The sequence below is a fragment of the Vigna unguiculata genome, chromosome 4 (assembly GCF_037176805.1).
Source record: "Vigna unguiculata cultivar grain cowpea cultivar isolate G323 ecotype 2 chromosome 4, ASM3717680v1, whole genome shotgun sequence".
Taxonomy (NCBI): Eukaryota; Viridiplantae; Streptophyta; class Magnoliopsida; order Fabales; family Fabaceae; genus Vigna; species Vigna unguiculata.
In genome coordinates, this window is record NC_140795.1 from 2,812,480 (window position 1) to 2,884,568 (window position 72,089).

Consider the following 72,089-nt stretch of genomic DNA (forward strand, 5'->3'; position numbering starts at 1 on the left):
AATTTTCTAAAACTTCATCAGCTCAAGCATTGTTCGTTTTATTTTTATTTTTAAATTAAATTGCTTATATTTTGATCCTTATCAGTTGATAGTACTTATGACTTGTTTCAACACAAGAAAAGCAAAAAATAAAAATAGAAAACGAAAGGAAGTAAGTAATGGCTAAACGTTTTTATGAAATAAAACCCTAAAAAGATCATAAACAGAGAAAGAACTGTAAAATAAACAGAGAGAAAGAAATATGCAGAAAATAGAAAAAATGTAACATGTGATAAGGAAACATAGCAACGAAATAAAGAGAAAACACGAAATAGGAAACAAAATATATGAGGTTCAATAATGGATTTTTAAAAGCTAATATATCCTATTGATTTTTTATTTAAATTATAATAAATTGTTTTAGCTATTAAGAAATATTAGAATAGTAATTTTGTTAGTCTAAAGAATTCATATATAGTACATAGTACATAAATGAAAAAAATGAAGGTGTTTGGTTGGTACGAGTGAGATCGTGATATTTTTGTAAATAATTTATAATTATATATAAAGAGAATTAAATTTTTTTTATCCACATTTTATTTTTTTATTTTTACATTTAATTATTATTTTAAAAATTAATGATTTTATAAAGAATTTACTTCTAAGAGTTATTTAAAAGGATTTTTTTTTTGCTATCTAACAATTATTTTAAATTTTTTTATACATATTTTATTTTTTCAATTTTATATTTACCAACTATTTTAAAATTAATTATATATTTTAAAAATAAATATTATTGATCTTAACTCAAATTTTGATGAAAATTAAAAAATAAAACATACAAGCAATTATTTTTGCTAGTTTATCATATAAAAAAAATAAAGCAATGTAAAAATTAACACAATAATGTTTCATTGAAAAATCCTCATAAGATCATAATGTGAATTAAGATCACCAACATCATAAGAAAGCATACCCTAACGAACACAATAAATGCAATTGATATCACCAAATTATGTACAATTAATGTTATGTGTTTAACTGAAGAAATATTCTGCGGTCCTAGAAAACCATGAACCGAGTTCACTATAAAATGCAGTTGAAAAGAGCCATGTTATGCAGAAACAACACTTTCAGATAAGTGAATCACCAAATCGTATGTTCTGAATCTGTTATTTTAACTTTGTTGTAATGAACCATTGAAGAATTCTGCAGGAGGAATTGCTCAAATCATGATTCAGGCTTTTCAAAAGCCAAATTGATTCTGCAGTATCTGGCAGACAGAATTGGGCAAGTCAGAAGAAAAACCACATATCCTTGGAAAGTTTTATGTCATAATGAATAAGAGAATTGACACTGATGATGAGCCAGTGGCTTGGTTACAACTTAGCATCAAATGCTTGGAATCATTGTCCACACTAATCAGTTTCCATTTGAATCAGATTCATATTAAACTTCCTTAAAAATTTTACGTCAATTAAAAATAAAACCAATTTATAGTATGGATACAAACCTTATATTTCAAATCAGTTTTGTAGAATTGAATTAAATTTAAAATCTACATTTTAACATGGTATCAAAATCAGATTAGAATCTTTCCTAATGAAATTTGTTATCTGTTTGGTGTGTAATCGACGAGAACTTCTAACACTCAGCAACGAAAATGAAAATTGTCAGTTTTGCAGAACTTGTGTTGCAGTGTTTAGTTGCTGATATCAATAGAACTAAGCAAGCACACACTCACAATGAAAGAAAAAAGGTGCTTCTCGAGGAAAATAGAAGATCAAATTAAAGGTGTGCTTGAGTATTAAGAATTTAAGTGTGAGTCTAAGTCTCACATTGATTAAAAATGAAAAAGTAGAACATTATATAAGAATAAATATCCATAAACGCATTATCTTAAAGTTTTGGATTGAGAGTGGTGTCAATGTCTTATGTGGTTGGATTCAGGTTTCTCATTGGTGTTGTATCTTCCAAGTAAAAATTCCTCTGTAACCTTAAGAGTTTGTGATATTCACATTACATGAGTTTGGTATGAACCAAATAAGCAATCAGAACTATAAAATAAGATTCCAGCCTCTTCTTTTAGAACTCTTTTGTTCGTTCGGTCTTAATGATAACTTTTAGATAATCACCGAAACATACATAACGCCATATTAAAACTGGAACTAATCAATTGTTTTTAATTAAAGTAATGTGACATCAATCTCATTGTAGAGTATGAGAAACTATCAGATTTGTGATTAATTCTCAAATCATGATTATTTGATGAAAAGTATACAGAAGACAGTCAACTAATTAGTGTCAAATAGTGTTAAGTTTAAATAAACAGTCTATATATCAAATAGTGTAAGACAGTTCTATGATATTTCATTTTCTTAGTTTTATAGTTTTGTAAACAAAATGAGATACAGAACAATAAAAATAGAGTGCAATATTATTCTTTTTATAAAGAAAAAGGCTACAGTAAATTTTATTTAGTTATTTATTTGTTTTTACACTCCTTAGTACTGCTGCTACCGTTGTTATTATTGGGTTTGTTGATTGATCCTATAGTTGTTGTTGTTGATTAATTAGTACCAAAATCGTCATAATTAAGAAACTTTTTAAATTTAAATTGTAAATACGATAATAATTCTTTCCAAAATCGTGTTGCAAAATCATGATAAAATAATAGTTAATAAGTAATGACAAAATTGCTAAATAAGAGAAAAATGAAAAATGACAGAGAAGAGAAGCATGAAATAAAATATTTTCATAAATATAAAAAATAAGTAGAAAAATTGATTTGTCAACAAATGATAATATATACACATAATATAATAAAATAAAATAAAAACAAAATGACACCTCTGGCCACATGTTCTGTTCTTGCCATTCATTGTAAGTTGTCACTTTGTAAAATGGAAAGTATGCAAACTGTTTCGTATAATTTATTTTTCTTTATTTTTTTTCTTCTTTTTCCATCTTCTTCTTAATACCCTATCTCTTCCTTCCAATTCTTATCTATTCTTCTTCATTTTCCTTTCACTTTTTTTTCTGTTCATCTTCTTACATTTATTACATGGACTAAAAGTACGGAGGAACATGAAAGATTAAGTTGCATTACAATGAAATTTGGATTCTTTTTTGGATATTTTTACTATTGCTCTACTGTCCTTGTACTTTCATGATAATTACTATTAATTTTGACGTTTTAAAATATATTAAAAAGATATTTAAAATACCAACACACTGTATTTTTAATGCTCAACAGAAAACAACATCCAAAAAAACCTGGATTCCAATTAAAATGAACACACATGAAAACTAAACTGAAATTAACAAAGTTAAGTTTGTTAACTAACTTTCATCCACTGTGTTCCAATACAGCAGGAAAATCTGCAAAATTTTGACGAAGATGATAAAGTTAGAGGATAAAGGTGTTACTAAAGAAAAATATCCCTTCCATAGATGGCCCATGAAGTAATTGTTTTAGTCAGAAATGGCAAGTGATTAGGGTTTTTACTGGTACTGCATCTGCAGAAGGAGGAGGAAAATCTCACACTACTACAGATATATGATCAATGATCACAGTACTAGTAGATAACAGATTCTTGGTGGAGGCATTGTTTTTTGTTTTGCATGAAAAACCACCTCAAAATTTCTGCATTCACATCTCACAAATAACACACAAAATAGCAGGCCCTGCAGAATTTTGCAGAATGGTAGGCCCTCAGCACACCAGAAAACCTACAAAATTATTAACCAATAATTACAGTCTATAGATCCTTTTTCTTTTTCATTCAAATATTCCACCTTAACAACTTAGTAAGACAACTCAGTCTTTTCATAATGACTATGATAATAACAAATTTCTTTCATAGTATTATTTTTAATTACACTGATTGTCTTGTATGTCTAAATTTTTTATGAATTTTGTATCAATTCAATGTCTGATGAGAAAGAGTTATGATTTTTGTTCTGTTTTCTATCAGTGTATCTCTCTGTAGTATAATTTTTTGTGTAAAATTTTTGTATGAATAATTGAATAGTTTCTTTAATGACAGAAGGACCATGTACAGAGACAGAAGCAGAGTGCATACCTAGCTGCACAATGAGGACACTAACAAGCCCTTATAGGTCTGGACCATGAAAATTAGGTTTATCAAATTATAAAATTGGTAAAGTTGAAAATAATAATAACAGTTTTTGGATTTAATTTCTCCATTAACACTGTAATTGATTTAGTAATAAAGTTGAAAGAAGATGAAAAAGGTTGTAAGTTGGTCTATTTCTACTAACAAGTTTCCTAATGCAAATAAGGTAGGTTCTTGTTGAAAGTTTCAAAAGGATTTTAGTACTGTGTTACATCTTCTATTTCTTATTTTAGTAAGATTACAGAAAAAACTTAAGAGCCAAAAACATCTACTAGATCTAAGGAACTAGGTTATGTCTTGTTTTCAAGGAAGTTCCCGACATCTTTTCAAAAGATTCGAAACAAATCTATTGTATAATTTTCACCTTGGTACAATTGTAAATATTTTCACTTGCCATTTTAATGCTGTGTTTATTTGAAGAGATTTGCTGGAGAGGGATTACACACATGATGTTAAGGTGAGTTACGCGTTCATTTAGGAATTTGAGAGAGAGAGAAAGGAAGGAATATGAATATTTTCTTATTTTTGTATCTTTACCGTACGGAAAGATTTGAGGGTGATTTGAACAACATTACACTACTAAAAAAATTCATATTTTCTACCAGTTTTGTTTTGAAAATTTTTTCATAAAAAATACTTACAAATTTTGTTGAGAAAAAAAAATTGTAAGAAATTGCTACCAATTTTCTTACAAAATATTTTATATAAAATACTTTTTGCAATAAATTTTGTAGGAAATACTTGCAAATTTTATAATTTTGTAAGAAATGATTATCCACAAAGGAATTACTTCCCAATTAAAATTCTTAGGAAAAATGACAGAAAAAAGTTTTTTCTTGCAAATTTTTTTAACAATTTGCAAGAAAGATATGATGTAATATGAGAATTTCTAGTAGTGTTACCATTATACCCTCGATTCATTTATCCTTTTCTTAATTCACCTTAATTCAATAATAATGTTGCATAATTATTTTCTTAATTCACTAATAATGTTGCATAATTATAGTAACAATGTAAAACTATTGTTGTTGAAATTACACTTACAACAATAATTAATACTCCAAATTCTTAAATTGTTTATAAGAAAAAAATAAATTGAAGAAATAAATATATTATTTTTTTATTAAAATATACTTTTTTAATTTATTCATTTAAATATTTTTTATATAATAAACCTAACTCATCTAAATATAATTTTAAATTAATTTCAACATAAAAGACAATTTGATAATCTTATTTTTTTTTCAATTATACTTAATTTTTAATCTACCACATCAATCAAATCATTCATCAACTTTTATATATTTTACTTCTAAATTCATCATTTTTCACTCTCCCCAAAATCAATTCTCACATGTGAACACACCCTAACTCACATGATATCTCTTCATTATTCTTTTATATATATATATATATATATATATATATATATATATATATATATATATATATATATATATATTTGTATGTTGTTTCGTTCGACTTCGACCGCTCCACAATCACATGATCTCTTCATTATTCTCTTATTTTTTAACTTTTAGCATTTTTTTTATTTCTCTTCTCCACTTCTTTTCAAGTTTGTTTCCCTTCTCCTTCACTTTGCAAAGATTTGGAATAAATAATTTTTCATATGATGGTTTTATAGTTGATAACCAATTTAGATGAATCTCATGCTTTTGAAGAATAAAAGACATGAGATAAACAATTTTAAATCAAATTACTTATTACAATATTAAAACAGATGAATTTGGTCTTTCTAAAAAGTAAACTTAAATGAATTACATCAAAATCTTAATTTAAAAAATTAATTTGTTTAAAAACAACTTTAATTTTTGTAAAAAAAAATATAAATATATGAAGTCAAAATTTAAATAATTTTTTAATGATTAATATTTCTTTCACTAACAAATTTATTTTATTTGCTCAAATTTTTTAAAAAATATTTAAATTTATATGAATTTGTCCTAAGATATACTTAAGACTTTTAAAAGGGAGGAATATTATGCATTGAGATTGAGATCTAGACAAGGAAATAAAAATGCATGCTGGTAGAATGAAAAACTAGACATATTTTGTGTGCAGTCCAAAACACATTTGACTGCGTGTAAATCGCTTTTCAAATTCTACTTTACAAAAACATAGTACTATATCTTATACACAGTAATTGTACTTAAAGTTCTGTAAAAAAATATTTGCTAATTAATGGTCTGCAAAAGTTTCTTTATTACTTTTCTAATCTTTTTTGCATAATGATTCTCCAGTACTACTCGATTTTCCTTTATACTTCCTTGTGCTTTTTTCCTAACTCAATGAACATACATTACTTTTTCATGCAGCATTATGATTGATCGTATGAATCAATCATAAATTACTCACTGCATAACTCATAATCTAGTACTTAACTTTAGTTAACCTTGTATATACAAATCTTGCTGTCAATGAAAACGTTTTCTGAATCTTACATATCTCTTACAGTGAACATGGTTAAACTGTTATATACATGTACTGTAGTTAAGAAATTCCCTTACAGTTTGAATATACAAAATAAAAGTGTGAAGATGCATCATGTGTGAGTGTGATGGTGAAAATGTGAGAAGAGACAAAAATCTGTACAGTGATATGCATCAGAGAGAGAGAGAGAGAGAAAGTGTGGTTGGACAGCATAATAGACAGAGAAAAGGGTAAGGATAAGCTGAGAGGGAGAGAGGAGCAATTTGGATTGAGAATTAGGGTGAAAGGCACGAGACATGAAGAGACCAATAAATGAAGCAGAAGAGTAGAAAAAAAGGGTCAAGCCCTTCATAACCCTCATCATCGTTACGTCCTTTTTCATTCTCTACTCCCCAAAATATACCAGAATTCCACGTTTTCTTCTCTTCTTCTTTCTACTTTTTCTTCTCATTTCACAATTTTCTCTCCCTAGACACCTTCACTTTTGTCCCATGTTACACCAACACTACACCAATCTCTCTATATCAACCAACTCATTTTCCAACAACAACGTTTTCTGCTTTATTACCATCCATATATACCATATGCATCAACTTTCTCTACTTTTCATTTCAACTATCCACGACTTACCATTTTCCTCTCTTCTCTTCTCTTCATCACCACATTGCATTGCATGCTACCTCTACACTCTTTCGTTCTTACTTCATTTTCTTTTCTTTTTGCTTTTTTCAACTTCAACACCATTCTCCATCATTTCAATTCCCATTGCCAAGTGACAAGGGCTGATGGAGACAGATAAATAAATCTATTTAAAGCCCTCCCACTTTATGCAGATATAACACACCCCTTTCATTGTTTTAGCATATATTCTCTTTCATTACTTCTAATCTTGTATGTATATAACCTCATAAAGCTATTCTACCTAGTAGCTTCATTCTGTGCTATTTATAACCTTTTTCTACCATCACCCTTGTGACCACACACCAAAAACCCTACCCTTTTTCCCCTCATTCGCTCTACCACAATGTGGATGGTTGGTGACAATGAAGGTGGTGAGTTCAGTATGGTTGATCATTCTTTCAGTGGAAGGAAACTCAGACCCCTCATGCCAAGGCCAATAACTTCTTCTTCTTCTTTCACACCACCACCAACAACCACTCTTAGCTTGACTCACCCTCATGCCAATGATTTCCCTTCACACTATGATTATCACCATCTTGGTATTTACATAACTTTTCTCTTTCCCTAGTTGTTGTTAACATGCATTTGTTGTTTTTCCTTTTTCTAATGCCTTTTTTTTTTCTGTTAGCCTCAGTGGCAGAACAAAACAAGAGAGAACAGTTCAATGGTGCAGCACCTGTTGTGGTGAGCTCAAGGTGGAATCCAACGCGAGAGCAACTAAGAGCCCTTGAAGAGTTGTACAGAAGAGGAACAAGAACACCATCTGCTGAGCAAATCCAACACATCACTTCACAGCTTAGAAAGTTTGGTAACATCGAAGGCAAGAATGTGTTCTATTGGTTTCAGAATCACAAAGCCAGGGAAAGGCAAAAACGTCGCCGCCAAATGGAATCAGAGGCTGGAACTCCTGAGAAGAAAGATTCAGGTAACATAACATGACACACCCTCATCAAATTCTTAATTAATCCATAATCATTCAGTCATAATTATGCAGATTTGTTTGTTACAGATCGGTATCACATGTATACATTGTTTTTCTTGTTCTGATTGTTGCTCATGTCAAGTTGTGTTGTTTTGTTTTTCCCTTTGTCCACAGCTGCAGGTAGGGCAGTGTTTGAAGTTAAACAGATCAAGAATTGGACACCCTCAACAAACTGCAGTACTGTTGCAGAGGTCTAATAATATTCCATTCTGCTATATACATATATATAAAGATTTGTCTTGTTCATGGACTAATTTATAGTATCTACCTTACCTTAGCCTTTTTGTTTGTGTGTGTTTTTAACTTGGGATTTGCTTAATGGTGAAAAGTTGATAAGCATATCCATTAAGTGGTGATTATTAGGATATGATTACGTTGATGTTGGAAATATGTATATTATGGAAAGATCTGCATAGGTATAGGGAAAGGACCCAACAAAAGCTTCGTTTGTTGGGAAATGAAAAGGGCCTAAAAGCTGAATTCCTTCCCTTCTGTCGGCTCTGCTGTTATGCAATTTAGCTTTGCTTTTGGGTCTTGTGCTCATTCATGTCATTTAGGTCAGAAGTTTCAAGGGCATCCCGATATAATATTCTATACGACTGAGCAACTTTTGTGACGGAAAAGACAACCTTAGCCCTACTTTTATTTGACTTCTCTTTTAGACCATGCATGCACCCTTCAATTGAATGAATACAAATTTGAATCACAATAATTGTTTATGATAAAGTTCATATCAAAAACCGTGCACAATTCACTTTAACATTATCTAAAACTTTTATTGGTTGTTTCTGTGTCTATTGTATAGATATATAGATTGTGTACATATATATTTATTTTTCTAGGAACTTGGAGTGCTGAATTAAAATATGTGCTACCCAATACCTTTTTCTCCTTTGTGGTTTTCATATTTGACACTGGTTTTCAATTTGATGGGTTTGCATGGCTGCAATTCAAATCCACAGGAATCTGTTTCAACGCAGAGGACTGCAAAAGCAGTGGGTGAAGAGAGTAGAACAGTTGGATGGCTCCAATTCGATGAAGGAAGAAACCTTTTGGAGAGGAATGCCACGTGGCATGTGATGCAGTTACCTTGTCCTTCTCCTACTGCACCCTCTTCAGCTATTACAACAACCACAGTAACAAGAACAAAAATGGAGCCTAACCTCATTAAGACACATGATCTCAGCTTTTTCATTTCACCCCAGAGGGAAAACAGTGTTATATACTTAAGCAGTAGCAGTAGTACCAGTGAAGATGATAACTGTGTGGAGTCTCAAACCCTTCAGTTTTTCCCATTAAGGAGTGGTGGTGGTGGTGATGATGCTAGCAGTGACAGCATGAGGGATAAAGAGACAGAGATATCAGCTTCACCAATGAATTGCAATAACTTCACCCCAAGCCAGTTTTTTGAGTTCCTTCCTATGAAGGAGTGATATCAGAGACACATCCTATGTTTGTAAAATGATGGGAATGTGTTTTCGTGTTGTTGTTTTGTTGAAAAATGGCACTGCTTTTATTGTTATAGTTGCTAGATGATGTTATGTTTCGAGGAATTGGTGCTGTAATATGACACTGACTTTGAATGAAGGTAATGTATTTTACCTTAAACTGCATTTGGACTATGTTGGTTGAATCAAAACTTAGTATTTGATTTTAAGACATGAGAATGGGAATAAGATGTGACAGACTTGCGTGTTGGAACAATTATGATTTTTGTTCTTTTGTTGCATTAATTTAATTCTGGTGGAGTAAGTAAACTTTAAGTGAAGTTTACGACAAATGAAGAAATCACATCAATGAATGAAAGTGAAATTCTTGTTTTCAATTTAAAAGTTATTTGCATTTGATAATGGGTGTTCAATATCAAACCCCTTTTCCAACTGCAATTTTCATAAACTTGTTAAAAATTTAAACAATATATATATACGCAAACAAGTTTTACAGTTTTTGTTTGAAAAAGATCTGTTTTATTGTTTCTATAGACAGGTTCTATGACAAAAAAAAAAGAATCATTTTAAACGTGTTTTCAAATTATTGTGTATTTATATATACCAGTGAAAGTAGAAAAAATTAAAGCAAAACTAATTGAACATGGTCAAAGGTTGCAGTATAACAAAGACTCCTCAACAAAAATTACCAGGTTTGGGACCACAATATATCATTACACAAGTGAAAGGTATTATTAGGTCTGTAACTGTGATTAAAAAAGAACACATGATGTTTGTCTAAGTACAGTTTATAACATAACGAAACAAAATGTATGATAATATAAACTCATAAAGGTAATGTTGAAGGAGACCAATGGATGGTAAAACAGCAAAGAAATATAATTTCTACATATATTTTACATCATATTACATTTATGAAATACGTTATAAGAACTGAATTTTAAAACTATAAAATTGATTTATAATTTAACATTTGCATCTTTATATATGGGTTTAATTAGTCGGATGATACCCACCTTCGTTTAGATATATTAGTTTCGTATCTACTTTTAAAAAAATGTCAATTGAATCCCAACTTTTGAAAATATGCTTTAATTAAGTCTTTTTAGCAAAAAATTATTAATACCGTTACCAGTGACTTGATTGAGACACTTCTTCAAAAGTTGGGACTAGATTGACACATTTTTAAAACCGGGTACCAAACTGACACATCTAAATGAAAGTGGTTATCATCCGACTAATTAAACCTTGTATATCTTATCAAATTGTTTTATCGTTAAATTTCCAAAAGAATATATATATATATATATATATATATATATATATATATATATATATATATATATATATATATATATATATATATATATATATATATATATATATATATATATATATCAATAGTTATCTAATTTAATCACGGGTGTTTTTGAAGTGAATAAGGAGCATGCAATTCAAGATTTGTGAAAATGACCTCATTGATGATGGCTTCCTCTTCTTAATAATTCGTACAAGTTCCGTCCTTTCTCACTCATCAATTCCATATATATATATATATATATATATATATATAGATATTATTCATACATAAGGAGTGCAGTGTAGCAGGAACTGATAGCTTTTAAAGGTAAGTGAACAGAACAAAGCAAAACAATCGGCAAGAGAATCAAGTTCTACTTTTTTGGAAACTTAGGGCAAAAAGATTTTCACTTTTTTACTTGCCACCAAGGCTCATGAGAAGAATACAACTTGAAACTTGAATCGTGCATCCTTTTGCAGAAAAAGAAAATTATTATGTCTAACTCATTTTCAGTACTGACAAACTAAAACTATGCTAGAGAAACGAACATGAGAAAAAGAAATTTATGATTCACTGAATTCTGAAGATTACAATTTCTAAGAATGTTGAATTTTGTTTCACTGGAAAAATATTATTGAAAATATACTTTTTTGAAATCAAATAGTTGTGTGATTCTTTGGTAAGAAAATTGGCAAAAAGTATTTAAAAACGCAATTTCCTTTCAATATATATAGCAAGCACCCCTCAGAAATAATATGAAGCTTGTAAGTTTTTGGAGACACGTAGGTTGAGCATTATTACACAAAATGCATGAGTTTTTTTTATATAATACTATTCTAAGTCATTCAACAGACAAATTTTCTAAGACTGGACTTTAAAAAAAAGTTTTAATGGATAAAAGAATAAAAAAGTATATTTATATCTCTTGGAAGGTAGCAATTAGATAAAAATAGTCTAATTTTATTAGACATAGAGTAAGTATTTAATTTCTTACTGTTTATTATTTAAATAATTTTTTAAATTAAAATAATTATTTTATCAATTTAAATTTTTTTTTAATTTGGCTGTATTTTTAAACTTAATTATTTTTTAATTGTAAAATTATCTATAAAATAAACAAAAGTTATTTGCAATAAATTATAAAAAATATTTATATTTAATTTCATAAATATAATAATAATAATAATAATAATTTTCATACAAAGTAAACAAACTCCCTAGTTTTTATAATTATTACACATGGATGATGACATTTATAAACTGAAAATTTATGATTACATGTAATTTAATGTTTTTTTAAAATTTTAACTAAAAGAAATTTCTATATTCGAGACATTTTATTCACTCTGGTTAATTTATTTTGTTTTTTCTTACATGATGTAATTACATCCTATCGAACTATATATTATATTTATGTTTATATTCTTTTTCCTAAAGGTTAATACTAATAAATAAACTTTACCGAGTACTTTATTACTGTTTTAAAATTATAGCTGTCATACACTTAACGTGCAATTTAAATATATATATATATATATATATATATATATATATATATATATATATATATATATATATATATATTAAGATTAAAAATTCATATTTAAACGTTTGTAAGGTTGTAAAATTTAATATTTTAGCAAATGCAACCAAGAGGACAATTAAAAATCTTACAAATTTTGAAAAATAATTACAACTTTGGAATGAGAAAGTATTATATTTAAATATTTTTTCTGTTTCTTTCTTTAAACATTAAATAGCAATAAATGAAAACACTCATTTGACTCTTAATAAATATAACGTTTACTTTCTGTATTAATTTATATAGTGGGAATTTGAACTCACAATCATCTACCTAAATTTTTTTCATTAACCACACCCTTTATAATAAGTTTTCTTGTTATTGTACAATTTTTTTTCCTCTTATAATTCAATGTTAAATTTTAAACTTAAATAAACCAAATTATGAAATTTAAACTTTAATTTACAAAAGATGGATTTAAAATATAGTAATACAATTGAATTATTTGATTTTAAATCGATAAAATTCAAATTAGTTTTGTTTTACACAATGTAAATAACATGTTATTTCAATTCAATTTTTAGATGGTTTAAACCGGATTTAAATTTAATATCAACTATTTAGATTGTGATAAGATTTTTCAAACCAAATATTTTATATTTAAATGTAAACATTCAGTAAAGTGCAGTTACTATTTTAAATTTTATAAAAGAAAAATTAAATTCACAACCTTTCTCTCAGATTTTTTTTCTAATTTTATTATCTCTATATTAATTTATTTTATTATATAATTTTCTTTCAGATCTTTTTTCTAATTTTTATTACCCTCTATATTAATTTATTTTATTATATAATTTTCTTCGTCTTACAACTCAATATTTAATTTTAAATTTAAATAAACCAAATTATAAACATTTAAACTTTAATTTACAAAATATGATTTAAAATAGAATAATACAATTCAATTATTTGATTTACAAATTAAAATTATTTTTGTTTTACATAATATAAATCATATGTTTCTTCAATTCAATTTTTAGATACTTTGTACCGGATTTGAATTGAATTTAAGTTCAATTATTCAGATTGTGATAATATTTTTCAAAACAAAAATATCAAACATAAAGAATGCAATTATATAGAAATTGTGTTTTCTATTAAGGTGCATTGTAATTTTAAAGAATATCATAATTTATTTATAGGTTAAATTACTCTTTTGGTCCCTCTATTTGTAAAGTAATATTAGTTTGGTTGTCACAATTTGGTCCCAATTTTCTTAAAAATGATTCAATTTGGTCCTTGTTGTTAATTTTGACTAGACGGTGTTAAAATCAACCCCAAGTGTCAATTTATGCTTTTTTTTAATTTTTTTAAATTTTTTGATTTTGATTTTTTTGATTTTTTGTTTATATTTTGCACGTATCACTTCACAATTGTGCCACGTGTCAAAATGACTCAATTTGGTCTTTATCGGTGTCACATGCATCTTTTAAAATAACTATTTTGACCATTTTTAATATTCAAAATGGTGTTTTTAAATAATATTTATAAATGGTAGAACAAATTACATGTATTATTAAATCACGTGTACAAAACTAACTAACAAATATAATGTAATGAAAAAGTACAACAAATTATCATGTAACCTATGATGTATTGATACTTCAACTTGGGTCACATATTTGTGTTTGACATGTATTTGTATTTGATACGTATGTGTTTGATACCTTGGGATATTTGATTGATCCTTATCAATAAAGTATCTAAATTATAAAGTTGTAATACACTACAAGAAAATCTTTGAAGAATGACTAATTCTAGTGACAAAAAATATTTAGTCACTAGATACTGATCAATTTAGGTATCAATTTAACAACTATAAGTTATTGGCAACTAAAATGGTTACAAAAAATTATAATTGGTCTCTAAACTCATAATTAAAATAGTTTCCATTATGAATTGGTTTCTAAATTGATAACTAACCTTAGCTACCAAGGTTTTGACTACCAAAATAGTTGGTTTCTAAACTGGTCATTAACATTAGCTATTAGGTTTTGACTATCAAAATAATTAGTCTCTAAGTTGGCCTTTAATTAGGAAATTGATTTCTAACATATTTCTGGTTAGTAAAATTGGTCATTAGAATTTTCTTTTAATAATACTTTAATAATGACAATAATTTATATTTTTTATATTAACAACTTTAAAATATATAGTTTTAATTTAGATTTATATAATAACAATTATATATTTACTATATTTTTAAAAATTATTTTACATTTTTCAATATTCATCATATGTGTCTCTTATTCGTACATATAACGTATACCTATAAAAAATATTAATATAATATTATCATATAAATAAACAACACACATACAAATTTATTGAATAAAATACTGAAATATAGAAAGTAATCAAAAATTTCGAAAACATTAACTATCATTCCTATTTTATTTATAAATAACATTTATAATTAACTTTTTAATCAAACTGTTAATTATCTTTCTTAAATGTACAATTAAATTTTATAAAATTATACCTATGACTAATTGACAATAAAATTTACATTTATTAAATGAACAGTTAATTATTTTAATTAAATTTTTTATATATTAATTATATATATGACAAGTTTTTAATATGTAACTAATTTTATAATTAATATATATTCAATATTCCTATTATTAACATACAAGTATATCATTATATATCTTTAATGTATATATTAATATATAAATTATATACATTAATGTATAACTAACTATAAGACATACAAAATTTTACATTAATCATTCCTATGATGTATAAAATCATACAATTAATATATATACATATTTTATATTAATTGTATAATTATTATACCTATGATTCCTATATAAACTCTTTTAAAACTATTTCTTATATTATATACATATCAATTGAAAAATTTAATAAAAAGTAATAATATGATTATTATTAAAATAAATTATACAAATAATTTATTAATAATGTTATAAATATAATTCAAATATTTTTTTGAATTTAATAAATTAATACAAAAAAACATAAAAGAAAATATGCATACGGAGAGATCCAAAACTAGTTGTAAGATAAAAAAGAACATTTATTTATTTATTAAATAAAATGCCTAGTTAAAGTTAAATTAAAAATAGTATGCTGCATGATAGAAAATATACTCATTAAACAGCAATTGACTTTTGTGCATTGATGATTTATCAAAGTCAAACTTTTTACTACCACACCTGTTAAAAGAAAAAAACAAACATTTAATATATAATCTAACAAATTAATATTTTAATTTAAACTTTTAAACAACTAATACACATTTATTAAAATGACTTGCGGAATGAATGTTTATTCTTTCATTCCCGAGAGTTTCATCAGTTTTGTTTTTTTATATATATATACATATTCCCAAAGCAAAAATATTACTCAGCAAACACAAAACAATCTTCATCATGTTGAGATCCATCTTTACTCTCTTCTTCACCCTTTTTCTCTTCTTCGAAATTTCAGGTATTTTTTCTCTAATATTTTTCATTATAAACTCAAAAAAATTATTTCAATTCTCACTAATTTTCTCACACACTGACTTACTCTCTTTTACTCTGCTTTTATAGTGCCTAAACCTTGGGCTTCAGCGGGTTTAACACTCTCCAACCAATGTTCCTACCCGGTCTGGCCCGGGATTCAATCCAGCCCAGGAAAGCCCGTTGTGTCCCGCGGTGGTTTATTCCTTGCTCCTAAACAGGAGTTGTTCATCACACTCTCCCAAGTCTGGTCGGGCCTTTTCTGGGCTCGCACAGGCTGCACCTTTAACGCCGCGGCGAAGGCAAATGTGTCACCGGAGACTGCGGCGGCAAACTCTACTGCAACGGGCTTGGCGGTGCCATGCCGGCCACCATTGCTAGACTCGCTTATGACGATCACGATCTCTACAACGTAAGCTTCGTGGACGGTTACAACGTCCCCATCACCATAACCCCATACACAGGCCCAGATGATTATAAGTGTCACTATGTGGGTTGTAAAAAAGACCTCAGCGCCCTGTGCCCCGCGGGCCTGCAAGTGCACTCACCGGACAATAAGACTGTGGTGGCATGCAAGAGCCCATGTGAAAACTCAAAGACATGTGGGCCCAATGAATATTCTAGAATCTTCAAGAAAGCTTGTCCTAAGGCTTATACTTCTCCCTCTGATAAAGAGCCTTCTAGTGTTTTTCCTTGTGCTGATGCAAGTTATATTATAACTTTCTGCCCTACAAGTAAAAAGTAATATAGAGAGAGAGTATCGAAAGAGTAAAAGTGAACCTTAGAAATTCTAAACTAAAAATAAATAAAAGGAGCAAGGAAAAATCTTCAAAATCATTGGATCTATAAATAAGACTTGAAAAAAAAATCTAAATATCATATTAAACTCTAGAGAAGGGAGAACATTAAAATTAAATTGTGTGTTTTTCATATAAAATAAATACTTTATTTATATTAAAAAAATTAATGTAATAAATAAAATAAATTTAATGTCTATAATAACAAAAATATAATATTTAAAAAGAAAAGGAATAAGGAAAATGAGGTTAAGAAAAAAATTCTCCAAAATCGTTGATATATAGATAAGACTTATATAAATTTTTTTAAAAAGAATTCTAAATATCATATTAAATTCTAACTGTATTTTTGTTTCGCCTCACAGATTTATTACGATCAAACATGACAAATGAAGAAAAGAGTTGCTTTTTTTTTTTTTCCATAAAAGAAAAGATTTGCAGGGAAATGTGAGAAAAAGTCCTTAAAAATCATAATATAATTTATTATATTATATTTAATAACAATAATTTATTTTAATTTATATTTTACTAAGGGTTGTTTTAATTTAATACAATTTCATTGATTCCAATTTTTATTTTAAATAATAATTTACATTTTATTATAATTTAATTTATATTAATTACATTTTATTTTAAATTACTTTTATAACTGATAATAAAATGATAATATTTGGTTTTTATCAATTAAAATAATTTTTAATTTATCAAATATATCTAGTATCTAATTCATTTCATAAATTTTTATCTCAAGTACTTTCATTTTTCTCAACATCTTTTCCAAAATTCAAATTATTCCACTTTCATCTCTTTTTTCCCTCAATTAAAATATTTTTTAATCTATCAAATATATCTCATCGCTAACCCATTTTCATAAACTTTTTATCTAAAATACCTTTGTTTTTCAACTTTTTTTCATAAATCCAAATTACTTCAGTTTCATCTCTTTCTCCTCAAATCCTCTTCAAATTCATTTTCAAAAACAAACACAAAAGAGAACTTAAAATGCATGTGTTTTTCATAAAACATAAAAACTTTATTTATATTCAAAATTTTAACATAATAAATAAAATAAATTTAACATCTTTAATAATAAAAAATAGTCTTATATATATATATATATATATATATATATATATATAATTTGTTATATTATAGGGTATTCTAAAAGGTTGTCACATAAGCCTTTCTCGATGGAATGTTGTTTTATCGTTGCAAATTGTGTTGATTTGTTGGAGATCTTTAGCCACAAGTTTCAGAACATCTTCCTTCAAGCTCCAGTTCCATGTATCTTGAGATTTTTTTCCACGATTAGAGGCCTCGTGTAATTAATGGCCATAACTCCACACCTTATAAATAGATACTCCTCACCGATAAAAATAACACAACGCACATTGCTCCTTTCATTCTCGACTTCTTTCCTTTTCTTCTATTGTCATAAATTTTGGGTTATTAATTTGCTCTTTTTAAGAGTTTTTTGTTAGTTTCTGAGATCCTCGAAAAATTCAGGAAGTTCCTTTTGTATCTTAGGTAACTTGTGCAATACACCACAAATAAGTCCTTAATGACAATAAATTTACACGTCTTAGGAAGTGTTGTTATTTGTGTTTTTCTTTAGCTCTTACAACAATGTTTCCAGAACTTATATGGTCTTTAAAAAAACTATTCTCAGACGTGTCAAGAACGTGTGTCTACCCTATTAGACATGTATGAAGTTGTTACGGCTATCACATACTCAAAACCTAACTCCAATATTCATTCAAAATAAGTTGAAAACTATATTCATGCGAACGACGTATGCCAACACACTTTAATTAGTGCATTATCTAAACATGTTCAATGTGTATTGTTCATACACGGAAGCAAAAGACGTTTGAAATTCTTTAATTCTCAAATATATTGCCAAATATGTCGTGTGACAAAGGTTTGTCATAGGAAACAAATCAACAAATATCCAAATTTCTTGAAGATATAAAAGCAAATAATATAATTTTGCTTAATGAGTTTATCTCAAAACTTCTGATTGAGAAACTAGCACCACCTAAGACTGACTACAAAGAACAACTGAAACACAAGTAGATGTCATTCCAGAAATCATGACACACATCATTCAAGATACCAAGTAGAAAGATTGTGCTACTATTCGAGCCAAAACATTATTTGTAAAAGCAAATATGGTAGAAGACAAACTGACTCCAAAAAGGTAGGAGAATAAACCTAATCATAATAATAAAAACAATTTACAATTTATGTCCCAAAAAATTTATATTTCTTATATTATATACATATCAATTGAAAAAATTAATAAAAAATAATAATAATAATATTAAAATAAATTATACAAATAATTTATTAATAATGTTATAAATATAATTCAAATATTTTTTAATTTAATAAATTAATACAGAAAAAAAAAACATAAAAGAAAATATGCATACGGAGAGGTCCAAAAGTAGTTGTAATATAAAAAAGAACATTTATTTATTTATTAAATAAAATGCCTAGTTAAGATTAAATTAAAAACAGTATGCTGCTTGATAGAAAATATACTCATTCAACAACAATGGACTTTTGTGCATTGATGATTTTTAAAAGTCAAACTGTTTACTATCACACCTGTTAAAGAAAAAAACAAACTTTTAATAATCTAACATATTAATATTTTAATTTAAACTATTAATTTACATTTATTAAAATGACGTGTGGAATTAATGTTTTATTCTTACATTCCGGGGAGTCTCATCAGTTTTGTTTTTTTTTTTTTATATATATACATATTCCCAAAGCAAAAATATTACTCAGCAAACACAAAACAATCTTCATCATGTTGAGATCCATCTTTACTCTCTTCTTCACCCTTTTTCTCTTCCTCGAAATTTCAGGTATTTTTTCTCTAATATTTTTCATTATAAACTCAAAAAAAATATTTCAATTCTCACTATTTTTTCTCACACACTAACTTAATTTCTTGTACTCTGCTTTTGACAGTGCCTAAACCTTGGGCTTCAGCGAGTATAAAACTCTCCAACCAATGTTCCTACCCGATCTGGCCCGGGATTCAATCCAGCCCAGGAAAGCCCGTTGTGGCCCATGGTGGCTTATTCCTCTCTCCTAAACAGGAGCAGTACATCCAACTCCCAAAGTTGGAGTCTGGTCGGGCCTTTTCTGGGCTCGCACAAACTGCACCTTTAACGCCGCAGGGCGAAGGCAAATGTGTCACCGGAGACTGCGGCGACAAACTCTACTGCAACGGGCTTGGCGGTGCCATGCCGGCCACCATTGCCAAACTCGCTTATGACGATCACAATCACAATCTCTACAACGTAAGCTGTAACATCCCTGGCTACCCCTCCTCAGGCCCCAGAGACTGTCAGGTTACTACAACCCAATGCACCCCAACCCCTCACCCTTCTCCGTCCATTCATACTGGGTGGGTTGTTGCCAGTGGGGGGTTGGGGTGCATTGGGCTGTAGTAACCTGACAGCCTCTGGGGCCTGAGGAGGGGTAGCCAGGGATGTTACCACAGCTGGTAGCATCTGCTGGTGAGCCAGAGGTGTTAAAGGTCAAGTTGGGGGTTCGATTCCCACTGGCAACAACCCACCCAGTATGAATGGACGGAGAAGGGTGAGGGGTTGGGGTGCATTGGGCTGTAGTAACCTGACAGCCTCTAGGACCTGAGGAGGGGTAGCCAGGGATGTTACAAAAGCTTCGTGGACGGTTACAACGTCCCCATCACCATAACCCCATACACAGGCCCACATGATTTTAAGTGTCACTATGTGGGCTGTAAAAATGACCTCAGCGCCCTGTGCCCCGCGGGCCTGCAAGTGCACTCACCGGACAATAAGACTGTGGTGGCGTGCAAGAGCCCATGTGCAAACTCAAAGACATGTGAGCCCAATGAATATTCTAGAATCTTCAAGAAAGCTTGTCCTAAGGCTTATACTTTTCTCTCTGATAAAGAGCCTTCTAGTGTAGTTTCTTGTACTATTGCAAGTTATATTGTAACTTTCTGCCCTACAAATAGAAAGTAATATAAAGAGTATTGAAAGAGTGAAAGTGAACCTTGGAAAAAGTTTCTCATCAAATAAAATATTTTGGACATAATGAGTTTAGAAATTCCAAACAAAAAAATAAATAAAGGAGCAAGGAAAAATATTTGAAAAAAAAAATCTTCAAAATCATTAGATCTATAAATAAGACTTGAAAAAAAAATCTAAATATCATATTAAACTCTAAAGAAGGGAGAACATTAAAATTAGATTGTGTTTTTCATGTAAAATAAATACTTTATTTATATTAAAAAATTAATATAATAAATAAAATAAATTTAATATCTCTAATAATAAAAATATAATATTTAAAGAGAAAATGAATAAGGAAAATGAGGTTAAGAAAAAAATTCTCCAAAATCATTGATATATAGATAAGACTAATATACTTTTTTTTCAAAAAGAATTCTAAATATCATACTAAATTCTAACTATATGTTTGTTTCACCTCACATTAATTATACATTTAATTTTTTTTTGCAATTTCTTTCAATAGTCTCTCAGATTATTTCTAAAACACACATTTGTTAGTTTTTTAATATTTATTGTTTATTTCATCATGTAGAATAATATTTCGATATATTCTATCTAATTATTTGTTATTTTATAACTCATTATTAATATACTGTAATTTTTTCACTTTAATTGTATAAATAAATTTTATTTACTACAATATAAAAATTTAATGTATTTGCTATGAATATTTATTTGTCACTATCCAACATATATTGAAGTTCAAAAGATACAAAATCTATGTCAAAATTTTATTATTATGTTTATTATTTGTTCTTTGTGTCATTTTGATCAAGTGATGTATTATAACTTTTATTAGTGTATAAAAAAGAGATTCATTAGAATTTAAAAAATTGAAGTAAACAAACATTTAAAATATATTTTAATTTGAATATTTGTTTTCCTTTTATATTTTTTTGAAATATTTTTTAATTTTATCAACTAAGTTTCATCAATGTTGTAGTTTGCAAATTTAATAAATATTTTGGTTCTCATGAAATTTTATTCGGTATTCTAATATAAAATGTAGACAATTATAATTTATTTCAAAGTATTTGATATGGAAGAAACAATCATCCTCCTAATATTGAATATTTGATAATATTATGTTTTCTTTACCATTATTTTTTTTCTTTTATAAAAATTAATATTGAAATAGTTAGAACACGGGTACGGGTATGAGTACGAGATTATACCCGTTACCCGGTGGGGATGGGGATGAGACAAAAGTTTGATACTCGTTGGGTTTGGGTATGGGTATGGGGATGAGGATGAATTTTTTATGCGAGGATGGGTATGTGATAGTGAAACCCGTCCCCGCCCGCCCCGTTGCCATCCCTGATTGGAATGTGCATTTTAGTGTTTGCGTTGAGTTCTGTCGGATTTCTGGAAATTTCCAGAAACCGCCTGGCGGCTAAGTGTTGCCTGCCAGGCGACGGAAATTGGCTTGCACAGTTCTCGCGAATGTTGATGTTTTCGTGATGTGGGGATGCTGGGAAGTGATTATTCTGATATGAAAATCTTTGGTACTGTGAATTGTTATTTGTAATTGCCAAAGTGGAACAAGATTGTATGAATTTGGGATTGTAGGGTTTATGTTGGGATCGGGGATGAATGACATAGCTAATGTTATGAGAGGTGCATTGATTGCGTGTGATTGATGTTAATATGAATATGTTATGAACCCTTGGATGTGATGTGCATGAGAAATTGTGTCAGTATTAAGGTAAAGATGGTATTGGGTGGTTGGAGAAGTTATGCTGGGTGCAGGAGGAACCTGGGTAGAACCTAGTTTTTCACGCACCGCCTGGCGGCACTAAGGCTGCCGCCAGGCGACCCATCAGCTCAGAAGAAAATTTTGTTTTGTGTGGATTCCCTTTATGGGAGTGGTTTAATTGGGGAACCTGTAGAAAGTGTTGTGGTGTGCAATAAACTATGTTTTAGGGTGTATGTCATTTGGTGATAATTATGAAAATTATGTGTGTGAGTTGGATGGATTAGATAATTCATAACTAATGGTTACTGCAGTGATGGTCTCATTACTTCAGTATTGGTGCACTCATGGTTGTAAACTTAGTGACCTGAATTATATGAAAATTAAATTGTATGTGTATGAGGCTCGGGGTATGTTGTGGATATGGGGCAAGTTTAATGCAAGTATGGATGAAGAGTATGTGTGTATGCTTAAATTGATTTGGCAGGATTTGGGTGTGTAACTGGAGTTTGATAGAGTATTGTACACTGTTTAATTGTGTTGTTGCAAGGGGAGGGTACCATATGGACCATCTCTTGAATTGTTTCATTAGTGAATAAAGTAAAGCATGTTAGGACATGTTAATATTTAATTTGGGCATGAACTAATTGTAATTGTTGTGTTTAGTTGTGGTGTTATGCCTTAATTACTATGATTGATGTGCGAAAGACGAATTTCAAGTTTGGAACCTCTTAAGACACGTGAATAGTGCCAAAAAACCAGTAGCATTGCGCTACTGGTATGGCACCTGGCGGCGCGGGGTGAGCCGCCAGGCGGTAGGGTCTAAATCAGTGGCAATGGCCACTGTCTGCAGGAGGCGCCTGACCGCAGCGTTGTGTCCGCCAGGCAATGACGGAGTAGCGTGGCTCCTGTTTGGCCGTTGGCGCCTGGCGGCAAGGGTGTGGCCTTCGGGCGGTTGACTTCCAGTTTCCGCCTAGCGGAGTCTAGGTGGTGCCAGGCGATTTTGGTTGTTGTGGAATTGTTTATGCATGGATTAGTGGACTTGAAGGACTAAGTTCACTCACTTTTATGCTTGGGCTTGACGGACTAAGTCCAATAGGGGTCTGGGATGTGTTTGGTGGTGGGACGCATGATGGGCATGGAACTGGTTAGTTCCCGTCGGCTACTATTGGGCGAGGAGTCCTTAGTATGGTGATTACATGCGTCAGACGCACAATGGGCAAGGAATAGTTTTATTCCCGTTGGCTGCTATTGGGCGAGGAGTCCATAGTATGGTGATTGCGTGCGTGCCAGGGTCCAAGCTAGGAAGGCTTGGATGTTTTACTACAGATGAGGAGTCTGTGGGGTTGGACTATGAGCAGGATTGGCTCGTAGGGTTGGACCACGAAAGGGATAGTTTCGTGGGAGCACAGTAAAGTCCCAAGACCTAGTTTCATGCATATGACTCATGAAGGAATATGAGATCAGGGGTGGATAATTTGCATTTAACACATATCAGTAAATTTACTTCTTGGGATGGGTGTCATATTTATTTTATATTTATATATGCATAGCTCACCCTATTTGTTTGTGTGTGGCGATGATCGAATAATTTATTATCCGGAAGTAGATGATTTGACAGGTGAGCCAGGAGACGCTTGAGTTTGGAGAGCAGGATTATATGGGCATTTGAAGACTTTGAGTTTTATGATATTTTTCATGTTTTTGGACATTAGCTATTTTAGCTTTTATAGTTGTAATAAATTTGGATTATGACATTTATATTGTATGCAACGTTGCGATTTTTATTTCCTCGTATTTTGGGAACATGTGATTATAAATGAGGTATTATCAATATTATTGCGTCTTATTTTATTTTCTTTTAATTCGCTTATAGTATTTTAAAAGTAATATTCCTTAGGAATGTTACAAAATGATTGGAAATAAGATGTTCTCTATGGCAGCTACTATGACGCCAAAAAATCCTACATGTTTTCAGGTGGAGTCAGAGAATGAATCTCATTTGTGGCACTACTGATTTGGTCATCTACATTATAATGTCCTGAAGACACTCTTCTCGAAATAGATGGTTAATGAGTTACCCTCAATTGCAACTCCGAAGGATCTATGCACACATTACTTAGAAGGAAAGCAACATTGAAAATCTATCCTAAAAAAGTGCATGGAGAGCATCGAACAAGTTTCAACTTGTTCATACAAAATTATGTGGGCTTATCAAACCCACCTCAATCTCGTAAAACTTGGATTTACTTCTCACATGAAAAGTCAAAGACATTCTCCATTTTAAAAGTTTCAAAGTTTATGTTGAAAAGGAAGCTAATGTATGTATTACTTGCTTAAAGACAGATAAAGATGGTGAATTTACCTCAAATGAATTTGGGAAATTTTGCAAGGATCAAGGCATAAGGTGACAATTGACAACAACTTACACTCTTCAACAGAATGGAGTGATTGAAAGGAAGAATGGAACAATAGTGAATATGATACCGTTCATGTTGATTGAGAAACAAGTTCCAAAGATATTTTGGGCAAAAGTTGCTAAATTATGTGTACATGTTCTCAAGAGGTGTCCTTACGGTAGCTGTGTCAGATAAAACTCCAAAAGAAGCTTGGAGTGGAGTTAAACCCACAATGGAATATTTTTGAATTTTTGGATGAATAACTCATGTTCACATACCTGATCAACATAAATTAAAAATAGATAACAAAAGCAATAAGTGTGTCCTTATGGGAGTAAGTGAGGAATCTAAAGCCTATGGCTTGTTTGATCCTATATCCAAAAAGATTCTCATCAATAAAGATGTTATTTTTGAAGAACAAAAGAATTGGAAATGGAAGGAGAATGAAGAAGAATGCAAGCAAAATGTTTTAAATTGGGAAGAAGATGTGGAGGTCGAGAGTGAAATTGGGGAAAAGGAAGAACAAAATAATGATATTGATGATTCCACGAGGTCTGGTACACATTCTGAACCACATAATCATGATCATGAAAATCCAATTTGAGGAGGGTAAAATGAAATAGGAGAGAACCGGTTGGATGGCAATTACAAAAGTGGTAAAGGCTTGTCCGATGAAGATGACTTAAAATGCTATGGTGATGGTAATCGAGAATGATCCACTATCATTTGAAGAAGCTAATAAGAGTTTGAAATGGAGAAATGCGATGATGGAGTCAATCAAGAAAAATAAGACTTGGGAATTGGTTGATGCACCAAATGGAGTGAAGCCCACAAGAGTTAAATGAATTTTCAAGACCAAGCTCAAAGAGAATGGTGAAATAGACAAATTTAAAGCAAGATTAGTGGCGAAAGGCTATGCTCAAGGATATGGATTGATTATACAAAGGTGTTTGCCTTGGTTGCTAGGCTTGACACCATTCGTATCATACTTGTTATGTCAGCTCATTATAGTTGGAACATTTTTCAATTAGATGTAAAGAGTGTCTTCTTTGATGGTGAACTCAAGGAAGATATTTATGTACAACAACCTAGTGATATTGTGAAGAAATGGGAAGAAGACAAAGTTTTCAAATTAAGAAAAACATTGTATTACCTTAAATAGGCACCAAAAGCATGGTACAACAAGATAGAGAATTATTTCTCTCGTAAAGGTTTTGAAAGATGCATATGTGAACATACTCTATTTACAAAAGCAAATGAGTGAAATAAAAATTTAATTATAAGCCTTTATGTTGATGACTTGATATATACGGGAAATGATTGGAACATGTGTAATGAATTTAAAAGGTTAGTGATGTCAAAATTTGAGATGTCTGATTTAGGAATGATGAGGTATTGTTTTTTGGAATAGAAGTTGTGCAAAATTCACAAAGAATTTTGATTTGTCAAAGAAAATATACTTGTGAGATTCTAGCTAGGTTTGATATGGAGAATAGCAATGTAGTGAAAAATCCTAATGCCTCAGGCACCAAACTGTCAAAAGAGGATGTTGGGACTAAGTTTATTCAACCATGTTTAGGTAAATAGTTGGGAGCTTATATACTTGACTGCAACTCGTCCAGATATTATTTATGAAATAAGTTTGATTAGCAAATTTATGTCTTGTCCTACGAAATCTCATTGGCTTGTTGCAAAACGCAACGTATATTAAGGTACTTGAAAGGTACCCCTGAACTAGGCATCTTCTACAAAAAAATGTGGAAATACATACGTAGTTAGACTGAGTTATTACAAATCACATATTCGTTACAAATATTATGAACAAATCTTTGAAGTTGGATCAATTCCTTAAGGCTTCCTAATATGTTAAACTAGATTCAATTCTCTTTCAATTTCAATTAACCACCCATGATTTTAGCATATAAATCTGGGTGTGATTCTAATAATAACTACTGTAGGAGGCTTTCAAGTCAACCTACGTTTTTTAATTCAATAACACAAATTTTTCTGGTACATACGTTTTTGTACTTTGGTCTGTGTTCAACAATAGCATGTTATTTAATATTTTATAAATTGTAACTAAAAGATGTTATATTATTTAAAATCAAAAAAATTATATACATTTATTCATCTAGTTACATTACTTTGTTTTTTATTACATCGAATCAAACTTTATATTATATTTATGTTTTTTTCCTAACTATTAAAACTAATAAATAAACATTTAAGTTGGACGGGTGAAAGTGAGATAGACTTGGTGTGCATTTATTATAAAACCAGCCTATTTAAAGATTAAAATGTTTCATTTAATTATTTGTCAGTAACAGGTTGTAAAATTTAATATTTTAGCAAATACAAACAAGAGTACAGTTCAAAAGATTACAAATTTCAAGAATAATTATAACTTCCCAGTGAGAAAGTATTATATTTAGATATTTTGTTCGTTTTCTTTCTCTAAATATTAAATAGCAATTAATGTAAACACTCATTTGACTTTTATTAAGTATAACGTTTTGTTACTGTTTTAACTTATATATTGAATAAGTTTTAGATTTAAATTTTTATTCATTAAAAAATCTATTTATATTTTAATATTTTGTACACTTATGTATAAGTTTAGTTTAGTCTGTATATATTAAAATAATTAACAATTATGTGTATAAAACTAAAAAAAGAAATAAAAATAGTACATATAAAATGCAAACTAAATAATGTTAAAATAAAGAAATTAGAATGTGTAAAACTTTAAAAATTAAACTACTGATGAAATTTAAATATATAGGTGTATGGTAAGGACATAACAAAAAAAAAAGATAGATATAAATTGTAAGAAAAAAGAGTATTTATTTATTTATTTATGAAATAAAATGTCAAGTTAAACTTAAATAAAACATAGTATCATATATGATAGGAAATATACTCATTAAATAACAAAGGTTTTCCATTGATAATTTCTCATTGTCCACATCCATTCTTTTCAAAAAGAGATGATACTTTCGCATCATAAAAAAAGACATTTAGTAATCTAATATATTAATATCTTAATTTAAGTTATTAGTTTACATAATTATATTATTAAAATAAGTTGCGGAACGATTTTTTGTTATTATTTTTTCGGAGAGTCCCATTTTTTTTTTATATATATATATATATGCAAAGACAGAAGCAGGGATTGCAAACACAAAACAATCACATTGTAGTCTTCATCATGCAAAGGTTCATCCACACCCTCTTTTTCGTCCTCTTCCTCCTCTTCAACATTTCAGGTATTTTTCTTCTACATTTTTCGTTACGGATTCAAACCCACACAAAAGGTTCTTACGTTTTCTACCATTTTTTTCTCACGTAACATCTGAACTAACTTACGTTTGTCACTTATTTTCAATCTCAATAGTGCCTAAGCCTTGGGCTTCAGCAACAACAGTAACACTCTACAACAAATGTTCTCACCCAGTCTGGCCCGGGATCCAGTCCAACGCAGGAAAGCCCATACTAGCCCGTGGCGGTTTATTCCTCCCTCCTCACCAGAACCAGACCCTCCAACTTCCCCCATTATGGGCAGGCCGCTTTTGGCCCCGTGTCGGCTGCAACTTTGATGCTGCGGGCCGTGGCCAATGTGATACTGGAGACTGCGGTGCCGGTCTCTTCTGTAATGGGCTTGGCGGCGCCCCGCCTGCCACCCTTGCTGAAATCAACATTGGTACTGGCACTGAACTAGCTTACTACGACATTAGTTTAGTAGATGGTTACAACCTTCCCATGAGCATAATCCCAGTCAGAGGCCCGGGCCTCGGCCCAGTACCGGGAAAGTGTCAGTTTGCGGGCTGTACAAAGGACCTCAATACAATGTGTCCGGCGGTTCTGCAGGTGCGGTCAAAGGACAAGAAGCGCGTGGTGGCGTGCAAGAGTGCATGCAGGGCTTTCAATTCGCCAAACTACTGTTGCACAGGCAGCCATGGAACTGCACAGACATGTGGGCCCACCCAATATTCTAGAATCTTCAAAAGTGCTTGTCCCATGGCTTACTCCTTTGCCTATGATGACTTGAGTAGTCTTTTTACTTGTCCCAGTGCTAATTATTTGGTCACTTTCTGCCCTAATTAATTGTATTGGGTAATTCAAGAATAACTCTCATTTATGGAATAATGTGTGTTTTAGTAAAGATATTGTAATGCCAATGTCCAATTTATATATTCCATGGATGTTTCTTGACTTTCCGTTTCGTTTCGTTTCGTTTTTAGTACCGTTTTTCTATTGTCTTCAAAATATTTATATTAATTAATTATAACATTTTAAAAATATATTAATTATTTTTCAGTTTATTAAAATTAGTATATTTTAGAGGTTAAATATGTTTTTTATTTTTTAACTTCCACTTAAAATTAAATTAATTTTTTTTCAAAATTTTAACCCAATTTAGTCTCAACTTTAAAAATGTGTGAATTTAGTTCTTTTAATCAAATTTTGTTAAATTTATTTAAAGTTTCGAACATGTTGTATGATAATTTCTTAGTTAACGTTTAAGCAAAAATATGTTAAACGATATAAACAACTCAAATGCTATCAATAGTTGTTTCTTAACTAACGTTTAAGTGAAAATGTGTTAGACAACATATACAATTTAAATGATATTATGAAATACGTTTAAAATTTTAAATAAATTTAACAAAATTTGGTTAAAATGATTAAATTCATGTAGTTTTAAAGTTGGATGACTAAATTGGATCAAAGTTTTGAAGATGTTTAAAATTTATAAGAACTAAATTCATACAGTTCTAAAATTAAGAGACTCAATTGGATCAAACTTTTGAAGATGAACTAATTCCAGTTTTCAGTAAAAATTAAGAGACCAAAAATATATTTAATCTTATTTAAAAAATAAGGTAAAAACCATAGTAACATAAGTTACCATATAATTTGAATTCATGTTTGATGATAAGAAATTTTAAGGTGTTCATTCAATTATTATAATTAGTTCCACCTAGGGTTGCTTCTTCTTTCATGGGTCCAAATTGCATAGCATTGGTAGTTGTTTTCTTCACCAACTTTCATAATTTTTTTCTTATAATTTTATATTAAAATAATTTTTGTTTTGTAATTTGAAAGTTAGGATTTTTGGATTGTATAATCTATAAGTTGTTTTTCCTTTCTTAAAAGGAAATTACAAAATCTTAAGTTAAAAATGTCTTAAGTCGCCACCACACCAAAATCAAATGGACCCACTCCAAATATAAAGTACAATAATAATCTAAACTCATTTGCTGGGCTTTCTATCACTAAAAGCAGAAAGGAAACGTATAAACAATGGCAACAAACTGAGCACAAAAAATCACAACTTGTTTGAAAATATTATAAATGATGTTATTTAATGAGAACTGCTTTCTGAGGTAGTTTATTGTACAATTATTTCTCCAATTGCATATCTTCATATCATCATGTTTTTTTTAAGATTCTCACAAGAAATTTTCAAATGGAATATAGTTACTTAAAATCTTAAATGTACATGATCTTAATTTTACGAGATTTTGTACTAAAATATCTTCATGAATTTATAACATAATGGAGGAATTCTTGTAGAAAATCTATCAAGATCTTAAAAAGGCATTTTTTTAAATACTCTCATAACCTATAAAATCCAAAAAAGAAATTACTCACTTAAAAAAAATTAAAATAAGATTTACTATTACAAAATCCTATTAATAGACATTCAGTCAATTTGTTGATTAACATCGATGGATATTTTACCGACTTAACTAATTGAAATGCATTTTCATATATTAAGAATATAATTTACTACATATTCAATTATCGAGAGACAGATGAAACATTTGACCAATAATAAAACATTGATCCCCGTGAATGCAAGATTCGAGATTCAAGGAATTCAATGGTCATTAAAATCCTTTTTCCTTAAATTTCTAATTAAGAAGAGACATGGATGGTGTAGACTTAAAAGTTTGGTAGATATAATTACTTTTGCCACCTAAAGATATATAAAAAAATACTTTTACTAATAGACACAAATGCATTTTAATGAGGAGAGATAATTAAGTTTTCATCTATTCATTGATATATTTTGCCTACCTAGTACCAAAGACATTTTCACAAAGGAGATATATGACATAAAAGACTACATATTTCTCAATAGAGATGTGGCATTTTGTCGATCACAAAATATTAACTCACATTCATTAGATTCAAAGTATCTTTCATATAAACTTGATATTTAATAATACTATTATTGACCAAAAGATATATTAATTTTATTAACATTTCACTTCACAAAGTTAGCTTAACTTAAAAGATCAAACTCTACAATTACCTAATACCTTATTATGCAATGCTTATTATCCCTAAAAGAAACTGGACATGAGTGTTTTAAAAGTTATAAATACTTAGATTATCATTTAGATAAAAATAACATTGAATGTTCTAGTTTAAAATGCTAAATTCTCATTAAAATTTTTGGTAAAATAAAAATTAAATGAGTTTTTTGAAATTTTATATCATTATCGAAAAAAGATATAATACATGTTAAAATAAGAAGATCAAATATATTAAAGAGTAATAGTTTTTCTTAGAATCGTCAAAGTGGATCAAAATTCGTGGATCAACTCGGTTCATCACAGGTTTAGATCAGGTTGTATTGAAATTTTTTCTATAAATGTCAGTACGTATTAATTTTTGACCCAGCTCACCAATAATCTGGCTCACCCAGATTAAACTCGTAGTGAGCCGAGTTAAATTCAAAATTTTTTGGCTCGCTTATAAATGAGTCAAATTGAATTGGTCCACCAAATAATTAACTCATAGTGAATGAAATCAAACCAAGAGAAATGACCATTTTGACACCTCGATTTTTTTTTTCACATGTCAAAAGTCAAAAGCATAGTCAAAGGCATGCATTGAAGGGTTGGTAATAGAGTCACATGCAGTGATGCAGATACAGCTGACACATCGCATAAAGTCCACGCAATTCATTCAATACTCAGTGGGGAAACTAAATTCCCATCTTCATCCTTCAAGCAATGAATCTAACTTTTTAGGCATCAGAATGTGCCATTCTTCCTCCTTTGGCAATCTTTATTAAAATTTATTAAAAATATAATTTTATTTAATAAATTTTAGTCAGAGTGGAAAAAAAATGTATGGCAAGAGAATGTATTATTTATTATTATTATTTATTTATTTTTGAAATGTACACTTTCCGTTTTTACGTTTTTTTTTAAAGCACATTGTCCTTGACAAGTCCACAACGTTCTAATTTTCGAATCAGTTGTGGTCCCACACAAGACACTAATCGCAACAGTGCAAACCACTATAAAAGCAAGCCAAACCAGAATCAAAAGCACCCTCAACCCTTCATCCAAACCAAAAGCTAAATCCGAACGAAAGAAGCTATGGCAACAACGAACCCACCCGCGCCTTCAGAAACCGACCCGAAACCTAAATCGGATCCCGAGTCATTTCCTTACTTCGAGGACATGAACGAACTCGAGAAAGTCTTCAACCGCTTCGACGCCAACGGCGATGGCAAGATCTCCGCGGACGAGCTCGACAGCGTGCTCCGGACGCTCGGATCCGGCGTCTCACCCGAAGACCTCCGCCGCGTCATGGAGGACCTCGACACTGACCGCGACGGCTTCATCAGCCTCACTGAATTCGCCGCCTTCTGCCGCTCCGACGCCACCGACGGTGGAGCCGGCGAGTTCCGCGACGCCTTCGACCTCTACGACCGCGACAAAAACGGACTCATCTCAGCTGAGGAGCTCCACCTCGCGCTCAACCGCCTTGGCCTCAAGTGCTCCGTCGATGAATGCCGCGACATGATCAAGTCCGTCGACGCCGACGGCGACGGATTCGTTAACTTTGAGGAGTTCAAGACGATGATGATGACCTCCAAGAACCGCGGTGCCACCAATGGCTCCGTCCATTAGTCTTAGCCGCCGATTGAAATTTCGACGCGTCTCCGGTGGCTACTTTCAGAGTACGATTTTTCTTTCTTTTTCCTCTTTTACTTTTTCTTCTCTTTGTATAATTATCGTTCTGGTGAATTGCTCCAGTGAAACATTAGACATAGATCGAATCCGAATCATGATGGAAAATTGGAAATGGAAAATTTATTATGATTCGTAAGGTCGTGCATCTGTAAACAATTTCTTGTTGTTCATGCTTTTTATTCTTAGTTTGAAATTTAGATTCCCAGAAAAGTTCACTCAAACTAGTTAGTGGAAGATTTTTCGCTTAGATTTCAACGAGTCGTGAAAAACGTTGACGCCTTCAGTGTTGATGGGGTCAGTTTGGTGGAAAGATGAGAGAGATGTTGAAAGGAGAAAATAAAAATGTAAGGACAATATTATTTGAGGAAATATAGCTCTTTGTATAAACTTTATTTATATCCAAATAGGTCATTGATAATTTTTTTCTTCTAGCAGAGTCTTTTCGACTATTTTATTCCTGTGTTTGACACAAATATTAGAGTTATGCATAAGGAAAATGATCTTTTTGACAAAAAGTATTTTGACAAAGTTGACAAACTTTTCTTAAATAGAATTAAAATATATTATTTTTTATTTTTTAACTAAAATAAAGTAATAAAATAATATTTTTTTACCCAAATTAGTAGTTTGTCAAAAAGTTTGTAAGAAAAACTTTGTTAACATATCATTTTCCATTAAAAGCTCTCATCAAATTAGACAACATAACATCTAGATTAACAACGTGGTTCTCTTTTCTGATAAAACGCAAAGCTTTGTCATGCACTTGGTGTCTCACCTTCATATCATGGAGTTCATAGAGGTGATGAACATTAAAGCCAAAATCTTCATACAACCTATTAAAGGAGAGAAACTCTTGGCCAATGTGGTCAAGGGAAAAATGAAGATAAACATCACTAAAAAGTACTTTTAAAACAAATCAATATCATTTATTTAAAGTAAGAGAATCTAGTTTTCGATGACAATAAAGACCTTAAAATTTTACACTTTTTGGCTTGTCGATATTATTGAACTATCATAGATCTAATGAGATGCTCATGACACTGCATTGTGCATCGACCTACACGGTTCCAAAGGAAGTGCTAGAATGAGTTGAAGCTGATATATGATCATGTGGAGTGATCCTTTTCGCTCTTCTTTTCAGATATTTATGATAAAGATGATGATAGCATGACTCTCATTTCTTATTTATTTTTTATTCTTTAGTGTGGTTTAATGTGAGTTATAGTTATTGATTAATATCGTTATCTTTAATTTTTATGAAAGAATTGATTGCTAAATACTAAGTCACACTAAGTTATCTCAAAAAATAAATAATAAATGATGGAAATAAAGAAAGGGAATTAAAGTATAGTTTTCCTTACAACAAATCTTTCAAAGTTGATTGTGCACTCTCATAATGGAATTCCCTGGGACCAATTGGTTGATACCTAATTTCTAATCCAAGTCACAACAACCCTGATTTCAAATGGCTTAGAAATTCTCTCTATCCTTTGAAATCTAGTCCTTCAACATTATTCTAGATACTACTCTTTAATAAGGAAAGCTTGTAAGCATTCCTTTCTTCACCTCCTCTCTCTTCATATTAATTGGATATAACAGAGGGGGATAGTGTAGGTGTTATTTTGAGCAGAGGAAGAGGGTTTGTTCAAAGTGATGAAGAGTTTGAGCTTACATGAATTTTTCTGACAAAATTGTAAAACTAAAACACATAGGAGTTATGTAGGAGTGAAAAACATGTTACAGTGACATTCAACAAGTAACACATCTAGGAAATACGTAGGAGTAAAAAACATGTTACAGTGACATTTACATGTAATGTGAACTTATATTAAGAGTGTCATGAAAGAGGAACATAGATGGAAAACAAAAAAAATTCAAAGACTAATGTGCATGAATTTTTATAGAGATCTATTATGAGTATCTCAATCTTTTAACGACCAGATTGACTATTTGCACATAAATAAGATAATAAATTACTTCTTATATATTTAAGAGATATTATATTTATTTTATATATTTGTAAATTATGTATCCAATATTTTATATTGAATAAATTATATTTAAATTTTATCATAAATATATGAAATTGACATTAGCCAGCGTTCTCTAAACACTTATATAAGGGTGTGTTTGGATGTTTACCCTCGGGAGAATTTGTGTTATAAATTACTTTAAAATGAAATTTATATTTTTATTTGAAATTGGAAAAAGTTAAAAATCTTTGCACATTAGGAATCTTACCAAGAAAACTATGCATTTGGATAACGTGTTTCAAGAAAAAGGTTAAAAATCTGCATAAAAATGTTAAATTGTAAAGGGTTATTTATGTCGGTAAATTTTCAAAAATGACATAATTTTCCTTAAATTCATATATATTTTGCAAGTGGAGTGTTTGAGGACACACATTTTTGTTTTCACATTTCGCTGCAAATCGTTGGGAACAAACAACGTGGCACCCGATTCAAAAGGAAAAGTTGATGTTAATGTTAATTAGCGTCCGTTTTACATTGGTTGAAAAATCAACCCTCCACAAGTGAAAATATTTACATCGGTTAAAGAGACTGTTATCACATCATGGTAAATTCAAATAATGTTAGAAAACACACTTCATTAAATTAACAGAAAAATAATAAAGTAAACAACACAATTACGAAAAATTATTCATCAATTCGTTCTTCCAGATGTTGCATTTTTAGATTGGTGTTGTCGAATTCTTTGTTCATAGTTATGGTCAAAATATAGGGGTGCAGTTAAAAATTTTTCCGGTGCAGGGAGAGAAAGCTCAATATAGATTTCCCATAATGGGTTTGATTGGCCCAAACTCATCATGCATAATGCAACAAAAAAAGAAGTAAAACTTGACAAGTAAAAAAAAATATTTAAATGAATCTTTGTATTCCATTAATTACTCCTCAACTTTAAAAAAAAAAACACAAAATTAGTCCCATACCAAATGATATCGAATAAGAAAAATAATTTTTTAACTACTAAATTTTGACAATTTTCTCTTACAACCTTAGATGGTATCTTCTGAGTGGTTTTTCATTTTTTCATTATCAATATTTCAAAATTATTTAGAAGATGACATCTCATATTACAAAAAAAAGTTGTTAAAATTTAGTAGTCAAAATATCATTATCATTTTTTTTATTGCATATGCCCTAAGAGCAACCACATGGTTGGGTCTCTCACCACATTGTTCATATCGAATGTTATGGACCATTCATCTTGTCTTTTTCAATGCTTTCACATGCAACTCCAAAAACAATTTATAGACATAAAATACTAAATAAAATATATTTCCTTTTTTGTTTTTTTTATGCTACACGATAGATATTCATTCATTGTTTTCCTCCTTCATATTTTCTTATTATAATAAAACTTTATCCTCAAAGTTATTAACTTCATTATCAATTTGCGTCATTCCTCATTTAATTTAAACTTCACCAAATAAATAAGTGATGTAATACTTCTGTATGATTAATTTAACTTTAAAAGAATAAATAGAGATGCATATAATATAGTGTGGATTACTTTCCATTGCACGTCACATTGTAATATATTAACATTAATTTATCTATCTATAATCGTGGATGAAACTTTGGTCATATATATTTTTATTGTTTTCCATTTAGGTGATGATGCGTATAGACATTACTTAATCTTTTCCCATAATCTTCACTACTTTTCATTCTTAAATATATCAATTTAATTTTTTAAATTATTACACATTAGAATTTTTATCGTTCAAATTAATTGAATATCTAAGTGAAGTTTGAGATCGTTCATATTAATCTTCGGTTAGATTTGAAAATCTATATGTATAGATATTATCAAGAAGAATTCTTAACCTATATACCTTATTTTGATAAGGTTTGAAGAAAAAACTAATTTAATTTCACTCGTTTTTTAAAAGCTTAAATCAATTTGAATACCCCTTTATAGGTAAAGATTTACTGTAATTCCTAATTTCATATAAAAAACAAAATTTTAATTGAAATTCCTAATTTCATATTAATAACATGTGTATACGTAATTAATATAATTTTTTCATATTAATTAAAAATATTGAATAGCTTGCACAACATAATATCAATCAATTAAAGAAATACTACATATACTATAATTCATACAACATTTTCTATCTCCTTTTTCTCATTCCTATTATTACATACCATTATAACAAAAACAAAATAAATGCATACTTAACACTGTACAAACGTATACACCACATCTATTCATTATTCATTATCAGAATCTCTATTATAATATTCTGTTTACTGCATACATATATATATATATATATATATATATATATATATATATATATATATATATATATATATATATATATATATATGCATGGTAAGTTATTAACAGCATATAATTGGACAGTGTTCTCTTCTGCTTTCTAACCATATACATGATGATGACATAACTCTGCACCCCTTTTATTAACAACTTTCTCCCTCGTCACTGCCATATATATATATATATATATATATATATATATATATACTTCATTCATATCAGAGGCTTCAATCCTCCATAGCTTTGTTTCTTCTGCTTTGACTCTCTCTCTGGGAAGAAGAAGAAGAAGAAGGGTTGAGAGAGAAAGAAAGTTGTGACAGAAACATGGCTGTGGCTGATGATGCCTTTGATGAACAGTGTGATTACCTTTTCAAAGCTGTTCTGATTGGAGACTCGGGCGTTGGGAAGACAAATCTGATATCAAGGTTTGCAAAAGATGAATTCAGATTAGATTCCAAACCAACCATAGGTGTTGAATTTGCTTACAGAAACATCAGAGTGATGAACAAACTCATCAAAACACAGATATGGGACACTGCCGGCCAAGAAAGGTAAACCAAACCAAACCAAACTCATCAATTTTTTATTTCTTTCCAACTGCTTCCAATATCAATCACTGTGTTTTATCTCTCTTTAATTAATTCATCATCATCATCATCATCATCACTTTATCTTTCTTTCTGTCACTTTCTTTCACTTTGTCTTCATGATCTTCAGTGGTGTTTTGCTTAGACCCTGTGCTGTTTTCTTTTAATCAGAATTGCTTATGATAATTTTGATTAAGAAACTGTATTAAAGTGTTGTTCTTGGCTTAATCAAGAAATACAAGAACCCTTTTGAATCTGCAGAATGCAGATTGCAGAAGATGTGCAGAACTCAGTTGCATGGTACTTTGGGAATTTGTCTTCTTCTTGGTGTTGGTTTCGTTTCAATTTTTCTTTTACTTTTCGATGAAAAGTTAAACTCTTTTTTTGTTTTTCAAATTCAAAGTCGGTGTTTTTGGTTTGCTTAGTCTAGAAGAGTTTAATGAATTAAATTAATTTGACTTTTATTATTTCAATTTTTTAACAACTTTTCAATCCCTTTGCCTTATCAACTTTCTCACAATATCATGTCCCACCACCTTTTCTTTTGCCTGCATTTTTGTTTCCTTCCTATGACTCTCTGCCATTTGTTTGGTCGTGAAAGGGACAAAATATTTGTGTAATTAGGTCAAGATAAACATAAAGAAACAAAAATTTCACAGCAATTTTGTTTTTTCAATTATATTTGTATAAGTAGGGGAAAATACTCCTTATTGGTTGGAACTTTTTTCTAAAAAATTCTCTAGGAGTAATAATAAATAAATGATTTGCTTTTTAGGGATAGAATTATTTCAATTTTTTTTTTAAATTATGCTTTTGGATGAGGGGTGCCAATTGGGTATAGTTTTATTGTTATTGATAATGAAGTTTGAATTTAATATCTCATAATTTTTGGTTACTGAGTCATAGATTAATTGAATATAGATTAGGTTTTGTGGACGGAAAGCAAAATCTAGAAATCTTTAATGTGGACCTAAACACATTTGATAGATAGATAATCATGCATTGAATTCAAAGCACAACATAGGATTTATATGTATTTTTTAGGGTTTATAACTAAAATGCCCATAAAATGAACACTTGTAGATAGATCATTGAGTTGTGAAAGACTTGGTTGCTTTCTTCTGAAGCAAACACTTCAAAAATTAATTTTGGTCTCTACTTTTTTAAGACAACAAAAAGAAAAAAAAGTAGACGCACTAGGTCTGTGACCTCACCCAAATTTTAATACAAACATTGTAATTAGGTTTAAGCAAATTTAATGACAAAGAAAATTAGATGCAGTTTGTAGGAAAAATCTTACACTCTATGGTCTCCTTTTAAGAAAACTAAGATTTTAAATTAAAAAGTTTTTTTTTTGTTTAAAAATAAGGCCAATTACATTTCTACTGTATAAAATTTTAGTATTCAAAGTTTCTTTTCAATAAATTAATTTTCTCTATTTTAAATATAATCCCATCTCTATAAAGATAGCATTTAATAATATTTTCACTTTTTATATCGAGCAACAATTATTATGAATAATTTAAAATTGCAAACAACAATAATTACTACTCCACAAAAATTCTTTAACATAATTCATACCAACTTTCCTTATTTTCTGTTCTAAAAGAAGTGTTAGAATATGTTGAGATGCTCTTTGGCCCACTTAACATAACCTAATACATTAATATATGAATTGACTATTACCAAACCTTCATGATATAATGGATATACATTTAAGTCAAATTTGGGTCAGAGTTGAAATTAGAAAACAAAAAGGGAGACACTACATGGTAAAAGAAAAATCACCACAAAAGGTTCAAAAGTCACTTCATGAATCTTCATAGTTACTTAAAGCACTTAAAATTGGGTATATGAGCCAAAAATGTTTTGTTTCTCATCTAGCATAATTGAAAAGTTGCAATGCAATGCACTTTGCTTCAATGATCAATTTGAATGATGGGATTGAGAAAGTGTAGAAGTTTTAACATCATTTTTCAATTACAAAATCAGTGAATTTAAAAGTAGGGTACCCTCACTCTAGTGTAAAAAGTAGAAACCAACTTTTTTTGTCTAATGCAATGTAATTTTAGAATAGGGTAAGGTTATTGGGTTTGGTTGGTCCATGACAAGGATAGAACAAGTTGAGCCAAAACTTAATAGAAGGGATGAAAATGATGGTGAGTAAGAACAAAATTGAAGTGGAACATATGCATGTGAAATTGTGCTGAGGGTTTTGGTGACCAACCCTAATCCATGATCATTATTTTGTTTCTAGTTGCCTAACTCAACAATACCCAAATTCATCATCATCTATAGAGAAAACTCTTATGGTAAATAGTTTTCATTCATGAGAGTATGATTCAACCATATTTTCTTGCAAAACTTGAAGAAGGACTAGGAAATGTTATATTAAATTGTATATAGGCCCTTATATTTTGTTTCAATTAAAACAACAATTATTTTCCATTTTCACCGTTGTATCTGGATTTACATAGCAGTGTACTCATAATTTTCATTCTCAAAGATATTTGAACAACTATGTGGTAGGTTTAGGGCAATCACAAGCTCATACTACAGAGGAGCCTTGGGAGCAATGCTGGTGTATGACATAACAAAGAGAGCAACTTTTGTGAATGTAAGAAAATGGCTTCATGAGTTGAGAGAGTTTGGAGGAGATGACATGGTGGTGGTTTTGGTGGGAAACAAATCTGATTTGGGGCAATCAAGAGAAGTTGAGAGAGAAGAAGGAAAAGGGTATGCAGAGACAGAAAGGTTGTGTTTCATGGAAACTTCTGCTCTGCAGAATCAGAATGTTGAAGAAGCATTCTTAGAAATGATCACCAAGATTCATGACATCATAAGCCACAAAAGTTTGGAAACCAAAATCAATGGCACATCATTAAATCTTCCTAATGGCAAGGAAATCCATATAGCTGATGAAGTCACTGCTACTAAACAACCTAATTATTGCTGTTCCTGATTATAGCTTACATGATGAATTTTTGGTATTCTGCAACTGTCTTTGATCATTCAGCTGTTGATTCTTCCCGTTTAATTTCCCCACATTCCTTTTAGTTCTTATTTGATGTGTTCCTTTTTATGTACAGATACTAGGTTTGCATTTTTCCTGTATCAGATCACAGTAAAAAATAGAGAACTTTATTGACAAGAAATGCTGAAATGTTTGTTTTCAATGTCTCTGAACCAAGTGTCATGTGACAAGAATTGTTGAAATTTCACCTGAGAAAAAAGTTGGATACAACTTTCAACGTTCTTTTTTATAGTTTTTTTTTTTTTTATCAGAATCAGAGTTTAATATTAGTGTAATCTGTCTCATAAAATATGGCATTGAACATCGAAATTCTATGGAAGTAAAAGATTAATTCTGGTATAAAAAGGGACACCAAACTCTTGGCACACTCAAACTGGGCACACAATTTAAGCCAATTGAAGGAATTTGGAATTTTTTTGTTGTTGAGTTTTCCTGTATTGTCCATTTACTGTGCTTATAAAATACACTTATGAATACTGATTTTTATGTTTTAAAATATATAAAAAGAATTTTAATATATCAACATAAGTGTATTGTTAATGTTCATGAAGACAACACAAAAAAAAATCGGTAAAGAATGCAGACTCCATTTGAACAACCTCTGCAGACACTATTTACTGTAAAAGAAAAAAACATTTTTCACTCCTTGTGCTTTTTTCTAGACTGTCAAAAGTTACAGCTGCAAAATTTCAGAACTATTTATGGACATCAAAATTGAGAATTGATATAACCACAATTACAAAAGAATTGTGTACAAACAAATGGTACAACCTGACAATGACTGCACTTGCAGATTGCAAAAGGAAAACCAACAACAAAATAGAAAAACAAAGAGAGAAAGTAAAAGAAAAGAAACAAGAGTGGAAAGAATCACAACTTGGACAATAATGTAAGTAAGGTGATGGCTTCAATTCAACCACTCACTTTTATCATTGCAAAAATTCTATACAACTTGACAACTTGTTCTCCACCTTTCAGCAGCAAAATGAACAAATATTTGGTTAGTTGTATAATTGTTTCCTATCATGCTGGGTCTTCTATAACACGCGATGACTGACCCCTCTCATGCTTCCCCGATGCACTTGGTCGAGGCACTTGAGAACCAGTAACTGTCTTCTGTAATGGCTTCAGAGCCGCCAATATTTCAACAAATGTAGGTCTCAACTTTGGATCTCTATAATACAAAAAGAAAACATCCAATTATGCAAGATAGAAAATTTCTGAGACATACTATGTAAGATCACTTGGTTGTGTTCTGAAACAATTAGCACAAACGTTTGAATCATATCATTCCTACTGCTGTTTTTTCTTTAATGTGCAAGACAAATGAACCATGATAATGGAAAAAAAAAAAAAAAAAACAGATTTAATGACTCCCCACACCAGCTGATTGCAGTCACTTGTCAATAAAGTTATTTAAAACCATGTTCAATTTCATAATAGATTAACATATTTTCCAAGATTAGTTTATTTCAGACAAAGAACTATTGGCAATCTAACATATACATTAAGAAGTGGACTTTAAATTTAATTCAACCCCATAAAACCGGTTAAAGTGGATGCAGACTTCACCTTACAAGCTGATTTTGTGGGATTGTATTAGACTTAAAGTCCACTTCTTAACATGGTATCAGAATCTGATTCCGATCCAAGGACTTCCAACAATATGTAGCAAATGCTGTCATGAAAGAATGCACCAAAGTTTACAGACATTTTAGAATGAAAAGTTTACTCACGTTTGCCAGCATTTCCTGATAATATCTGCTATGGTAGGGTCCACATTATCAGGAATGTCAAGACGGCGATGCTGGAAACCCACAGCACCAACAACTTGCATTGGATTCATTCCACCCCAGGGTTGCTGCAAAGTGGAGAGCTCCCATAATATGACCCCAAAGCTATATACATCACACCTATATATTGGATCACACCTTATTAGAATCATAAAACCATGAAAGGGTTTTTAAAAAGTGGTAAAGCCAGTATGAACAAGTAAACAAGCTTCAAATTTATCTTGTTCATGAAAAAATATTTTATTAAATAGAGGGAAAGGATAACTACAACAATCTTTCCAGGGGGGAGAGGGAGAAATGAAGGTAAGAGAAAATTCATATCAAAGGACACACAAAACACCCTTTAAAGTGCAGGCATTCTGCTTCAACTGTATGCAACAGACATTGCACAATACCATAACATTTAGCTTTTTTTCTTAGGAAACCATTAAATAAAATCATGAAAAATGGCAACAGAGCAGAAAGGCAACACCAAGAATGCCAAGGACTTCAACAAGCTTTCTTCATGAGAAATTAAATTATCCATATAACAATGCAAAAGGAGATAGTTACTACTTGCTTCTGATTAGGTGTTTCTAAACAAGCCCTACACATGCCCCACTTAACAGAACAAATATTTATATGTGGTTTACAATATGCAGCATGTCATTTAGTGGCAATTTTAAGTAAAGGAGGAATTGAAAGAAGAGAAAGGATGCAACCGCACTTGTACCCGTCCAGCATAATAACAATAACAATAATAACAACACATAAACAACAATAAAATAATAACAACAAAGACAAAATCAAGAGTAAAACAATTACTTCTCATTTGAAGGTTCATTTCTCAACACCTCAGGAGCCATCCACTCGGCCTGAAACAAGATATGAAAAATGGATTTAACTAATATATTTAACTGCAGTTAGCTGGACAATCTTTTACTGATAAGTGGAGATGTAAAAATAATGGTGATGAAAGAATTGAATGCACAGGAAATGCTCAAATAAAGAACAAATCTATGGCTGAGGAAACAACCTACGATAGCTTACCGTTCCTGCAGTTGATCTGGAAGAAAGGAATGTGCTATGCTTCATTCGGGATAAGCCAAAATCACATACCTATTCAACAGAAAGAAAACATAATCGAAGTCAACACAAAGCATTCTTCACGCTACTGATAATTTTTTATCATGAAAATAGATTGCACCTTCACAACCCAATTTTTGTCAACAAGAAGATTTGGGGACTTCAAATCCCGATGCACTATCACTGGAGTGCAGTTGTGCAAATAGTTCATTCCTCGAGCCTGAGATTCAAAAGAAACAAGTTACAGGTTTGTTATAGCATATTATCAATTCCTTTCTGAATCAGTGATGCAATATTGAAAGACAATAAATCTTACAGCATCAATAGCCATCTTTAAACGCCTTCGCTCATCTAGTTGACTGTTTGGTCTATGAAGTAATCTATACAAACTTCCTCTGCGGAATATAATCTAGATCTCAGTATTTGAAGAACCAAAAAGAAAAAAATAAGGCCCTCCAAAAGTATTAATTAATCACATTAAATAAATACCATAACAGTGTGTTTGGATAGGGAATTTAAGACGGTAATTTATTTTTATATAGAATTTGAAACACTCTATGACAAAATATGTTGTTTGAATAGGGGAGAAAATTCTAGGATTTCAAGTAATTGGATTAATAAAAATGAAAAAATTTCAAATTTTACATTAAACAATCCCATATAAATAAAGAATCACTGCGAAATCAAATCAAGAATTTTAAGTACCTGGGAAGAAATTCAGTAACAATTGAAAGATTTGGAGGTCGAGTTACTGCTCCCATGAAGAGAACAACATTTGGATGCCTCAATCTTTTCATTATTTTGACCTATTGAAATTAACATCATAAGCTTTCTGGAATTTAATTTATAGAATAGATGTTGGCATTCAAAGTAAAAATGTACATTAACTTGATGAAAATCACAGAAAGTAGCTCTAGTCTGACACATTGAAGTATCTAAAAATATACATTAGAAAAAATAGCACAACAAAATAAATCAGTGATATTATTCATTTATAACACTCTTCATTACAAATAACATGAGTTTATCAACATGGACTGTATAAAGCTTTATCCTTATTAAAGAAAAATTTTCATTAGAAAAGACATTACTTTTAACAGAGGAGAAAGACAAGATATTCTCATCAATAAATAAGCTAGAAAATAGATAATCTCTTGGATTATCTCATTTTTTTTTTTATATTTAAAGGGGTTTTAAGCTACTTATGTTGAATTTTAAATTAGTTTGCTTTGAACAAAACAAATTTTAGAAAACTAGTGTGAAGGACAGATTCTGTAAAATTTAGTTAGGATTTTCATTTATTACTCAATATTTTCTTTATAATTTTAGTTAAGAAATACAGAAGAGAAATTGAAGTTTTAAGAGAATAAAGCATTTAAAAGCATTGAGCCTGGACATCTAGACCATACATAAATAGGATTAAAGAAAGAAATAGGGAGGGTATTTTGATCTTTTTTACTCACTTTTAAGATCATTCATCATATCTCCAGAAGCTTGGGTATGAGAAAGGACAAAAAGGGTGGAAACTCAAGTCTAATTCTCTTCAAGGGTCTATAGAGTTTTTTCTTTATTTTTGCTTCTATTTTCCCTGTGTCTAGCTTTACCCTTTTTGTTAGGATTGGGTGAATTTCAATATAATTCTAATCCCTGAATCTCTAATTTGGATTATTAATGAAATTTTATTTCTTTATCTTCGTCTTTATGTCCCGTCTTCTTAATGCTCTCAATATCTTTAGGGAGTTCTACACAGAAAACTTTTAAATTTCACCTAAGGAATTAGGATTTGAATAAATTTGAAAATCTGTAAACAAAGCAGAAATTAAATTGAACCAATACTCATTTTAAAGCAAAAGCTAAAATCCATGCTAATTAAAGTATACTATAATTTTCAAATTAGACTAGAAAAGTAAATAGTTTGGTAGTCTTAAAAAAAATTTGAAGCCTTATTATATGTGGTTAAGAAGGTGAAGCACACAAAAAACCAATGGAAGCAACTGAAAAGATAAACCACTAGATCTCACTGAAAAAATGAGTAAACAATCCAAAAGAAATACAGTGAGGAAGTAGAGATGACCCGTACTTCAGTTTTGAACTCTTCAAGTGATTCACCAGATATATCTTGATCTAGAAACCTCTTTACAGCAACTTCCTAAGAACCAAAGAGCAGAAATGAACTGTAAGTGTAATAATTCTATAATCTATAACATAGCAGAAAATTATCCTAACAATATAGACAATAATAAAATGGGAAGTAAGCTAGCAGTAAATATAGCAAAACAATTATTTTGTTCAGATCAGAATGCAACTAAAGCCCAAAGAATTCTTGGCATTGGCACAGACACATTCAATTCATAAAAAAAATGCATTTTATAGATTGTAGCACATACCCAGGTGTGCAAGTGCATCAATAATAAGTCTTGACACTGTTCATCTCATTTTGAAAAAAGCATAATAAAGTTGCATACCACATGCCTCAGTGAAAATAACACAATAAATAGATTCAAGTTCAAGAATATAAGAAACTCACTGTTCCACGCCATTCACCACGATACACCTCCCCATATGATCCTGCATGTCAAACGTGCAAAACCAGATAAGTAGCACTTACCATCTAAGAAAAGAATGTAATCAATTCTTATATAAAAAAGTACAGTTAATACCAAGTCCGATACGCTCCCCGAGTGAGATTTCCTCCCATGGAATGTCAACCTCAGCAACATCATGATCATCTAATGCAGAATCAGATTTTGTGCTATCGTTACTTACCACTGATCTATCAGATCTTCGCTCACCTTCTGAATTTGCTCCTAAAGCTATATGTTCTCCATCACCACTACCCTTCAGGTCACCAGCACTGTCTGTATCTCCATCACTTCGACTGCCTTGTTCATACTGTTTACTGACAGCAGCTGTGGTTGCTACTACAGCTGCAGCAGTAGCAGTAGCAGCTGCTGCTACGGGAAGATCTATGTTTGAGTCAATGCTAGATTTTGCCACCGCAGCTACCATAGAAGATGCAACAACGGCAGCAGCGGCAGCTGCAGCAGCAGCAACAGGAACATTTTGACCATATTTTACCTGAGGTTGTATATGCTGTACAAAAGGAAGGTTGATTCCTAAACCTTCTACATGTTTGTTCTGGACTCTATTTTGTGCCAAAGGAGGCAAAATTCGAGCTTGAGAAAGATTACCATCAAGCTCAGCTTCTTTATGTCCACTTCGCTGCTTATGTTCATCTTTTTCTTCTGTTGGAAAGTTGGCCTCAGCTGAGGAACTTGAGTCATCATCATAAATTTCAGAAAATAGATTTGGAGGAGCAACCACACCACTTTCAAGTAAAACGTCGTGAAGCCTCTGGGCTAAGTGAGGGTTCTCCTTTGCAGCATCGATCATGTATAGAGAAACATCTTTGACTTTCATCTTACGTACTGCAGGAGAACTGATCCCTTCAGTCCAAGATGGAGATCTTCCATGTACATGTGGATAATTAGGTCTGCCATGAGCTTCCTGCTCAGTGATCTTCTCATCAACATTGCGAGGGCTTTTAAATTCATTCAAGGTTTGTATTGATTCTTCCTTTACCGTGGAGGGCATGCTTACATCAGATTCTTTACCTGTATGAGGAAAATGTTTTGATCTGTTTGCTTTGTCCAACATCCCCAAATCCAAAGTTTCTTCGTATGAACTTCCAACACCACTGCTGGATGATGCTACATGTGAGGAATCAAGGTCTCTAGATGAAGGACTGGCCACATACGATGATTCATCGCACTCTATCTGTGATCCAGTTGCATCAGCTGGAATAAGAGTTCCAGGGTCTGCCATTAGATCAACAATGTACTCCCTGAAATTCAAATCAAGCACATGTTCAAACACAGCTTCTATCCTAGGACAATATCACACAAGACATTAAGAAACGCCATTTTGTGAGTTTTCTACACAATAGAAAATTGATGACAGAAAACATGTAATACAATTACTATCTCAATGGAAATGTACAGAGAATTATAAACAAAGAAATTCTGCTTACTATTACAGTAAAAATTAATGAAAGTTACCTTCCATCATCAATCTTGACAAAGTTTATCGCCACATCATCGGAATTGGTATATTGCAGCCCCTTCACCAATCGACATGGGATGCCCAAACTATCAGCTAGAACCTATGCCAGGACTCGTTGGAAAATAAATCAGAGAATAAAAAAAGTTGAAAAACATAAAAACCCTGCTATATTAGATGTAATCATGTGCTTGATCCATGTACACAGCCCCACCCAACAGGAAAAAGCTTATGTTGTTATATCATAAATGCATAGAAAAGTTTTGAAGTACTAAGAAGTAAAAGAATACAATAAAAATATCAGAGAATGTGTAGTTCACCCGAAATTGATCTTTCTCTTGAATCTTGATATATTCTAACAATATTTTTGGTAAACCTAACAACAACTTTTCATTAGAGCCTTCTATCAACTAATATGTGGAATCATTCCTAATTGAAATTCAAACCACAAAAGAAAAACTGTTGGGATAAATACCTTAAATAACAATGCACGATGCCGAGACAATCCAATAGTTAGAGAACCAAGTGGCAAAAACATGCTACCAAGGGTTGCTTTGAGACTGTAACTAAGACTCCTCCATGCTCTTGTCATACTTTCATGATCTCCAACTTGTCCACCCATATAATCAGCCACAAACATGGCAAGCTTGCGAACAAAATTGCTATCTATAACTTCAAAATCTGAACTTGATTTGCCAGTCAACTCCTGGGCCTTTTGCACAAGTTTCAACAAGTTTGAATCAGCAGCCCTATTGACCAAGACAGCTTCCCACGTACCACTACCTGAGATTGATGTTCCTTGAAGTTGCAAATCTACAAAGGAAGGCATTCTTGCAGGGTTTGACCCAGATAAGTTCCCATACAGATCGTAGAAACCATCCAAGATCTTGTCATCATAACCAAGAGCATTGTAATTCTGTGAAGCACGGATAAATCTACGATATGAGATAAGTTAGAAAAGAATATAAGTAGGACAAATAGGGTCAACTAACCAGATGACACATAGGACTAAGTTCCTTGCATAACAAAACCGTTTAATGCATGCATCATAAAAGGGTTACAATAACACTTCAATAATAATTCCAAATGCATAGCCCTATGAAAACCAGCCAGCAAAGTATACCAGGCTAGCAAAATTCCATATTAACCTTTTGTATGACCAAAAGATTAAAGATTGGACACTAAACAATTCAAGAGGCATTTGAACAAGAAAAGACCTATATACAAGTTAAGTAAATAAGAATTAATATTATTTTTCTGATTAATGTGTCATGGACCAATTATTCCAAAAGCTTAAGTTATTAGGTGAAGACACAAATGGTTTATTACATATCTACCGCAGCACCTCACCCAAACCCTTTGAGCTTGATGCATTTTAATGCACAAGCCCACCTACTTTTGCTGAAATTCATCGTATTGAACCAAACATCCTGAAAGCTTAAGTTGCTAAGTGAAGAAGACCAGTAAATGGATTATAACATTATCTCCCATCATTTTATCAGAGTGATTCCAGAATCTTAAGAGAAATAAATTTTTACTTGATTCAAGGGTCAAAGACCTTAAACTTCCATTGCAAGACAATCACATTTTGCTCTCAGGATTTAACATAACCTTAACTCTAAAGTCCAAGTGAAAATTTCCCTTATCTTCGTATGGAGAAGCAAATCAATTTGTGATATTCTAAACCATCATTAATATCCAGATTTTATGCCAGATTAGTCCATACTGCAAGGATGCAAAGCATCTTGCCTTGATTTAAACATCACTTCTCAAGAAATAAAGCCGATGCAGAATGATGTTGGAATTTCCACCCTAAAAGCACAGTTCAGAATGATACTAATATATTTAACGATGTCCAAATTCTACCAACTATCACGAGTTGCTATCCCTGTCATTCCACAGGGGTAAGAAAGGTCAAAGAAAAAACCCCACATGAATAAGTTCAATCACATGTGATATAAATAAAGTCTCATATCCTTCCTTCCATTTTTCTTTTCTCACAATTCATCTTCATGCTAAGATGTATACCCCTAATTAAAACTCCACGGTCCAAACAATGCCAATGAAGAATGAAGTACCAATCTACACATCTGAAATTCTTCACAAATTCTAGAAGTCTCATATTCCTCTAAAATTGACCTGATTATCAAACTTACGACTTGTAATGTCTTTTCTTCCACCAGCAGCATGAAAACAAGAAGAATGTGAATGAAGTGACTTACCCAATACCGGTAGGCCACAACTTCAGCTGGTGTATAACCAGGGTCACAAGATCCCAAACTGATCTGCTTAACAGCTTCAATCTGCACAGCTTCAGGATCCTCCTTTGCACTCAGCTCTAAAGCCAACTGTATCTGATACTCTTCCTCCACTTCAGGATCCCTGGAAGCACTAGAAGCTGAATCAAGCCTAGCTGAATCTGACACAACATCCAAACCACCACTGGTAACTGCATCAGATGGCTCCATTCTCTCGCCCCTTGCCTGGCTCAAAGATGGAGGAGGACTAGAACTCTGCCTATTGGCAACTGAATGCAACCAACTCGAGAGCCCAGATAAGGGCTTTTGCTCAGAACTTTGAGTGGACTTTGAGCGTAAAATCTTCTTGGAAGATGAAGATGAACCAAGATTGGACTTGCTACCCTTGGATGAAGAAGACCCTTGTTCATTCTCTGATCTGTTAGACATGATATGAAGCTTCTTAAGAAGGTTCTTCATGTCTTTCCACTAAGCAACAGCACTGAATGCTAGAGAAGTGGAAAAACCTCCATAATGATCTAGGACCAAGCATGAAATCCAAATCACTTTCTCATAGAAGAAGAACCATTAAAGAAAAAGCTTTTCTTTTCTTTTTTTTCTGTTGGCTGTTAAACCCCTACCAAATCAAACAATAGTACCCTTTTTCAAACGTTGCCCAATCAAGGCGATCCAGATGACTTGGATTGAAATGGAGCAGATTCCTTTACCCCAGATAACAACAGATAGACACTGTTGAGAGACAACACAGAAAATACACCAACTGAAATAAATAAATAAACATGTGCAGCCTCAACTTCACCAACTTCAGATGTTCTGTTCTGTAACACTGCTATACCAATCCACACATCATCATCATCCCATCAACTTTAGGAAGCAGAAAGAGGAAAAAAAACGAGAATCACTGAGCACCCCAGATTGAGAAAGATGGATCTTTCTAAGCTGAGCACAAAAATAGAAGGAGCGTTGGTGAGTGTTGAAGAGAATGATGGGGAAAACAATAACAAACAATATACCAGAGAATGCAGCGGATATAATTTCCCCTAACTTGCAAGAATCTATGAGGAGCAATAATCAAAGAGCAGCAATAATAAACCACCAAAAGCACAAATAAAGGCACCAAGATTTTTAACGTGGAAAACCCCTCAAATCAAGGGTAAAAACCACGAGTCGTCCAGACCAAAGAAATAGCTTCACTATGATCAACAAGAGTACAAAAGAGTCTTAATCAATAGCACAAATTAGTGCCAACACCCAACCAATTAACAAAGCAACAAAGCTTTCAAATAGAGAAGAACAAGAGAGGAAAACCTCTACAAATCACTGCTGCAGTGCGAAATTAATATCTCCCAACTCAGACCTCGTATCAAAGATCCGACCGGTCAGAATGAAGAGCAATGAGTTCCGAACCTGCTGTAAAAATTTCAGCCCGATCCAACGGTGAACGAATCCGCAGCGCCGAATTTACTGCGACAGCTCTATGAAAAACGTGAACAGAATTTTCCCTCTACCTCTCCCTCTATGTGTTAGGGCTTTCAGTGTATTCTGACTCTATTGTTCTGCCTCTCTCTTTATTTTATAGCCTCCTCTCCACTAGGTTTAAGTGAGACATGGGCTTCTCAAATTTTGGGCCTTTTCTCCACATAGGAAGGGAGCCCAATACCCAACAAATCTCCCCCTCACAACTATGTGGAGATAACCGCCAAACCGGCGATCTCACAACAAACTTCAAACTTTCCTCTTGGCAATGCTTTAGTCATCATATCAGCACCATTATCATCTGTATGAACCTTTTTCAACTCCAACAACTTAGCATCCAAAGCATCACGTATCCAATGATACCTCACATCAATATGTTTGGATCTAGAATGAAAAGTTGGATTCTTACCAAGATGGATAGCACTTTGGCTATCAACAAACAATGAATAGTTATCTTGCCTAAAACCAAGCTCCTGCAAGAATTTCTTCAACCATAACACCTCCTTGCATGCTTCAGTAATAGCAATGAACTCTGCTTCTGTAGTAGACAACGCTACACACCTTTGTAGTCTTGATTGCCAAGCCACAGCTCCCCCTGCAAACTTTATCAAATAGCCCGAAGTGGACTTTCTGGAATCAATATCCCCAGCCAAATCTGAGTCTGAGTAACCCATCAAAGTAGGTTTATCACCTCCAAAACAAAGCTTCATATCAACTGTACCATGAAGATACCTCAAAATCCATTTCACAGCATTCCAATGCTCTCTACCTGGGTTTGACAAAAAACGACTAACTGTACCAACAGCATGTGCAATATCTGGTCTTGTACACACCATCGCATACATCAAACTGCCCACCGCAGATGCATAAGGAACTCTACTCATATTGGTCTTCTCAACTTCATTTGAAGGACTCTGTTTAACACTCAGTTTAAAATGAGTAGCAAGAGGAGTACTCACAGCTTTAGCATTTTCCATCTGGAATCTCTGCAACACCTTCCTAATGTATTGCTCTTGTGATAGATAAATCTTCTTTTCTCTCCTATCACGTGAGATATGTATGCCAAGAATCCTTTTAGCAGCTCCCAAGTCTTTCATGGCAAAAGACTCGCCAAGTGTCTTCTTTAACCTGTCAATTTTGGAAATATCTTTTCCAACAATAAGCATGTCATCAACATATAATAACAGGATAATAAAGTCATCATTAGAAAAACTTTTAACAAAGACACAATGATCAGAAGTAGTCTTCATGTAACCCTGCTCACACATAAAAGACTCAAACTTCTTATACCACTGCCTTGGAGCCTGCTTCAAACCGTATAGACTCTTCCTTAGTCTACACACATATTCTTCCTTGCCTTTAACAAGAAAACCATCAGGTTGCTTCATGTATATCTCTTCCTCCAAATTACCATGAAGGAAAGCTGTCTTCACATCCATCTGCTCAACCTCCAAATCAAGAGTAGCAGCTAAACTTAGCACAGTTCTGATGGATGACATTTTCACCACAGGTGAGAAAATCTCATTGAAATCAACACCCTTTTTCTGTCTGAAACCTTTCACCACTAATCTGGCCTTGTACCTTGGAAGTGTAGAATTTGAATCTTGTTTCACCCTGAAAATCCACCTAGTTTCCAATGCCCTTTTGCCCTTAGGCAATTTCACCAAGTCGTAAGTGTGATTATCATGCAAAGATTTCATCTCATCTTGCATTGCATCCAGCCACTGTTTCTTCTCTTCACTATCCAAAGCCTCTTCAAAACACTCAGGTTCTCCACCGTCAGTCAAGGTTATGTACTCATCACAGGAATACCTTGTAGAAGGTTGTTTTTGTCTATTAGACCTCCTGAGTTGGACTTGAGGTGATTCAGGTATATCACCAAGATCGTCATCATCATCATGTTCCTCTTGAGCATCATCAATTGGAACCTCTACTCCACTTCCAAACTGTTGATCATCAACATCACCATGTTGCTCATTGTCTTGAGCTTCCGTTTCAACATTCTCCAAATTGTGAGTGGGCAACCTCATCGGATTACCATCAGTGAGATTACTGTCTTTCTCGGGTGTGGTCTTCTTCACCTTATCAATGTCTTCAATGGTCTGATCTTCCATGAATTGTACATCACGGCTTCTAACAAGCTTCTTCTCAACAGGATCATAAAACCTGTAGCCAAATTCATCCTCACCATAGCCAATAAAGATACATTGCCTTGTCTTTTTATCTAACTTGGATCTTTCATCCTTAGGAACATGAACAAATGCCCTGCAACCAAAGACACGCAAATGATCATATCTAACATTCTTACCAAACCAAATTTTGTCTGGCACCTCAATATTCAAAGCAACTGCGGGACTGAGATTAATAACATGCACAGCTGCAAGCAATGCCTCTCCCCAAAAGTGCTTAGGCAACTTTGCTTCTGAAAGCATACATGTAACCCTTTCAACCAAGGTCCTGTTCATCCTCTCCGCTAGACCATTCAACTGAGGAGTTTTAGGAGGAGTCTTCTCGTGTCTAATACCATGCTGCCTGCAATAAACATCAAAAGGTCCACGGTACTCACCACCATTATCACTACGGATGCATTTCAGCTTCTTGCCTGATTGCCTCTCAACCATAGCATGAAATTCCTTGAACTTTTCAAGTACTTGACCTTTCCGCTGAAGAGCATAGACCCATAGCTTCCTGGAACAATCATCAATAAAAGTAACAAAGTAAACTGCACCACTAAATGACTTTACCTTTAATGGGCCACAAACGTCAGAATGCACCAATTCAAGTAATTCTGACTTCCTTGAGGGTGGATGCTTCTTAAAAGATACTCTGGTTTGTTTACCAGCCATGCAATGAGAACATTTCTCCAATTCTGCATTTCTCAATCCCATAAGCACATCCTTTTTAGCTAAGCAGTTAAGCCCTTTCTCACTTATATGACCAAGCCTCCGGTGCCACAAAGATGCCTCCATATACATAGCATTCACACTGTCTTTAGCAACCAAAGCTTTAGTCCAATACAATTTAGATTGTTTCTCCCCTCTGGCCATAACCAAGTTACCTTTAGTGAGCTTCCATTTACTAGAACCAAAGTGATTGTCATAACCACAATCATCAAGCAACTGCACAGAGATTAAATTAAAACGGACATCCGGAGCATGTTTGACTCCTTTAAGCAACAACTGCACTCCCATGTTGGTTTGCAGGCAAACATCACCAACACCAATCACTTTAGACTCACCATCATTACCCATCTTCAACACTCCAAAATCACCAGAAGTGTAAGATGTGAAGAACTCCTTCCTAGGTGTAACATGCAGTGTAGCACCACTATCAATAATCCACATGCTCTCATCAGATACAAGATTAACGGACTCAAAGTCACGAAGAAGAACAAGATCACCATCTGTAGCAGTAGTGACACGATCATCATCATCATGATCATTCTCTCTCTGTTTGCCCTTCTTGTCTTTGTTCTCCTTTTTCCACTTAAAACAGTATTTCTGAATGTGTCCAGTTTTATGACAAAAATGGCACTCTAAATTCTTGTATCTTGACTTGGACTTGCTCCTACTCTTCTCTCTACCACCTTTATGTTCCTTTTTCTGACTTCTCCCCCTAGCTTCTGTAACAAGCATCTCAGACTGAGATGAAGAACCATGTGCCTTCCTTCTCATCTCTTCATTAAGAGCACCGCTCTTTGCCATCTGAAAAGAAACAACACCATTCGAGGCAGAGTTCGTAATTGAAACCCGAAATACCTCCCAAGACTCTGGTAGAGTATTAAGCAACCATAATCCCATAACTTCGTCATCAAACTTTATGCCCATTCCTGACAATTGATCTAGGAGCCCTTGAAACTCATTTAAGTGATCAGAAATAGAAGAATTCTCCCTGTACCTCAAATTCATCAAGCAATTTAACAAATACAATTTATTATTGCCCGACTTAGAAGCATACAAAGACTCAATCTTCTCCCACAAAGCTCTGGCATGTGTCTCATTAGCAATATGATTATAAACATTATCTTCAACATATTGCCGAATAAAACCACATACCTGTTGGTGCTCAAAGTCCCATTCTTCTTCAGACATAGAATCTGGCTTCTGTGTAGCAAAGACCGGAAGATGCAATTTCTTGACAAATAATAAATCTTTCATCTTGCCCTTCCACAAATGATAATTTGTACCATTCAAAGCAACCATCTTTGCATTTGCCTCCATCATTCAAGCAAGTAAATATAGCCCAACCAAGAGCTCTGATGCCACTCTGATGGGGAAAACAATAACAAACAATATACCAGAGAATGCAGCGGATATAATTTCCCCTAACTTGCAAGAATCTATGAGGAGCAATAATCAAAGAGCAGCAATAATAAACCACCAAAAGCACAAATAAAGGCACCAAGATTTTTAACGTGGAAAACCCCTCAAATCAAGGGTAAAAACCACGAGTCGTCCAGACCAAAGAAATAGCTTCACTATGATCAACAAGAGTACAAAAGAGTCTTAATCAATAGCACAAATTAGTGCCAACACCCAACCAATTAACAAAGCAACAAAGCTTTCAAATAGAGAAGAACAAGAGAGGAAAACCTCTACAAATCACTGCTGCAGTGCGAAATTAATATCTCCCAACTCAGACCTCGTATCAAAGATCTGACCGGTCAGAATGAAGAGCAATGAGTTCCGAACCTGCTGTAAAAATTTCAGCCCGATCCAACGGTGAACGAATCCGCAGCGCCGAATTTACTGCGACAGCTCTATGAAAAACGTGAACAGAATTTTCCCTCTACCTCTCCCTCTATGTGTTAGGGCTTTCAGTGTATTCTGACTCTATTGTTCTGCCTCTCTCTTTATTTTATAGCCTCCTCTCCACTAGGTTTAAGTGAGACATGGGCTTCTCAAATTTTGGGCCTTTTCTCCACATAGGAAGGGAGCCCAATACCCAACAGAGAACATTAAAGGGTAAATTGCAAATAGAATAGAGAGAGAGAAAGAAAGAGAGAGGAGAGAGAGAGAAAGAAAGAGAGAGGAGAGAGAGAGAAAGAGAACAAGTGGAAGGAGTAGTAGTAGTAGTAGGGGGCCACAAAGGATGACCCACTTGTGTAGAGGGGCAGAAGGATTTCAAGGACCCAGAAAAAGGTAAACTTGGTGGGAAACACAACAACCAATGAAACACACCACTTGTTGTTGGTTCTTCCTTTCTTCATTCCTTCTCACCCTCTAGTTTCCAAACTCAAAATGGTGCTGCCATGCCATCATCAGTTTGAACACAACTTTAGTTTCTGTAGAACTTTTCAAAAATGGAATAAACAATTCTTCAAGTAAGCTCATAAAAATTATGTTGCTAATGGATTGAGTTCATAGAAAGATGTGAAATTCAAAACTGAAAAGATTAAGTTTTGACATATGTTTTTTAATGCTGGTAAATTCTTTTGACCCAATTCAAATTCACCTGAGTTTTCTAACTTGATAAGTTTAATTTAAATATATTATGACTGCAAGAAATTATTTTGAAAAACAGTTTAATTTAATGAACTAAAAATATTTTCTTAAAAAAACAAGAAGAAGAAACGAAATTCACCTCAAATTTTAAAGAATAAAAGCATAGTCAAACTATAAAATTTGCACCAAAAATGAGAATTGGACGGAAAAAAAGAACAAGTTAATTTCGACACACAAGGAACATTTTCACATTGTAAATTGATCAAAAATCACCTCAAATACACTTGTTGAAAGTAGTTAAAAAGTCAATAAATTAATTATTATGAAGAGAATGTACAAACACTATGCACTTTTAATATTTAAAAAAAAAAAACATACCTTTTGAGTTGCACGCCCTTTGGTTATTTGAAGCAAAACCAATTTTTGTCTTTGGCCATATTTGCCACTTTTTTTCCAACAAGAAGACAAAATGAATTTTGAAGTGGAAGTGGGAAAAACTCACTTTCATGCTCAAGTTTCCATTTTCACCATTCACCATTCTTCAACAACTATTATAATAATACTAAATAATAATAATTAATAGTAATAATTCCCACTTTGATAGTCACCACCAATCTTTGATTTTGTATATCATGTCACTCAATTCAACACTACTCCATTTGGCTAAGTAAATTATTTTCTATGTTTGCCATTTTTAGTGTTGTAGAGATAAAAAAGTAATGAGACTTTTACTACTGCTTACTTTTTAATAAAAAAGTCCACAAAACAATAAACTTAAATATGTTCGAGCTCTATATTACCTATTTTTGTTTTGATTATTTAATCTTTTTTAAAATTAATTCCATAATGAATTAAAAAGTTTGGTTTAAGCTTCAGAATGCAAATTTGATCTATATATTTGTTTTGGTTTAAATTTTAAAAATATTTTAAATGTTTTTGTTTAATTTTTCAACATTTTGTTTAATGTAACTACTTCTACAATTTCTTCAATCATAATGGTGACTTGTTAGGTCAATATGAATACCGAAATATATTTAATACAAATAATTGATCAATGACAACTTAAAGATACATTAACAATAGAATTGATAGACATAACAAGGAGATTTAAAATAAAAAGTTATCTTTATTAATATATTCAATTTATTGTTATTTTGAGGAATTTAAAATCTATATTAATTATGTACATCGTCGTTCAACAATAGTTAATAGAAAAAATTACCAAAATTATTCATCATCAAACTTTCTATTTACAATATTTCTCTATGTGTATGTATACACTTTCTTCTTGCAGGAAAAGTAAACAAAACAGCACAGAGATACTTACTATTCTTAATTAGTTGAAGGCTTAATTAATTATTCATCATGCACATGCCTTAATGTGTTAATACTTAAATCATTTACGTGTTAGTTAGTCTACGAATGAGTAGTTTTTCCACATTTTAATATCCAACATTAGTTGTTTTACGGTATAAAGCAGCCATAAAATCAAAAAAAAAAATACAAATTATTTATACTTTGTTGAAAAAAGTTGAATTTGGTACATTGTTGAAAAATTTTCAACATTTGAGTTCAACTTTATTTATTATCATAGCCAAGTAATAATTTATTTCATACAGACGAGCTAATTTCGTGCATGGGACAAAAAATTAGTGGATGGTCCGTTAGTAGCCCGATATTGAGTAGATCAAAATGTTCAAGAAAATTCGCTATGATAAACTCAAACTTATGTATGATATCATGTTAAAAGTGGTCTTTAAGCCTAACTCAACGTCACAAAATCGGACTTGTAAAGTGAAGATTGTATCACTTTACAAGCCAAGTAATAATTTATTAATTTATTTGCGTGGGATAAAAAAATTAGTGGGTGGTCCGTTAGTGGCCCGATATCGGGTGAAACAAAATATTCAAGAAAGTTCGCTAGGATAGGCTCTGATACCATGTTAAAAGTGGACTTTAAACCTAACTCAATCCCACAAAACTAGCTTGTAAGCTTGTAAGGTGAGGATTGCATCCACTTATATATTGTGAATTAGTCTTATCTCTAGTCGATGTGAGATTTCCAACAAACTAAACGAAGAATTTTTGTGTTGATTAATGTCTTGCCAAGTTAGAAATTTACACTTTAATAATTATTCCGGTACACTTAATAAGTTTCATATCATTTAGGAGTTGAGATCAAACATAATTCAAATATTCCTTCCTCATTTCACCTTCTGAGACACCTTTTAAAGACAAAACTGTGACGAAGTTCTACATCCCAAAACGACAATACTTCAAGAACGTGGTGATTGTTCCTAACGATGTTATCGGACCGACTTAGTCAGATCGGAACAACAACAACAACAACAAAAATTCACCTTTTTTTATCCTTGATTCAACATTAATCTTATATGTAAATAATTATATATAGAAATATATTAAAGACACTTGCTTTTTAAATGAAATAAATAAATATATAAAGGTTTCATTCTTTTTTAGAAAAGAGATATATAAATCTGTAAAGTCGAACCAGAATCCTAAGTTATAACAGAATATATTTTTATGATTGGAGAAAGATAGAAAGAAAAGAATTGGATAAAGTGAATAATTAATTAAGAATATTAATTTGCATGAAAGAAAAAAAAAAGAGATTAAGATGAACCCGCAGCAAAGGGCAAGAAAAAGTGCATTAAGTTAAAGAGAAAGAAAAAAAAAAAAGTTGTGCAGGAGATTGAAAGAAAAAGTCATAGGTTAGATGTGATATTAAATAATATGTGGTGATGTGTTGATTTAATTTTAATGTTGACCAATTGTTCTATTGACATGTCTTCATCTAACAAGCCTTTACTCATCAAGGAAAATGACTTATACTTTTATTATATATAAAAATGAAAGGAACCCAACACACACCTTTTCAAAGGTTTAATGGTTCTCGATATTCCTCATTTTTTTCTTAATAACCCTTCACCACAACTTAATCTTAGTTTTTGGGATGATTCATCTTTTTATTATTATTTTTATCTTGAAATCAAAGTGAGATGAGAAAAGTGGTTGATCAAGATAACACCAATACATGCAAAGGTGCATATGTGTATGTTTGTGTTTTCTACTTTCTTCTTATGTTGCCCTAGTTACGAGGGTTCTTTTTGGAGCCTCTTATTTTCTTAGACTAATTAGTTTATAAAAAAAATTAGTTTCATGACCTAATTTATTCAATCTTTTAAATTAAATAAGTTATTTTTACTGTAAAAAAAAATTAAATAAGAATCAATTTTAGAGAAAAAAATATTTTTTTACTGTAATGACTAATTTGGATATCAATTTATAAACTTAAAATTATTAGTAATAATTTGTTATAAATAAAAAATTTATTATTAGTTTGTGAATTAGTCACTAATTTATACATTAATTCTTTTGGTAGTCAAAATCTTCGTAGATAATGTTCAAGTCAAATTTGGAATCTAATTCACAAAATCAATTATAATTTTTTATTCAAAATAGTGTCTATTTTCGATACCAATAATTTTAAGTTCATAAATTAGTATCAAAATTAGTCACTTTAGTGACTATTTTTTTTTCTAAAATTTGTTATTGTTTAAGAATTTTCTTGTAGTATTACAATCAAGTTATAAAATAAAAGTGTTGTATATTAATAAATGAACTTTAAATTAACTCAACCTTATCAAATCAACTTATAAAATGAAATTTATATTTATTTTTATAGTATAAATTGGTTATATTTATAATCAATTGTGATCTTCAATATTATAAATTTTAGGTCTAAGAAAACTCATCAACAAATTCAAGGTATTAAGAATATATTTAAATGTAACATAATGCATTTATTGTATCAAGAACAAATTGATGACATATTGTTGGAAAGATATTTTTCCATTTTATTTAAGGAAAGTGTTTTTGTTTTTCTTCTTTCACTTATCCTTAGAATCTAATCAACAATATCATGTGTATTTGCAAAGTCAAACCAAGCAACATGCTAACATCTACTCTTTTGAGATTTGAAGCAATGTAAAATATAAATATACACAAATACTCCCATATTTTAGGTTGCTTTTTATAGCATGGTTTTGATTGTTCAAATAATGAAAACCTTCCCTTTTTTTCTCCCTTTTTCCATTTCAATCTCAGCATAAAGAACAAGTTGAAGGAAATTTTATTTTAAAGTATATGAAGATTCGAATTTGATGATTTTTTGCTTTCTAATATACATTTCGTGACCATTCATCTAAACGTTGCATAATGGAGAGAAAGAAGGATTTGGGTTCACATCACAACAAGTCTTCAATTTTGAAATATTCAACTATATATGTCTATGCATATCTACATGCCATATTTATCTTCAAAATTATAATGTAATATATTATAGAGTTATATATATTCTAAATTAATGCATATTTCTGTGTATTTTTGTTTACATGTTATATAATACTCGTGCAACGCATTTTTTTTTTTATTTGAATGTCAAAAATATATGTTAACAATGAATATATTTACGGTTTATTGTCAATAAAAATTTCGAGATGTTATATGTTTTTTTTTATTAAGAATAGTTATTATTTATTTAATGAGTTTAAGATTACAAATTAAAATGTCAAATATTGTAATTCGTCGAATTACTTTATTAAACGCTTTGTTAATATATATATATATATATATATATATATATATATATATATATATATATATATATATATATATATATATATATATATATGTATGTATGTATGTGTGTAATAGCAGAAATTTGACTAGAAGGATTTGTCTTGGTGTTTGAATTTTTAGTAGAAATTATTATTGTAGAATTTATCATGTGCAATTCATGCCAACCATGATTTGAATGCGTGGACAATTTTAAATGTAAAAAGAGTTTTGCTATTTTAGGAAAAATATTTGTAAGTCTAATTTAAATGTTGGAACTGCTTGCTTGATTTATCTGTTTATATGTTTTCTATGCACTCCACCATGGTATATCACTTTTTCTTCATTTTATAATTTAAGAATAACTTAAAAAAAGACATTAAAGAGGTTTTTCTATAAAATTATCCTATTTTCTTATTTCTATAGAAAGAACAACATAAAAAATATTCTTCTCTTAGTTTATTTATATAGAGAGTAATTAAAAAGAGAATATCTATATATCTATGTAATGACATAAATGTTTTTTTCTCTTGAAAAACATGCAAAAATAAGGATATTTTAATCGTTTTATTTCCTCAAAGTGGAAATATTCTTTTCTTCTCTTCTTTTAATTTTTCCTTGTTAACATAATGAATGGTCCATAATTCTCAAGTAGCTTTCAAATCCTATTACGAAAACACCACAATTGAGTCAAAATTCAATCAATCACGTGCTTTCATATTTTATAAATATCAATGACTTTTTCAATGGTGACATCGACTTCATCCCAATATTATAGTTTCTTCAAGTTCTAACTCAACTTCTTTTACTTTATTTTTGTTTAGTTTTATTGCCAAAGCAATAAAGTTGCTTTCTTAGATCAAATGCAAAAATTAAGTACAATAAAATATTTCAATTTCCTCATTTAGTGGCTTAAATTTCATGATATGTTTTGAAGAATTTTGTTGACTTTTTTTTTTCTTCACATCTAATCGATATTCTCATTGACATAATAATTCATACTTGTGATTTAATCATATATCATATATTATATAAAATCGCATATATCTATTAAGACTACCTCAACCATATAGCAAACCTAAGGAATTTCATTAATTGTTATTTTTTTTTTATTTAGAGTGTTAAACAACTTTGACAAATGATTAAATAACTTAATTGAAAGTTATATTCGTAATTTATCTTCAGCACCAAGTCACAGAAAGAAGATAAATTTGTATTATAAGTAATTGAAGAGGTTGACTGCTGAAATAGAAAATTAGATATTATAAGAATCTGCTTAGAACTTTTCTAAATAGTATTTATTTATTTTTTCTAATAGTTGACTTTAAGTGTGCACCACTAAATGCAAATAAAAAAACCAAAGTGCATGAGTTATTTTGTTGATTTTCCCATTACGAAGAGCATTGATATATGCAAAAGAAAATTCACCTTAATTATTCTTTTCGCATCAAACATAAAATAGAAAAGGAAAAAACAAAAAATCATCTTAAGTTCAATGGCTCCATTGATAGGTTAAGTGCAACATGTGTTAAATACTACATTATGAGACTATCTTAATGCATCCTAGGAAGAAATTTGTTTCATGCACTAAATATATATGTTGCTTAATTTATTTATTCATTCGTTTAATTTCTTACTTATATTTTATATTTGTTTGGTGTGCATGTTTGTCGATCGATAGCGAATAGTGTTCAATATGTTTGGTGTACGTGTTAAATATCTTTGACCTTTATTTATAGTTTTTCTTATAGATCTGCCATTAGGATTGGTCTAATCATGGCTCAATCATCCTTTAATGTTAATTATTGATGTGTTTATATTAATTGTTAATTAAGTAACTAAGTGATTCTTCAGTATGCTTTTAGGTTGGCCGCCAGACATAACACACAATTTGTATAAAAGGACTAGGAAGAAATCTTGCAGTCAATCCAACGGACGGGAACTGGGAGGGATTCGAATGACATGTGGTTCATAATACATGTTATCCTTATAAGAATTTTATAAACTTTTATATCACAACTTGACATTTGTCAAAAAGATATATATTTAGTAAGTGCATCAGAAATTAACTTATAATTCTCCCTACAATTTCAATTCAATTAGTAGGTGCATTAAAAATTACCCTTGCTTAAAGTATGTTGGGGCGGAGTATCATGTGGGTATCTAAGATAGCTTATTACACAACATTAACTCAACACTGTGTGAGAATATTAATCGGTTCTTCATCATATGATATATTAATCTACATTATTTATATCATGAAGTTTGATGTAATCTTTCAATTATACTCATATTATTACAACTCTCAATTAGGTCAACTTACCATTCTAGGTAACTTATTTGTAATGAACTAAAATCTTCATCATATATCTCAAACCATATTAAATTAAGTCACCATACATGGAACACACACATGTGTAATTATATATAAAACAATTCATAAGCTTATTACACTGCAAAATTAAGGTTAAATATGTTTTTAATTCTTAGAACGTGAAATTGAAATTCGTCTCTCTTCGAAACTTTGATATATTTTAATCCTCAAACTTAAAAAATCAATGGATATAATTCTTTTTTTACTATCAAACACATTTCGTGCTAGTATTTGAATTGTTTATACCTTTTAACACATTTGTGCTTCAATGTCTGATGGGGAACATATTTGACATGTCAAAAAAATTTAACGTAATTGAATTAAAAGAACTGTATCAATTGATGTTGGGAGATGTGTTTTACTGGTCAAAAAATTTTAACGTAATTGGGTTAAAAAAATTATATCCATTAATTTATTTTTTTAAAATTTGAGGATCAAAATGTATCAAGATTTCGGAGAAGAACGAAGTTCGGTGTTACATAAAAGTTCAAAAAGTACGAATATAGTTAACCCTTAAAATTAACATTAATTAATGTGCAAAGAGTTTTTAATATTCATGCATATATTATAACTTTAAGGAGGAAAGAAAATTAACATTAACATTGTCTCATCTTACTAAAGTTATCAATTGTTATTTAAGTGATAATATATCATCATTTCATTATACAAAAAAATGTTTGAGCAACACCCTTCTTTGTTCAAGATCTTTACTCTATGTTCATTACACTCCAACACCACAAAAATTTTCAAAATTAGATCCATTCATCAATAGTTAAATGAACATTCAATATCTTTTTTCTTAAAAACATGTTCTCAATATGCATACTATATATGGTCCTAACCTACCGTTGAATGTAACTTATAATAAGATTTCTCCCTACAATTTCAATCCATTTAAATAGCTTGTTAATTTAACTTCTCTAACTTGTTTTTTAATTTTTCAAATAGTTACTTTGAAGACAGAGCATAATTAAAACACTTATTATTCACTTATTTTAAACCCTCTAATCTATTCAAAAAAATAACTCACTTACTGATCTTCTTCGTTTCTTTGTATATCTAATAAGATAGTTTTTCAGAATCATTCGATAGATTAATAAACAAATAAAAATCTTGAAATATGATAAAATATAAATAAATATTTTGAATATATAATTTTTCCTTATTTCTTCTCTTTCTTTTTCCTCCATTCACATCAAGCATTTAACAAAAAAAAAAATTCTACTAGTTTTTTGTCCATGCATAGGTCAACACGTACATAAAGGTAAAAGTAACATGTTAACATAAAAAAACAATTAAAGAAAACGTGTCTTCATAGCTATGATTTTATTATTATTTTTTTGTCGGCGGAGGCATTGATATGAACCAACTAATCAGTGATAAATAATGGAACCAATTTCGTCATTTTCAATACAAAATTGTTATGCTTTATTTACACTTCATTGCTACCACAGTTATCGAAAAAAACAGAGTGATGTACACTATATCTCCTTTTTATTATATTAATATCTTATTTTTATTGTATTGAAATATAAAACTATATGTTAATGATAATGTTGTATCTCTTTAAGTAAGGAAACTTAACCTTTATCAATTAAATTATTTTTTTATGCAGAGAATTTGAAAGATAAGTGCGTCTTTGTAGTGTTCTAAGTTAGTATTAGCTCTTTGACAATGTTTTAGTTATCATCATGGTTTTGGGAAGAATTTTCAAACAATCTCATGAGATTGGATTAGTGTCTAGTTTCAAGAGAGATCACGGAGGAAATCTACATACAAGAAAATATATGAAGTTCAGGTAAATAAAAAAGTATGGATCGTATCAATTTATAAAATATTTAAGATTAAATATATTTTTGTAAAATTGAAATTAATTACTTTTTAAAATTTTTATACTATTTAATTTTCCATCTTTAAAAGTTTGTAAATTTAGTTATTTTAACTAAATTTTGTTAAGTCTATTTAATGTTTAAATATATTTTTTAATTAACATTAAAGTGAAAATGTGTCAAACGGATTAAACAACTAAAATATTATCATGAAACGTCAAATAATCTTAACAAAAATTAGACACTGATTTAAGATTGAGAAACTAAATTATGTCAAAGTTAAAAGATCAAAAACATATTTAACCCAAATATTTAGTGTTGAGTAATATATATATATATATATATATATATATATATATATATATATATATATATATATTTTGATGAGTTAAATAATATTTTAGATCAATTAATTTGCTCTTTTGAATTGGTTTATTTGTACTTTTTTTAAGCATATGTTACATATGATAAATTTGTCTAATATGTACTGCTAGACAAATTCACATTTGTCTATATAGGTGAGATGTGGTAAATTTATATTAATAAAATTATAATAAAGAATAAAATAATTAAATTTTTTTCAAGAAGAAGACTTGTGATTCATATATATCAATTAAATTTAAAAAATTTCATGAAAATCCAAAAATTAAAAATTATGAAAGACAATTATCTAAAACTCTTTCCGCTATTCATAGGCTAGCAAGATTGTTACTACCAACCCATTTAATATTGTATTCATCGTGTCATGAATACTTTAGGAACCTTCCTATAATGTCCTTTAATGTTAAAGTACTCCAGAATATGAATCCACACATCTAAATTTGTTATTTTATATCTTATTACTATTAAAATTTTCTTTTCTTTTAAATATAAACAGATTCTTTTCTTTAAAAAGAAAATAGTGTATAAATTTTTCATCTCTATTCAAAGTGAGATTTAGATTTCTAATAACTGTTAGAATTGATGCAGCAATATTTCACAACCAAGAGGGGGGGTGAATTGGTTTTAACAAATCTTGCCCAGTTTTAGCACTTTGAAATTGTTTTGATAATAACGAATCAATTGAAATGGTATAGTGTGATGCTTGATGTACGGAGCATTTGTACTATAACAAAATATAGAGGGAAAGAGATAAAGCACACAGAAATTTATACTGGTTCGATTCTTACGAATCTACATCCAGTTCATCTAGCAAACCACAGCTAGATATATTCACTATATCACAAGAATTTCAAGATTTACAAATACAATTGATAAATCTAAATTCTAAGATAAGGAACACAAATGCAAGGCATCCACACACTTGCACAACCACACAACAGCAAGGCTATCACACACACTTGCTTTAACAACCAAAAACAGCAAGGTTATCACACACACTTGCTTTAACCAGAAAATAGTAAATCAGAGAGTTTCAAACTATATTTAGAACACAAGAACACATCCCAAAGATTAGATTGAGTACACCTTTTCCAAATCTGAATTTTCTTCTTCTTGCCAAGCCAAATTTGATGTGTCTTGATGAATTCTCAAGAAGATCTTCCAAGATGGCTCCAAGAACCTGTTCCACACTTTTTTTACTTTCTTTTGATTGCACAACTTATTTTTAACAGCAGGTGCAGAGTCCATTTTATAAAACCAGTTGCTGTCAGCACGAGCCTAGTCGACTACATTAGTTGGCTAGTCGATTATCGGGGCAACAGATTAACAGATTCAGGATTTTACACACATAGTCGACTACATTAGTTGGCTAGTCGACTATCGAGGCAGCAGATTAACAGATTCAGGATTTTATACACATGTCATGTTAACCATTGTCATGCTATGTCATGTTAACCATTATCATGCTATTATGGACATCATCAAAAACATTTCAAATACATTTAATCAACAACAATAACAATAAACAAGCTAAAATAATTAAAAACCGGTTTTAAATTATACATCTCATTTCAAAATATATTTTCAGTAATGTGTTTGGAATACTAATAAAAGTTTCTTAATACATTCTGAAATGTATTTTTCAGAAAATATAAAAGATTTTAAAAGTTTGCTTCCATCATTGTACTATAACGGGAGGTGCTAAAAGAAATAAAGAAGTTGGGGAAGTAATTGAGTTTTTGCAGTGTAGTCTTTTCAATTTGGACAAAAACGGAAGACCAAATACAATTTTTATCTGAGTAATTGTCTCACTCTTTCATCTTTATAAAAAAGTATACAAAATTTCAGTGACAATTTTATAAAGGGTACTATTATTTTGATATTAAACAAAATTTTACACATATTTTATGTCTACTATTTTATTCTTTAATTTTTCTATTTCTTTATAAATATAAAAGTTAACTTTTTCTAATAACCAAAATATCCCTAAAATGGATTGTGAAATGCATCTAGTGTAAAAAAAAACACTTTCCTTCAATACATTTGATTTTCAATTATGAAGATTACAAAATTATGTTACTAGCATTCTATCTTTTAGCTTTTACCTTTGTAGATTTTGAGTGATAAATTTCAGTGACAGCATTTTCTACATGATCCACTGTTTTTGTCCATACATTACCAGTGTGCATCAAATCAGGTATTAACATGAAAATAATAAAAATAATGCAGGTATTTACGTTTATTTACAAATATTTTACATATTTTTAGGTAAGTCACTTACAAGAGTACTTCACTAAAACAAAACTTTAATACTTATACAAACTGTTCCAGACATACTTCTGTTGAAATAAAATAAAAACAAAAAAAAAATCTTATTGTTAATACTAACCATATTATAAGAATTTGATGTATTCGATTAAAAAAAATACTCCAAGACACGCATTCAAGCTCTGGGTTAAAAATATAACGTTGTCAAAGAAATATTTCAAGTAATTGATAAAAAAAGTTACTTCTTAAAAATAAATATTATTCAGTATGCAAAGATTAAAAGGCATTTTAACAGATATAAATATGAATATAATTAGACTGAAACATTATTCAAAAAGAGGATAATGAAAAAGGTTAGAAAAGGAGAGAAAGTGAAAGAAAAAATAGTTGAATTACAAAATGATGAGTACACTAATAATCTAAACATTACTTGAGGTGTCAATCTAGACCAGTGCACAACAACAAACTAAATGACGAATGGATTCACTCAAGAAAATTCAGTTCTGCTACTGCCTACTCGCTTTACAAATCTGTTACCCTCATGTGCCTTGTTAAAACACTTGTTCAGATTCTTCATAACCAAATTCAACACCATAACATATACTTCCTACTTCCATAATCAAATTGTTACCCTCATTCTTATTCCTAAGGATGAAACTGTTGGTGGTGCGACGGTGGTGCCTGGAACAGCTGGTGCTGCTGCGGTGGCTGCTGGAACTGCAGCTGTGTCTGCTGATGATGGAATGGCTGCTGCTGCAGCTGAAATGACGGAAATGGTTGCTGAAATAGCTGTGTCTGAGGTTGCAGTGGTGCCGGTGCCAGGTGTGGCTGAGGTGGCGCCTGCTGCTGCTGCTGCGGTGGTGGAGGTTGTTGCTGTGGTGGCTGCGCCGGTGGTGCCTGAGGTGGCTGCTCCTCCTGTTGCAGAGGAATTGTTTCATCCCTTAGTGGTGCATTGAGGTCCATAGTTCCCAGCTCTTCCAAATCTTGAATAGCTGCAATTGCAGTGACTGGACTTTGATGGTTGAAGTGAGGCTTAATCACTGCCAGGGATTCCTTCACTTTTGATTGCTGCAAATTCATGAATATTGAATCAAATATAACAAATTCAAAAAATTATAATGAATAATTGACGATGCAAGCCAAAGACTACGTCAACTCACAAAGTGTTCGAGCTTCCTTTTGAGTTCTTCATTAGCAGCATTTTGTGGAGGTCCATCAAAAGTTGACCCCTGTCCCACCAAAATGTACGAAATGGAGTAAATAAATTTGGAAGGAAAATAAGGTATAAAATGTACTTTTTGGTTCCTGTACACATAAATGTACAAGACAAATTTTAAAATGATTGTTACTTGTAAAGAGACAGAATAAATGTAGGCTAAAAAAAGTAGAAAATAAACTAAACAAATTCAAACATGTTAGCTAAAAGTAGTAGCACAATTTATGTATGGGAACATAAAAAACTATAAATCTAACAAAAACTGACACAGAAAACGAACATATTTTTCTATAATTCATAAAGTTCCTTTTTTTCTATAAAACATAGGAAGCAAACCAGATAAGGAAGGGCATCCACAAATAATGAAGTAATTCAAACATTTAAAATTTCAACACAGTTGAGAACGATAGCAATCATAAATATGATAAAATCAGATATAAAATTTGTAGATGGCTTTTTATAATCCATAAAATTCTTTTACTTTATTTTTTCAGGATGCATAATTCACCCAATAATTCTACATGTCAAATTAATCTTAATCACATTACGTGATTGCTTGAAAATATTTATTACAAGAATAAAAACAATAATATCGAACTTGTATATAGAATTTGATATAATCCACAAATATCTCTTTTCAGATACTAAAGTCAAATTATGACATGTAATAATAGTCTATCTGTCCTTCAAAAATAACCATTATGCTTTTCAGCAGGCACTACAACAAGTAATACTATTTATAAAGCGTAACTCAAGTCAAATTCCACATACAGAAATAGGTCTACAAATTAAACTCTTGTAGTTTAAAGATAAAACACCCACTTTCAACAGTTATTAACTTACCAACACCTCAAACAAAACATACCACCAAATAATGAAATAAACCCATTTTATTCGGAAAAAACAAACACCTAAAGCCACAATATTATAATCACATATGGTCCACAGGAATGCTGCAGCAAGCAGCAATATTACAGCAGAGGGTCTAAAGGAGTTAAAAAAGGAAAGTAAAATGTTTTCAATTGTCCAAAATATTTATAATGCTTTATAAATCCAGTATATTTTACAAAGCATTATAATGCCAATAAAATTTAGAAAGAAAAACAAGCCACATAAATTATGTCTGTTAGAAATTATTCCGGTAAAAAACAGAAAGCCTTAAACTGAAAACAAAAGAATGATAAGGACTTTTTTTACTCAAAGTGAACGAATAATAATTTGGATCATAAATTTGAATATAAAAAATGATTTTAATGTAAAAACTTATAGACATCATAAGACACTCGTATTAAATTCTGCATACCAAAATAGTCCTTCGTAGTATATTACTCCTAATTTAAATACAAACTAAAAAAGTAGAAACCACTAAAAAATATTATTTCCAAAGTGTACAATTCACTCATGTTGACTTCCACATGCCACAATATTTTAACAAACACAGCTAAATAAAAAGTTCATACATTTTCAATCGAAATTACAAACAAATAAAATCAGCCATCAACTTATCATCACATAAAACCAAATATAAAAAAAGAAAAGTTTTTTCTTTGTTTAAAATAAAATACTTGTATAACAAACATCTACTCTTTTTAATCCCATATAGTCATTAAAGAGGCACCAATAACAGATTAAAAAAAGTGGTTCAAGAGTGGTAGCTTTCGTATCCTAAAATATTAATACAAAAGTTTTAATCCAATACCTTTTTTACAAAGTATTATAACTCAATCCCTGATAAATATCTCTCAGGCCCAAAATAAAATGGAAAAGAAAAGGGATTAATTGACACATACAATTTTCTTAGTCAACCTAGAGATTTTAAGGTATCAACTCACAATTTTGCTAAAAAAATCTAAATCATGCTTAAGCTAACAATAAGACAAACAACAAAGAAATTGTCCCATACGAGCAAAAACATTTTAAAATCATTAAAAGATATTTAAATAAATAAACCTTGTAACAAAATAAAATAAAGAAATATCTTCTACAACTTTTTTGACAAACACTCATGTTAAATTATGCGTACATTCCTTCAAAGTACACTCGCAGATAAAACACAAACTCAAGTTTTCAGTTAAATTCCTTCAAAGTACACTCGCAGATAAAACAAAAACTCAGGTTTTCAGTATGGATGACAACAAAAACTCCCATTATGAAAGTGCTTAATTTACTCGTGTGATACCACACATCACATCACAGTAGTTCCGCAGTCAAAACTTGCAGTTCCAAAAATAAAACCCACTTTATTTCAACAGAAATTACCACAAAAAAGATACCTCAAATTAAAATAAAACATATTTGAAAACAAAATTCTGACACAAAGTTATGCCAGAGTTTTGCTTACTTTCCTATA

At 30.9% G+C, this 72,089-nt stretch overlaps 6 protein-coding genes and 1 pseudogene across 9 annotated transcripts in view; 5 read left to right on the forward strand and 2 right to left on the reverse strand.

Annotated features, from left to right (window-relative positions):
* Positions 1-7,013: 7,013 nt before the first annotated feature.
* LOC114182702 (WUSCHEL-related homeobox 1-like) lies at positions 7,014-9,912 on the forward strand. Its single transcript, XM_028069628.2, has 4 exons — positions 7,014-7,789; positions 7,879-8,175; positions 8,347-8,423; positions 9,195-9,912. Exons 1-4 carry the CDS (start codon positions 7,594-7,596, stop codon positions 9,663-9,665), a joined length of 1,041 nt encoding a protein of 346 aa, XP_027925429.1. The 5' UTR covers positions 7,014-7,593; the 3' UTR covers positions 9,666-9,912.
* A 6,041-nt stretch (positions 9,913-15,953) lies between these two features.
* Positions 15,954-16,859, forward strand: LOC146886645 (thaumatin-like protein; annotated as a pseudogene). The gene is made up of 2 exons (XR_014994286.1): positions 15,954-16,021; positions 16,126-16,859. The product of XR_014994286.1 is annotated as a thaumatin-like protein (transcript).
* An 11,320-nt stretch (positions 16,860-28,179) lies between these two features.
* On the forward strand, positions 28,180-29,223 carry LOC114182561 (thaumatin-like protein). The gene is made up of 2 exons (XM_028069449.2): positions 28,180-28,272; positions 28,401-29,223. Exons 1-2 carry the CDS (start codon positions 28,215-28,217, stop codon positions 29,108-29,110), a joined length of 768 nt encoding a protein of 255 aa, XP_027925250.2. The 5' UTR covers positions 28,180-28,214; the 3' UTR covers positions 29,111-29,223.
* Positions 29,224-32,346: 3,123 nt separating this feature from the next.
* On the forward strand, positions 32,347-33,142 carry LOC114181355 (uncharacterized). Its single transcript, XM_028067781.2, has one exon. It carries the CDS (start codon positions 32,407-32,409, stop codon positions 32,941-32,943), a length of 537 nt encoding a protein of 178 aa, XP_027923582.1. The 5' UTR covers positions 32,347-32,406; the 3' UTR covers positions 32,944-33,142.
* Positions 33,143-37,505: 4,363 nt separating this feature from the next.
* On the forward strand, positions 37,506-41,080 carry LOC114180390 (ras-related protein RABA6b-like). Its single transcript, XM_028066701.2, has 2 exons — positions 37,506-37,868; positions 40,434-41,080. The coding sequence occupies exons 1-2, from the start codon at positions 37,642-37,644 to the stop codon at positions 40,864-40,866; spliced, it is 660 nt and encodes a 219-aa protein (XP_027922502.1). The 5' UTR covers positions 37,506-37,641; the 3' UTR covers positions 40,867-41,080.
* Positions 41,081-41,625: 545 nt separating this feature from the next.
* LOC114181763 (putative serine/threonine-protein kinase SIS8) lies at positions 41,626-51,084 on the reverse strand. 3 transcript variants are annotated; one of them, XM_028068307.2, is made up of 13 exons: positions 50,078-51,080; positions 48,331-48,771; positions 47,855-47,958; positions 46,457-47,640; positions 46,324-46,364; positions 45,877-45,945; positions 44,502-44,602; positions 44,113-44,191; positions 43,918-44,016; positions 43,761-43,829; positions 43,536-43,585; positions 42,675-42,851; positions 41,626-42,112 (listed from the first exon to the last, which is right to left on the reverse strand). In XM_028068307.2, exons 1-13 carry the CDS (start codon positions 50,570-50,572, stop codon positions 41,962-41,964), a joined length of 3,060 nt encoding a protein of 1,019 aa, XP_027924108.1. In that variant the 5' UTR covers positions 50,573-51,080; the 3' UTR covers positions 41,626-41,961. The 3 variants fall into 3 exon arrangements, with proteins under 3 accessions (XP_027924108.1, XP_027924109.1, XP_085528401.1); XM_028068308.2 differs by having other exon boundaries at positions 48,331-48,790; positions 50,078-50,280; XM_085672275.1 differs by lacking the exon at positions 41,626-42,112 and having other exon boundaries at positions 42,671-42,851; positions 50,078-51,084.
* A 17,811-nt stretch (positions 51,085-68,895) lies between these two features.
* HON5 (high mobility group A5) overlaps positions 68,896-72,089 on the reverse strand; it is a 5,607-nt gene continuing 2,413 nt past the window's right edge. The window contains exons 3-4 of the mRNA XM_028068923.2: positions 69,684-69,752; positions 68,896-69,591 (exon numbers count right to left, since the gene is read on the reverse strand). Of these exons, the coding sequence (XP_027924724.1) occupies positions 69,169-69,591; positions 69,684-69,752 (492 nt within the window). The 3' untranslated portion in view covers positions 68,896-69,168. The remainder of the gene's footprint in view (positions 69,592-69,683; positions 69,753-72,089) is intronic.

Coding starts and splice junctions, on each gene's coding strand:
- LOC114182702 (XM_028069628.2), top strand. CDS start 7,594: ATGTGGATGGTTGGTGACAATGAAGGTGGTGAGTTCAGTATGGTTGAT. Junction 7,790..7,878: donor CTATGATTATCACCATCTTG/GTATTTACATAA, acceptor TTTTTCTGTTAG/CCTCAGTGGCAGAACAAAAC. Junction 8,424..9,194: donor ACTGCAGTACTGTTGCAGAG/GTCTAATAATAT, acceptor TCAAATCCACAG/GAATCTGTTTCAACGCAGAG.
- LOC114182561 (XM_028069449.2), top strand. CDS start 28,215: ATGCAAAGGTTCATCCACACCCTCTTTTTCGTCCTCTTCCTCCTCTTC. Junction 28,273..28,400: donor CCTCCTCTTCAACATTTCAG/GTATTTTTCTTC, acceptor CAATCTCAATAG/TGCCTAAGCCTTGGGCTTCA.
- LOC114181355 (XM_028067781.2), top strand. CDS start 32,407: ATGGCAACAACGAACCCACCCGCGCCTTCAGAAACCGACCCGAAACCT.
- LOC114180390 (XM_028066701.2), top strand. CDS start 37,642: ATGGCTGTGGCTGATGATGCCTTTGATGAACAGTGTGATTACCTTTTC. Junction 37,869..40,433: donor GACACTGCCGGCCAAGAAAG/GTAAACCAAACC, acceptor ACTATGTGGTAG/GTTTAGGGCAATCACAAGCT.
- LOC114181763 (XM_028068307.2), bottom strand. CDS start 50,572: ATGAAGAACCTTCTTAAGAAGCTTCATATCATGTCTAACAGATCAGAG. Junction 47,641..47,854: donor GTCAAGATTGATGATGGAAG/GTAACTTTCATT, acceptor TTTGAATTTCAG/GGAGTACATTGTTGATCTAA. Junction 43,586..43,760: donor CCAGATCAACTGCAGGAACG/GTAAGCTATCGT, acceptor ATCTTGTTTCAG/GCCGAGTGGATGGCTCCTGA.